The sequence below is a fragment of the Corvus moneduloides genome, chromosome 16, assembly GCF_009650955.1.
Source record: "Corvus moneduloides isolate bCorMon1 chromosome 16, bCorMon1.pri, whole genome shotgun sequence".
In the NCBI taxonomy this organism is placed as follows: domain Eukaryota; kingdom Metazoa; phylum Chordata; class Aves; order Passeriformes; family Corvidae; genus Corvus; species Corvus moneduloides.
The window spans coordinates 10,047,768-10,118,548 of NC_045491.1; the positions used below are offsets into that span (position 1 = coordinate 10,047,768).

Here is a 70,781-nt window from a genome sequence, read left to right on the forward strand (position 1 = left end):
TGTGACCTTGAAGAATCTCTTACAATTCAAAACATTCCATGATTCCATGTTCCCTATGCAAGAGCAAGGTTTGGAATGGGCTTCCCCTGTAAAACGTGGGCAATCCCTGGGCTTCCCCTGTAAAACCTAGGCCACGGCTCATCAGCTGGGGGAGCACGAGGAAACTCCGCCAGCTCTCTCCCATCCAGCCTCAGCCAGAACACCTCTGTGTGATGGAATGCACAATCCAGCAGTTTCCCAGAGTGGTGAGTGGAGAAGTGTCACTGCCTCCAAATACTTGTCCTGCTCACAAGCAGGATGAGGTACACAGCATTCACAGATGCACAGGGCTGGAGACAGTCTGCATTTTCCAAGTGCTGGCTCAGAAGTGCAGCTGTGGCCCTCGCATGTATGAACACGTAGCTGCTCTGCAGCTTTTGCCACTGGGGTCAGGTGCTGGCTCTTTCTGTGATCTGCAGCCCTCAGGTAGTGCTGGTAGTGCAGGTGCACAAGGTTAGATTGCTGCTCATTCACCTGTGAGGGTTTTAGCAAATAGCCATGTTCCTCCACTCATCACTGTACATGGCACTGCCCGCACTGTTCTGCTGTGGGGCAGGATGCCAAGAGCTGTAACATGCCCCGATATCCTAGGGCAACACCCATGATGGAGAGACTCCTGGAGACCCCAGACGAGGTATAGGAGAAAGCTGAGAGACAATAATGCATTTCTTCCCCTCACAAAATCCATCCTAAAGCCAAAGCTGAGAACTGGAGGTGGGAAGTGACAAAACGTGGAGCTGGAAAGAGGTGATGGCTGCTCCAGAATACTGTGAGGAGGGAAGCTGTCAGCCTCAGCCTGCTCCACCAAGGCTAGGGACAGAGTTCCTGGAAGAGCATCGTGCGAGGGTGTAATTGGCCTCATCTACTAGTGCAGCTCCTGGCACCTAAACCATGAACCCTCTACGCTCCAAATTAAGTTCCTGCCTGCCCCTGCCCACGGTCTGCCACCTCTCCTCAGGATCCCAGGAAGAAGGTAGGCTACCCTAAGAAACTGTCCTCTCTGTCCCAGATCCCTGTAGGGCCAGAACCAAGGGACCTGGGCCCTGCTGCATGGGGCTGTCCCAGAGGACCTGTCTCTTAGCAGCTGGAGGCTCTGGACAGGAGCCATGGGCTGGGGACAGAATAGACCTTGGGGGAGGTGGAGGGGAGAAGGCCAGAACAAGGGGCCAAGGAGCTGTGGCGCAGTGATTTTTGCAGGGGAAAAGGAGGAGGATTTGTAGCCTACAGCTGGCACTGCCCCTGTTTCTGAGGCCCTGCGTCCTCCCTGTGCCGTGGGTGCTGACACGGGTGGATGTGGCACGGAGGGTGGGTCTGGGCAGCAGGTGGGGCAGGCGGGGTGTGGGGCAGCGGAGGGCTGTCCCCGGCGAGCCGGGTTGGCCAGCGGGACTGCGGCAGCCGGGCCTGCCCGGGCCGGGGGTCTCCGGGCTCCCGCGCCGCCTCCCGCCGCTGTCCGCGGTGCTGCCCGGCCGCTGCCCCGCGGTGCCGCCGCCGCCGCCCGGCCCGGCGCGCTCCCCGCGCTCTCGGCGGCGGGGGCGGGGGCGGGCCGGGCCCTCCCCGCGCCGGGAACGCGCTCCCGCCTCCCACCCGGCACAAAGTTTCGCGGCAGGAACTCGGGCGGCAACAGTGCGGAGCCGGCGGCACCGGAGCGCGGCCGCGCGGAGCCCAAGCGCCCCGGTACCCGGCGGGGGCCGGCGGCGACCGTGCCATGCGGGCCCCCCCCCCCACCGGCGGCGGCGGGGCGGGCGGGCAGCGGCGCCCCATGCGGCTGGGGCGGCCGGGCGGCGGCTGACACCATGTGCGCCCGGTGCCCGGGGCGAGGAGCGGGGAGCAGCCATGTCCCCCCCCGCCCAGCCGGGGGTGCCGGGCGGGCGCGGCTCTAAGGGGCCCCCGGCGCGGAAGCTCCTCTGCATGTGCAGCCTCTCCCTGTGCCTCACCTACCTGTGCTACAGCCTGATGGGGGGCACCGGTCCGGCCGCCCTGCGCTCTCCCGCCGCGCTCCCTGGCTCGGCGGCTCCCGGGGCCCCGCGTTCCCCCACCGCCTCCCCCGTCACGGTGGCCCCGCGCTCCCCCGCCAGCGCCCCGGGCAGCTCCGGCGCCCCGGCCCCCTCAGCCGCTCCGCCGCGGGCCTCCAACGGCAGCCGGGAAGGCGCGGCGGGCACCTGGCTGCGGACGCAGCTGGCCCCCGGGGAGGTGATCACGGCGCAGAGCGGAGCCTTCGAGAGGGACCCGCAGGAGTCGAGCACCACGGACGAGGAGCTGAGCCGGGCCGGCAGCCCGGGCAGCCGCGGCGGCAGCGGCAGCACCACGCCGGACTACGGGGAGAAGCGGCTGCCGCAAGCCCTCATCATCGGGGTGAAGAAGGGGGGGACGCGGGCGCTGCTGGAGGCCATCCGGGCACACCCCGACGTGCGAGCCGTGGGCACCGAGCCCCACTTCTTCGACAGGAACTACGAGAAGGGGCTGGAGTGGTACAGGTGAGGGCGGGGGACTGCGGGCGCGATCCGCGGCGGGGGGGGAGGAGGAATGCGCTTCCGTGCGGGGCGGGGGAAGCTCCTGTGTGGTCCCGGGGGTCCTCTGTTTCCCCCGGCGGGACCCGGGGCGAAGGCGCGGGCTCCGGGATCCCCGCGTGCTTCCGCGGGGACGCGGCGGGTGCGGAGCCGGAGAGCCGAGCCGCGATGCCGGGGCAGGCGGGAGGTCGCCGGGGGCCGCGCCTGGCAGCGGTGGCGATTGAAAACGCGGTGTTCTGGTGGGAAAGTAGGAAATCTGTAATAACATCCCTCTCGGTTGGTCAGAGTGTGTGAGCAGACCGTAGCAGTTCAGCTGTACTTGGTGTAAAATACGCCTAAATAGGTCGGTAATTAATAATTACTGAAATAAACAAGATCGCAAGTTATTCCAGGTGCTGCTAGGGCTGAAGGATGCTACCTTCCTGCGAGCACAGGCTTTGCTTCACAAATAAGGTTTACTCTTTATTCAACAAGTTCCACGTCAGGAAGTTTTCTCCATTGACAAGATCTAATTCTGTTCGTGAAGAAGTCTCTAAATACTGTTGTCTGATGGTGGGTAACATTTTAAAAGAGTTTTATGTTAAAAGTCCTGGTTATTAGAAAACACTGGACTGCAGTAAGGAAGTGTTAAGTGTCTTGGCAGGTTTAGCAAATCAATGGATTGTGATGGCTCAGTGTTTCTCTTTAAAAATTTCTGAGCAGAATGCAGCACATCAGTAGAACTTTAAAATTCTCAGTAGTTCTGTAGTTCACTGTTCAAGACAAACCGTACTGGTTCTTGATAAGAAGTGATCTGTGGCTGAGCTGGTGAAGTTCTTGTTGTGGTTAGTATGGCAGCTGCTTAGTTGCTCTGAAAATGAAGCTAAAAATAAGAAGCAGCAGGTTAGTTACTGCCTGGATTATCTGGTCACTCTTTATTAAAATAAAGTACATGGTCTTCGTGTCAGGGGTATTTAAATGTGAGAAACTCCAGGCAGTCTTCTGTGGGGATTGTGGAAGCAAAGTCTTCGTAACACTTGGTGTGGCATCCACTTGGCTCTGGTGAAATGCTGTGGGATTTTCTGGAGGGATTTCAAGAAAGTGGACCTCAGCACTGAGAAAGTGAGGTGGTCCCTGAGAGTGTTTTCAGTGTGCTGCTCTGATGGGAGGAAGAAATAAAGGACTGGCTATGGTTATTGTGTTTATAGATATAATTTCAGACACAGTATTTTGTTGTATTGAATTTTCCTGGAGGAAAGGCTTACCTTGAAAAATAAGTTTAGAAAACTTGCTAGAAGATGGTAGAAAGTGGCGTATAAAAAAAGTTTGGTTTTATTCAAAACAGGCAGAAGAAGATCAAGCACTGAGTATGATGAGTAGCTGCTTTTTCATCTTTAAAGTCAAGCTACTAGAAAAGGGCTAGTGAGTGGGTGTAACTCCTCTCGTGGAATAAGAGGCACACACAGGTTTTCATTTGCAGAATTGCAGTTTGATATTTTCCATCCCTGCAGCAGCTTTCTGGTGTGTGCAGCTCATTTCAAGCCCTGGAGCTCTGCTGCTCGGGGGGGGAGAGGTGGGAGAAGAACAGGTTGGGGCACCCTTGGTGTGTGAGGGTCTGGGCAGAGCAGGCTGTGGGATGGATGCTCTGGACACAGGACAAAGAAATGACTCTGCTGCTCTGTTGCTGTTGCAGGCCTGGCTGCCTGACCTACAGTTACCTTCACACCTGCCGAACCCCAACACGTGCTTCTCCCCCTCTCCTTCCAAAAGTGTTCAGCCTTGCAGGGGCAGGACGCTGCTGTTGGCCTCAGCAGCAGCCACAACTTCCCCGGTGCTGTTCTGGTGCCAGGCTATCGTCATGGACTGGCTTTTAGTGCCGTGCAAACACAAACCAAAAGCAGAATGGGGAAAGATCGCTGTCCATCCCAGCAGCTGTTTCTTCCTGACCTTCTCTGAAATTACCTGATTGAGTGCACCAGGGAGGCTGACAGCTCACAGCTGTGTCCCAGGTAGAATAATTGGAGATTTTTCCTATCCACAGAAATGTCAATGTTCTTTTAGCAAAGAAGCAACTATTGAAGTTTTTACCAGCCTCTCCTTATGGTGACTTCTGCATTATACACTCTGAGCTTTTACGTTGTCAAGTTTTTTCTTACATAGTGAAATAAGGGAATGGCAGACCTTCAGGGTTCCTTGTTCAGTCCCAAGATTATCTCCCAGCCTCGAAGAGCTGGAGGGAAGGGAAATACCTTCTCCACCTGTGAAATGGAGATGGCACCAGGGCATTGCCATTTCTCTGTGTGTACCCCATGCTGCATTGCCTGTGTCTGTGCTGCCTTGAGATTGAAAAGCCTTGAACGCTCTGGGTCTCTGTCCAGGATCTCTCCCAGCCACTGGAGATGCTGCAAACACTGGGCCAGGGGACGCCAGCTTTGTGCTGCTGGGGGCAGGGTGTCATGTCGGGGTGGCAGTTCCACACCGTCTGCTCTGTTTTTTCCTGGAAGCCTGTAGGGAAAGCCAAAGGTTTGTATGCTGTGTCTGACTAGCTCAGTTCATGTGGCAGTTGCAAACAGAGGTCTTCCCATACATGTACTGGTGCAAACTGGGCTGAGATTAATTTTGGTTAGTTTCTGTTATGCTGCCAGAATTGTTTGTGTGGTTGCAGTTTATGATTCTGTCCATCCTAATGCTGGGCTGTCTGAAGGACAAGTTCCATGGTACAGCTTTCCTTAAACGGCATCCAATCTCCCTCTGCCGTTCCTTTGTAAGTCGTTGTCTTTAACTTGCTCCTTCCTTCCCCAGGATATGGCATCTTTCCTGCAGGAGCTGCCGCTGATTTTTATCCAGTGTCCAAGTGTCCCCCTGCTCTCTGACGTGCCCAGGCACAGAGTGATCTCTGCATGTCCCCCGTGGCCAGGTGGGACTGCAGGCATTTGCTCTCTCCAGTGTGATGCTCATGCCTCAGTGGGCATGTCCCATGCTGTGAGCTCTGCCCTGAGCTATCCTGCATTTGGAAAAGCACTGAGAGCACAAAAAGGATGGCAGAATGACAGAGAGGCCTCTGAGGCCAGGGAATGGAGATTACATTCACAAATGCTCATTATAAGCACAGACAGGCGCATCATTTGGGTTATGCCTGAGTTCCCTGCCCGGGTGTGGATCAAGGGCACACAAGTGTGTAGGGATGTTGTGGATAATGGGAACTGCAAACTGCCCACAATATCCAACACCTGGACAGGTTTGTCCCCTTGTGGTGCTGGGGGCCGTGGTTTGGCCTCAGAGAGGAGAGAACCCAGGGAGCTGGGCAGGGGTCTGCAGGGGAACCCTGGAGTCGGTGTGGTCCCAGTGGCTTTGTGTGACTGGAGAAGGGGGGGGTGATCCTGTTTGGTACTGCGCTGTGGCCATGCTGCCATGCACCAGCACTGTTGGTGGTGGGCAGAAGCCTCGGGATGCTCAGATGCTGCTGGTGACTGGTCTGGGGACAGGTGGCTGTGTGAAGGGAGTGGGAGCTCTGAGCACCAGCATGGGGGGGCTTTACTTGTGTCTTTCTGCTGGTGCAAATGACCAGCACAGGAGACCTCATCAGTTGGGCACCCTTGAGGTTCTCTGAGCTGAGTGGAAGAGCCCAGTGCTCCCAACCACCATCCCCAACTGCCTGCAGGCTCAGCATGGTGAGGGGGTTCAGTTCTGTCACATTACGTTTTCAAGGCTGTCTTGACATCCTGCCTTTAGCAGAAAAACTGGGGATTTGTAACAGTATTTTGAAAACAAACTTGCAGTTCTAACACGAATATGATTTCCATAACACAAAGAGAACACCTGATAGTGGTGAGTTGAAATTGAGTTTTAAGTTTCACTGATTGGAAGAGTTACATTCTGTGTGTACATGCACATTGCTTTACTCCTTGCTTCCTCCTCAGTGGAACCCTCATGGAGAGGCTGCAGCAGTATCTGTGAGTAGATCACATTCCCCTCTCTGCCCTGGGCCTGCAGTGCTGAGCACTTGGACAGGGTGTAGCTGTGTGCGTGGAGTGGTCCCGCTGCAGGAGCAGTCACCATGACAGGCAGTGGAATGGCTTGCACGTCTAATGCTATTTGCACCACCTGTCTGGGTTTTTTGGAGTGCTCTCCCAAGCAGTCAGGCCTGCGTGTTATTTGGTGAGCTGCTGCCCTCATACAAGTAATGAATAATGCCATGACAGGGAGCTCTTCTCTCAGTGATAAACATGCGCTCACGAGTCAGCGGTTCCGTGGGGCTGCTGGCTGTGGCTCTGGAGCTGGCACACCCAGTCGCATCCCTGTGGACCCTCAATTTGTCTGTATGGGGGAGGCAGCTGTTGTGTGTTGTTATTGCTGCCGGGGGCTCTGCTCCCCATGGGGCCATCTCACCTTCCTTCCTGTGCTGACCTGGAGGCTGGGGCGGTGGGGCCATCCCTGTATGCCCAGGGATGACCCAACCTTGGAGTACCTGGCTTTTGCTGCCATGGCTGCTAGCAGGAATTGTGTCCAGGGATGTGTGGGGGGACTCTTCTTCAACATCCCCTAACAGCTGTTGGGCAGCAATAGCTTGGGGCCGTTTCAGCCTCATCCCACACAGTGCCACCTCGCTGTGAGCTGTAATTGTGTTGTTGGGTAATGCCTGTGCTGTTCTGATCGGCTCAGGGCATTCAGGAAATCAAACCCTTTCCATCAGCACTGAGAGCCTGTGCTGACAGCACTGTGGGAACACCTACAATGGGCAGATGGATTGGGGTCTGCTGCTCCCCACAGGCACTGCTGCAGAGCCTGGGAACTGCTGTGTTTCTCTGCAAAAGGCCTTCCTAGAGTGTTGTACCCACTGCACTTTTGGTAACTTAGGGAAAGTGTATTGATTTTGTTTCTGGGCACTCCTGTGAGTTGGCTTTTGCTGAAATGTAGTGACTCAGCTGCCTCTCTCCTCTATGGATCCAGTGTATTGGACTTTGCTGACACCTGGGTTGGGTCTGGGCTGGGGACTGCAGGCAGGGGTCAGGCTCTGTTCTGGTTGGCCCCCGTGTTTCACCCATCTGGGGATTGATGAGAGGCCACTCCAGCAGTAGGCATGGATTTTCTTCTGCACCCAGAGCTACTGCAGTGAATCTGCTGTGTGCCAGAGCTGGGAGTCTCCTGGCTCTGCCCCTGCCTTGTGTGCTGGGCCAGGGGAACCCACCCTGTACCCTTCCTGGGCAGCAGTTGTCTCCCTCCTTTCTGCTCTGTTTTAGCTCAAGGAATGGGATGAAGGAATGAATTGTGTCTATTTGTGGTGTTTTATCACCTGATGATGGTTATCCACAGGCTGTTCAGTTGTAGCCATGGGAATGGCAGCTGCTCTCAGCACCTGCAGCCCCTATGTGCTGCGCTGGCTCTTCCTGCAAAGAGGGTGAGAGAAGTGCCAGGGCCAACACACTGGCAGGATGGTTCCGGAGCACACGCTCCCACAGGGCTTGTCACTGCTTCTGCCTCTATGTGAAATATATTTGTAGTAGACTGTGGGCACAAAGTGCTGAGAGAAGGGTGGGAGCAGGACGGGGAGGCAGCAGGGTGCTCTCTGTGCCCCTTGGCAGCCCCCAGGCACCGGCCCCACTCCGCCTTGGCAGGGCAGTGACTGACCCCCTTCCCTCAGAAGGGTGGAGGGGAGTGACCGGGGCCACGTCCCACCACCATGCCTGACTGGGGTTCTGCCCTGCTCCCACTCTGATCACGGTGTGTGTGGGGAGCCTGTGAACAGAAGCAGTGACACAGCTCCCTTGGGAGGGTTACGGACACAGGGCTCAGCACAACCAGCCACAAGTGCTGGGGATGCCTCTTACAGTGACTGTTGGAACATCCCTTGGAGCATGTAGGAAACTGGCATATGTCACCAGCCCTGAAATCATTGAACTGTTGCACTGTAGTCTCAACAACATCCTTTCTCTAGGATTTTGCTCAATAACCCACTCTGTAAACACTCTGGTGCTTTGCTGCTAACAGTTTAAGTGGTATCTATGATGTCAAAGTTTGTGAGCTTCGCTCTCTTTGTGAGTGCAGTACTGCTCATGCACGTAGAGTTACAGAAAACTCGAGAATAGGCCTGGGGAAAAAACAGCCCCTTGGAGAAGCAAAAGGGGAAGTGTTGGGTGCTCACATTCTCTGGTTTAAATGAGGCACCTGACCTGTGCTTGCTCCCTGGCTCAACAAGGCTCACTCTGCTCTGTGCAGAGCCCAGACAGGCAGAGAAGGACCAACAGCTTCTCAAAGAAAGTTATGGGCAAAGGCTTTAGATTTTCAAAGTCAAAATTCCAACACGAATTTGTGACACCTTGTATTGACAAAGGTCAGAGTCTTTTTCTTTTCATGGGTTTCTTTTACCTCTTCTTGTCATGGGGACTCCTTTTCTCTGAGGCATTATTTCATGCACTTCAGCAGAAATTTTATTGCTTTGGGGGCTGGGCCAGTTCATGTGGGACATTTCTCACTGCTCGGAGTGTGATACACAGAGGTAATTTCTTTCAGATGATCTTTGCTTGAAGTGGTTTCAATGAATTGCAAAGGGTGTGAAGGTATGAGCATGAATGAATGGCTGAAACATTTGTGTGGAGTCCAGGTGAGGAACCTGCGCAATCAAGCTTTCCAGAGCATCCAGTGTGGATATTGTAATTTCACTGTCCTGTGCATGTGAGCAGCAGTTCATTTTAGCCTTTTTATCCATTTATTAAAAAGTATTATTTAGGGTTGTAAAAGGTTTAAATTGGTTTCCCCTATATTTCAAAAACTTTAAAGGAAACTCCAGACTGTAAGAGGCTTTTCAATCACAGTGAGAAATTCCTGTTTAGATCAAAAGTGCCTGTCAGGGGTATGGGGGGAGTGGCTGGGCAGGATTGGGCCCTGACCCTGCCAAGAGCAGCTCCTCTCCCTGTGCATGGCCAAGCTGTTGCCCAGACCCTGCTCCATGCATGATGGCACGTGGACACTGCTCACCCCGTTTGTTAGTTAGGTAGCTGCAGTTTCCAAGCTGAAGGAGAGTGTTGAAAGCTGACTGTAGAAGGCTGGGGAACAGATTCATATTTATGAAAAGGAAGAAGAAAAAAGCCAAAAACACCCCTCAAAAAAAACCTCCAAGCTTCTTTTTTCAAAGTCTTCCATTTCCCTCCCCAGTGTCAACACACCAATTTAGTAAATGTTGCAAGGCATAGTATTTCCCCCCTTGTCGTATTATACATCCAGGCATCAAGGATGGATCATAAACTTGCTCTTTATGGCTTTAACATTTCAATTGCTAGTCACATTTTATGTAAATGAAGGTATTTACCTTGACAAGCTCTCCTGTGAAGTACAGTACTTCTTTACAGAATATATTTGGCAGTATAAACAGGCCAAATGCTGGGGGTGGATACAAAATTCACAATTGATTTTTACAGCTAGGTAGGATCCTCCCAAAATACACTGGAGTTGTCTGCTCCAATCTTGTCAGTGCCTGGAGAAACTGAGGCAGGGGGACCTGCGGGAAGAGGAAGTAGCAAAGGGACATCAGTTATAGCCACCGACCTACAAAACAGAACTAGCTTTGGATAAAAATAACTCCATCTGCCAGACTTTATTTTGTATTACAGAGATTGCTGTAACACATTTCAAGCCAAAATCTGATTTCCATTCCCTTCAGAGCCAGGCTGGACTGGACTTGGCCCCCTCCTTTATTAGCAGTAATGATTTTGGATTCGAGCAGAGCAGCACTGCTGTGGTTGCCCAGATCCACAGTTCTCCTTTGCTTTAGTGTATTTCCTTTCATTTTGCATTGAGATGGGTACAGTGATGTATTTAGTATTAGTGTTCATCCACATCTGCAAATAACTTTATTTCAGCCTCAGCTCTGCCCTTTCTGTATTTGTTCTTGATGGGCACTCATATAATTAAGCTGAGCCCGTGAGCACGCCCATGGGAAGCCAACGTTAGCATCAGGACTGGGAGTTGAACCATGCTTGGATTCCGCAGCTGGCAGCAGGAGCTGCTGCCACCCAGCCAAGGGGGAGACAAACCCACCCAAACTGTGTGATACCAACATGGGGGGTGCACCAGCCCCAGAGGCTTTGAGGCTCTTCCAGGTGCTTCTGTGCCCCAGGAGGCTCAGCTGCTTCCCCCCACCTCCCCTCCCCTGCCATTCAGGGCCCACCACTGAGCCCCAGAGATGTGGGAAGGGGTCACCTCCCAGCTCAGTCCTGGGTGGAAGGTGCTGTGTGACAAACTGTCAATTACTTGGCTCTGGTCCTGCTTGTTCAACAACAAACTGAGCGTTTTCCATCCAAAGTGCTGACTCAAGAAATGCTGGTGGCAGAGCATGGATCCTGAAGTCATTGCTGCTGGAGGTCTTTAACTGGCTATTGGTTCATCCCTCCTCGGTCTGTTCCCCCAGGAGCGCCAGAATCGATCCCACAGTGCTGCTCCCCTGCACTGTCAGTGCTTGCACCTTCAGGCTCATTTTGGGGCTCTTCATTTGTACCTTTTTAATTCCCAAATTACCAATCACCACCTCTGCTCCATGCTCTGTGGCACTGGGGCCCGCAGAGCAGAAGGGTGCACTGAGGGACACTGGTACCTCAGGAAAGGACTCTGGGTACCCTAGAAAAGGGCTCTGCCTTCTCTACATGAGCTGATCACCTTGCACAGAAAGGCAAATCCACAGTCAGGCATGAACTAGAGGAGCTCCTGGGCGCTGGGCCATGTGTTTGGGATGGTGATTTCGCAGCGTGAGGGAGGATGTTGGGGCCATGAGTGGTGCTGGTGCTGAGCTGCACCTCAGAAAAGAGGGTGTTACACATGCCTGGGACCCAGCAGTGAAGGGAGGGCACTCAGCAGTGTTCCTGCTCTTGATCTTTGTTAATGGGTCCCCCAGAGAAATGGGTATCTGGCCAAATGAGCACAATCCAGGGCATCCTGGCACCTGCTGCAATCGCTGATGTACCTGTGTGCATGACCCCCCAGGAGCTGGCTCTGCAGGGCAAACCCCAAAGGGGCTGGCGCACTGTGGAGGGGCACAGACTCCAGGGCTGCACAGCCCCTGAGGTGGGACAGCTGTTGTTTGGGCTGCTCATCCTCCACTGCCAACGTGGGGAACAGGGTGCAGGAGCTCTGTTGCTGGGTCTGCCACACATGCCGGGATCTGGAATGATAATGGCTCCTTACTCAGCTCAAAATCATCTAGAACCCCCCCCTAAAAAATCAAAGCACTGTGAAAAAATGCCTGAGGCTACAATTTCATTGGTAAACTAAAGCATCTTGCTGAGAACTTCATAGACCCAGCAAATCATAATGCAATTTCCTATGCAAAAAGGGTTTACCTCTAACTAAATATTATTCTGCATCGTTACTCATCGTAGGGAAATTATTGCTCTCCTAGGTTAACTGACTGAACTTTGGAAATAGAGCTGCAAGCTTATTGTACAGACGGGAGCTTGACTTTTATTGCTCCTAAATTGTAGTGATACTGTTAGATGTGAGTAAAATATACACTCCATTAGAAAATATTAAAGTTTGGTACCACTTTAAAATTAAAAAAGATTAAAAGAAGCATTTCTGCAGTCTAGCCCACCATGAAATTGGAGTCTATTTGGTATGTGAAATGTGTAGTACAAATAGCCTAACAATTAATGACAAAGGAAGAGCTGGGATGAATTTATGGCTCAAACTACCCTGGATTTCACAAGGCTGGAGTGGCAGCAAGGGAAATGTGTTATTAGATCATTACAGGCTTTTCTGCTAGAGCCACTGCTGCTAAAGTTACAGCAAGGTGTTTTATTATTGCTCTGTTCCCGCATAATACTCTGAAGCACTCTTGTCTTGGGATATGGTTGTCTCAGTGGGAGGCGATCCACATCTCTGCTGCAGATGGGTTCCTTTGGAAAACCTGATCAGGAACTCCTCAGCCATTTTTTTGCAGTAGGCAGTGGTGAAGAAGTGCTTTCCCACGGCCAGGCTGTGTAAGGAGCTTGTTTATTAGTGTGTAAGTTCAGAGCTGCTGGCTGTCAGCGGGGTGATGGATGCGGGAGCGGGGGAGGGCCCCATGGCACCGTGGCAGGTCCGTCTCCTGCTGCCCGGTTCAGGGTCCTTCCCCGGGGTGCTCTGGTGTGGCATTGCCCAGTGCAGCTCCCCCCATGACCCCTATTAACTTTTTCTAATGCTTGGAGTATGTTGCAGGCAGAGGTGAGCCTGAAGCTCTTTGCTGTGCCCAGAGGGTAAGGATTTGGGATGCTGGTGTAGGGAGGAAGGGGGGGCTCTACAGAGAGGTGGATTTCACCTGTGCCTCTGTCTTCCAGTGAGCCTGGGGAGAGCTGAGCCCCCAATTACCCCGAGGCTGGGGAGACACCCTCATCCTGCAGCGCTGCTGCTGCTGTTGGGGAGGGTCTCAGCTGCAGCCCTTCCCCTCCCATGTGTGGCTGTCAGCATCCAGGAGGGACCCGGGCACTGTATGGCCCCACCAGCACACCCAGGCAGCTGTGTTGTGCCTTGGGCTCTTTCTCGGGGTGGGGAAAGTAGATTGAGGTAGGACTGGTGTTTTGGGTGCCTTTGGGGTGCCTTTGGCACCTGTGGTGCCAGGTGAACATTGTATGGCCCTTGGGAGTATAAACTGCATTTCTAATCCAGCTTTCTCACCTTGCACTTCATATGAGAGTCATCTTGTACTGGTGCCTCTGTGCTGGAGCATAGAGTGCAGGATACATATCTCCTTCTTCATTAACAGGATTTATACCCTTGGTGTTCCTTGCTGGATGACTTAGTATTGTAATGAAGAACATGAGTGCTGCCTTAATTAAAATGTAACCCCCCACATTAATATATATGTTGCCACTGAAAATTAAAATTCACTGAAAACTGAGTTTAAAAGCTTGTGGCAGGTGTAGCTGGCGGCATGTGAAAGGTGAGGTGATTTGGGGTGAAGTGCCCCAGCTCAGCAGCCCAGCCATGCAGGACCACGCTCAGCCCATGGCAGGGTCTGAGGTCAGAGCTGCCTTCATAGCCCCGCCAGCTGCCTGCCCAACTGCCTGGGGGCACCAGAACTATCCCAGGGCTATGTGCTGCCACCTGCCCTGTGCTCAGCACCTGTGGGAACCTGTGCCAGCCCTGGTGCTCACTCCCAGGATGGTCTGTTTTACCAGGGCAGTGCAAAGCAACTTAATGAACCAGAGAATTTGTTCCATAATATTACTTAAAAAAAAAAAAATCTTGCAAATGCAAACATTCCAAGCCTGTCTCCGAGCTGTGCATGCATTGCCATTGGCAGTATGATCAGTTATGAAGATATTTTGCATTCAAGGATTTGCAGTTTCTAGGTCCATGAATATTCAGGCTCCAGCTCGCCCTTTTTGTCTGTGCTCCACACCTACCCTTTTCATTCCTTTGCTCCTTTTTTTTTTTTCCAGTGGATTCAATTAGTTCTATTTGCTGCTTTAGCAATAAAACAATTCCCTCTGTGGCATTAAAATGAGTTTCTTTCGTTATTTCATTTGGCTTCTTGTTATATGTGGAAGGAAGGTAGGGAGCTGTGCTCTGTGCCCCAGCTCACAGGGGCTGCCAAGCCCTGGAGGACATGAGATGTACTTGGGGCAGCATTAGGAATTAATGAAGGGCATTGCTGGCGCAGAGCCGCAGGAGCTGCACTGACAGAGCCACATTCGGAGCCACCAGGAAAATGTGACCGGTCCCAGAGACTTTCAGTAGGACTTTGGCACCTGAGTCACCGCAGCTTTCGATGTGCTGTGCTCCTGACCATGCTTGACTTGTTGGGTCTGGTCAGTTTTTGCACGGCCTTTGCATTACCTGTTGGTAATGAAATGCAGGGACTGCTCCCCTATTTGGCTTAGATGAGGCACAAGTCAATCTGAGCTGAAACGTCAATTAAACCAGCAGACTGGTCTGTGGAAGCAGCGTGGCTGGTGCGTAGCGGCAGGGGCTGAAGCTGGTCGAGGGTCTTGGTCCCATTTCCTCCTGAAGCAGAGCCAAGTGCAGTGTGAGGAAAGCACAGAGGCACTGAGAGAGCCAGGATAGCAGTGACTGTGTGGGCAGGGTGTACAAAGAATTACACACAGTGCCAGAACACTCTCATCTGGCTACTCTTGGAGTGCCCTTTCAGGGGGCTGCAATGGCATTGGGAGTGTGTAGTGTGGACAGACCCATAAATCATTCCTTTCACACAGTGCTGAACGCAAATACTATTAGTGCACTGTGGAGCATCTAAGTAGAGAAAAGAAAAAGGGAAGATAGAGGAAACGAGGTTTAAATCTAATTGCTTTTCTGCCTGTGTTTCACCACTGTTTAGCTGGGACATGATGAAATGCAGTGGAGGAGAGCTGACACAGGTGGGAGTGGGAGCCAGTGGTGTTCCTGCTCCTCTGCCCCGGACAGCTGATGCAGGTGTTGAAGGTCAGTGAGAGGAGATGTGGCTTTGTGTATTCAAAATTATTTTTTGAATTAGTTTTCCTCCCCTTTCTGTGACTGGGGAAGGTTAAACCAGTTGTGCTGATTCCAGTTCCTTTTTCATTCTGAAGTTAAATCTAAAACCAAATGAGAATTTCCAGGCTGGTGGAGGGGCTGCAGACCCTAGAGTCTGACAAGCACCCAGATTTTTGGAAAAAGAGGTTTGTGCCTTTCCTCTCCCCACAGAAAGGCCTAAGCCGCTCTGCAGCGGAAAGCGAGCGACCACTGGTGCTGGCTGCCTCCAGATGGAACTGCGGAATCAGGCAGGATGGGTGGTTGCCAGTATGATGGGTTAGCGACAGCAGGTTTCAGAGGGACAAAGTGAAGGAGCTGAAAAAGGAAAGGTGTCTAATAGGGATGGAAAACCATTTTAAAAGGAAGCAAAATTAGAGTGTGCACTAGGGTAAGTAGGGCTGCAAAGTTCCGTAATTAATCACACTGTTGGAACTTGGAAAGGAAATAAATGTGATAAAAGGATTTGTCCAAATAGATTACAGGCAAATTAGAAAAAAAAAAAAGAAAGGTGGGGTCATCACAGCCTTGGAAATTGTGCTCTTCAAAAATCTTCAATCATTCTCACAATCAATCCTGCGTTTCTTTAATAGCGCTGTCGTGGATTAACCGCTGCCCGCATCCGGACATTAAATGAAGTATCGAGTATTTGTCTCTCAACAATACACTTGGAAATTGTTTATTTCCCTCCTTGTCTTTTGCAATGTGTTTCAGTGCTGTAACCCAAGCTGAAACCCAACTTGCCTGAGGTGCCCAGTGCTTGGTCCTGCAGGCTCCCACCCCAAGGATCTGCAGCACAGGAGGGTTTTCTCATAAACCACTTGTTTGTTTGTGCAGACAATTACACTGGCTTTGCTATACAACAGTGTGTTTCTCTGTAGCAAACAATCTGCTTTATGGGTTTTCCTAGGAAAATATCAGCTCGCTATGCTCACTAATATGATTCAATTGTGTTGTGTTATCTGACCTTTAAGGAACTTGCAATCTATAATGACATGGTTCTACAGCGGAGCCACTAGTAAAAGCCCTGGCTCCTGGGGAATTCCGGCTGCAAATAAGTGAAGCCTGGCTACAGAAGCAATAACAAGGCACTTTAACCCCTTGGCTGCTGGCCTGCGGGGGTGGGTCACCATCCCCCTGGCGAGGTGCTGTAGGGATGTGCGTGTGGGCAGCTGGAGGTGGGAGCGCAGCTCTGTGTGTCCCATCCAGGGGCCCCCGGACCTGGTGCCTCTCGCCCCTCTCCCCAGAGGCATGGTGGGACACAGGGGACAGGGAGGGGACCCGCTCTCGGCCAGCAGAGCTGTTGGTGTTGGCTGTGCTGAGCAGGCAGGAGTGGGTCACTGGTGCCCTCGTTCCCGTGTGCAGCGCTTGGCAGCGGGGCAGCGCAGGCTGTGCGCTGCCGCCTTTGTGCGTGGTGCCACGGAAATGATTAACGCTGCTATCATTGCCACCCACCCACCATTCCCGTCTGCCCACTGTGCTCCGGGCACCCTGCCACGTGTGGAGGCACCAGCAAGCTCCACTACAGATGGGGGACCCCATGTGTGTCTGCTTGCCCTCCTGGTGGTGTGGGGGTCATGTCACTGCCAGTGCTGGCTCTGGGCTGCCACTGGAGAGCGTGGGACTGTCCTGATCTGGCATAACATGGCCTCTGGCCCCCCATCTCCCTTCTGATCTGCCAATGTCCCAGAGGGATGCAGTGCTGCGACCCATTGACCCCATGGCACAATGGAAGCTCAGGAGCCAAACTGTTATGTGCCCACATCATCCCTTAGCTCTGGCTGTTCTTCTCGCACTTGGAATTTGTCTTGCAAGGTGCTTAGGGGAGGTCTGCAGGTCTTGGTCTCAACCAAGACTGGAGTGACCCCTGGCTCGTAGATCAAATAAGCCTGTTTTCTCAGGAAGGGATGTGCCACGTGCCAGCTCATGCTGCTGGTCCCTCCCTGCATCTCTTCCAGCATGGCTGGGAAGACCTCAGGCTGGAGCAGGACACGGTGCTGTTGAGGAGCCTTGGGAAGCCTTGGGGTGTCTGTCCACAGTGCTCTGTTTGGCTGTATTTTCAGCCCACTAATCACTGTCTGATCCCTCTGATTGCTTCTATCTGACCTCCCTCTAAGGCTGAAATGTGTTACCTAAGAGGCATTTCAGGGATTTTATTCAGCTGAGTGAAAGATGGGAGATAGGCAGGAATCTGTCAGACCCAGGAAGCTGGCAAGAGATGGGGAACTTGAGCAGAGAAACAAACTCTCCAGAGATTCACAGAATGATGTGGGTTGAAAAGGACGTTAAAGATCATCCAGTTCCAACCCTCCTTCCACCCAGGTGCAGGGTGGTGTGGCTGGAGCGCTTGCTGGCAAAGACCGAGGCAAAAAAATTTTAAAGGATTGGTTCATCAGAAGCTAAGGACACCCTGTGCCAAGTTCTAGGTGCTGGGTTTTAAGAAAGTTTCTTCAGTCTGCTGTATCGGCTTTTGGCAGAAATCTTTGCGAAACGACTTTTCCACTGAGGAACAGGAGATCAGAGTACTGTTCCCTTTAACACTTGAGTGTGCATGAACTTGCAGGGATATCGTTTGAAGCTCTGCTACCCTTGTTAAAGGTCACTTTTTGATCCCATCAAATACCCTCTTTACCTGGAGATAAGATTTAAAAATGAAAGACGAAAGAGAAAGGGCTTAAGGAAGAAGGAGAAGCGGGAAGCTGGCTGAGCAGCCTGCGCCTCACTGGCAGCGGGGGGGAGATGAAAGCGGGCGCTGGCACAGCTGGGAAAATGGCTCTGCACGGTGGGGACAGGGTAGAAACAGAGGGGCCAGGGCTGTGGGGCAGCCCCTCGGCGCGTGTGGCACCAGGAGCACTGATCACGCTCTGCTGCTGCTGCTCCCTTGCCCTGCCAGAGCCTGCTGCCGCCATCGCCGCAGCGCAGAGGAAGGAAACCGCGCTGGGCCAAGGTCGTGGCTGAGGTCAATAAATTATACATGACAATTAATCTTAGAAACCTGTGATTCGGGGGAGAAAGGTGAGGACACTGCGGATCCTGAGCTGGGCTGGCAGGCAGATGCCTTGGCTCCATGTCAGCCCGGGGAAGTCAGTGAAAAACAAGTCTGTGCTGGGATGCTGTGAGTCGGTGTGAGTCACTCAGCGCGGCTGGCACACTCTCGGTGCCCTTCCCGGCACGCAGGGGGGTGGTGGCTGTCACTGCCTGGGTCGGGGGCTTGTTCCCACTGCCCTGTGGAGTGGCTGGGCTGTGGTGCCCACCGTGGGAGCTTCTCAGCCTTTGCGGATGCTGTGAGCCCTCCATGCTGGGGCTTCAGCAATTGTTTGCCTGTTACAATCAATTCCCATGTGAGATGTTTTAAAATGTATAACTGTCTCTTTGAGACTACAGCATTCAGCAGGTGGTAACACTCAAAGCTTTTTTTTAAGTCTGTATTAAGGATTTACAAAGGAAACCTTGACTTTCAGATTGATTTTTAAATAAGCATATATTTAGCTGTTAGTGCTTGAAGTACATATTGGATTATATTCTTCTGCAAACAGAATATTCTAATTGATCTTGCTAATAAATAATGAAAGCCAGCCCTGCTACATATAATTCAAGGTTACACTGCATTTGTATTAGCAGCACTGGGGAGTTTTTTAATGCTTAAAAGATTATTTCTTTTGAATAAGGAAAAAAATGGGGGTGGGGGTGAGACTAAATGCTGAGCTTTTCTCTAGAATTTCCTTTTGTTGTTTTCTAAACTGTAGTTAGTAAGTGTCACTGTTTGAGACCCTCCTGTACATATGAAGCTATACCTAAAAGCCTTTCCCTCAGCCAAGGATGTGCAGCACAGCCCTGGCTGCCTGCAGCTGGCCCTGGGGCTGCCTGGTGGGTGGGAGGGGGCCAGGAACCCCCGGGGAGGAGGGCAGTTCTGCCTCGGGGACCTGAGAACAGTTGGAGGATCGATGTTGCTGTTCAGCCTGTCATTGATCAGCGCTGTGATGGGTCACTTGGCTGGGGCAAGAGCAGCTTCTGGGAGCCTCTGGGATGGGACAGGTCTGGGCCCTGCACACCCTGGGGACACAGAACTGCCTCTGGGGCTGGGCAATGAGCTCCTGACAAGGGTGCAGAGCAGCTTTGTCAGCCAGTGCTCTCTGCAGCCATGCTCTGGCCCAGCATGAGCCAGGGACACAATGGCTGCCTGGAGCTGGGGCACTCAGGGTGCAGGTTATTGTGGTTTGCAGATGTGGTGCAGGTTCTTGGAGGCAGAGCAGGCATTAATCACCCAGTGACATTGCAATTACCATAGCAGACAGGGCATTTATTTGGCATTTAAGTTGCAATTAGGGGAAATAACTATTTCTTCCCCGTTCACAGAAGTTGCAAGTTGCAGCTGGCCAGCTTTGACCCAGTGAGTTTGGGCAGCTCAGCTGCATTGGCTTTGCCACGGGGCACAGAATTCTTGTGTCCAGTGTAGGTGATGCCTGCTGTTACAGGGACATTCACAGCAGCTGTCCCCACTCCGTAACACAGCCTCTGCCTCTGGGGTGGCGGCAGTGACTGGAGCAGTGGAGAGGGCAGGGCACCTAGCCCAGGGTCATGCCATCCCACAGGGACCACGGGTCAGGGACACAGGACAGTATTGCTCCCTAGTTCCTACAGTATTTCTCCAATCTCAAATGCCCTAAGCCTGAGGACCAGGACAGAGGCCAGCCAGGCACCCAGTGGGGACTGGCAAAGGATAAAGCTGTGTGGCTTTGCATCCCACTGGCTGCTGGAGGGAGAGCGAGACCTCCAGGGCTAGGGCAGTGTCCCAGGTGGCCAGTGGGTCAGGGCTGAGTGGATGCAAAAGGCTCCATTCTGTTCCACACCCCTGAGACCAGCAAAGCTTCTCATTCCTGAGCAAAACCCTGCGTACCTCGTGGCTGGGACCTGCCGCTCCATTCCCCGTTGGGGATAGGGCAGGGATCCATGGCAGCACATGTGTCTGCTGACCCTCTTGCTGCCTTCCTGCTCATGCTGCAAGAAGCCATTTGTTTGTGGAGTCAAGAGTGGTGCAGGAGGATGAGCCAGTGCCGGTCTCCCAGGCAAGAGGAGACATTGCTGTCTTCCTTTTCCCATAGGCAGCTGGCAACCACTCTCCCACTAGCTGGAGTGACAACATGATTGGCCAGGAAAGGCAGCACAATATTAAAGAGCTGCTGACACCTCATGGGAAATTCACTTAAAAATATTTTATTTAGGTGTGTATCTGTGGATTTTTCTGCTTCTCCTCCCCTTGCTCCACACCTCAGGGAGCACGCTTTGGAGTGCAGGCACTGTGCTGAATGGGGTCTCGTAGTTCTCAGAGGGGAGAGGATAAGGACACAGAGCCAAGCCCATAGAGTGTCCAGAACCCCCATGCCATCTCCCATGCCTCCAGGGCTGCCTCATGCCCAGCACACCCAGGTGTGGGAGCAGATTGACATGGAGCTGCAGAGCCCCATGGGCTGCGTGGGGTTGGTGTCCTGGGTGGGAGCAGAGAAATGGAAGGTCATGGGATGAGGACAGATGGACTTTTCTGGGCCTGGCCAGGATGAAAGGCTGCTGTTGATGGCTGTTTATTAGCAAAACTTCTCATGGTTTTGCCTTTTGTCTGTTCCAGGAAGTCATGATAAATATGGATGTGAGTGCACAGGGAGATGGGATGGTTAATTAGAGTGGAGGGCTGGGAGTGGGATCTCCTGGGCTGTAATCTCACCCTGGGGAGGGAGCCAGTCCTGTGGGGACCCCCTGCATACAGCCAGGCTGTGGGACCTGGGGCTATGGACGTCCCTCTCCATGGATCTAATTGTACCTGCCTCCCAGGCTTGTTGTGTGAGTTGGAGTTAATTAATGCTCATAAAGCCACTCGGCATCTTTGGAGAAGAGCAAAGGTATTGTAGGTGCTGTTATAATTTACTAGGCAATGCAATTAGTTTAATTTCAGAGAGTTATCAGTCAGCCAGCCCTTTCCACAGTCCCTGTGCTGTCCCTGTTTGCCCACTGCCACAGACAGGTTCACAGAGAGCCAGCTCATGCTGTCTGCTAGGGAGGAGACAGCAGCACTCTGTGTCTGCTCCTCCTGAGCACCTCTTCCCCCCTGCCCCATCCCTGCTTCTTGAATCATCCCAGTTGTCACCCTTTGTCCTATTAATGGCCTGATGTCATTGTGACCTGTGGCTCTGGTCACAGCAGCCACCAGTGCTGTCATGAACAGATGAAGAATAAAAGTCATCCCATTTATCCTCGGCTGTTTACCTCAACATGAGCTCTGGTGATGCCAGTCCCTCTCCTCCAGCTATGAAGCTCTCTGATGACACCCCCACACTACAGCCTGAACTACTGGGAGCCCAGATGAAGGATGTGAATCCAAACTAGCCTTTGCTCTGGTGACAGTCTCCTTTTTTCATACTGCTTCTGGTCAGTAGATATGTGGGACAAGCTCCCTCTCAGGCTAGGTCCAAGCTCTTTTAGTGGTGGAATGTTCCTGTATCCCAGAGACGTGGAAGTGGAGCATTAAATCGGTCTGTCACGGGAGGAGAACAGGGTGAGCATGGCTGGGGAACGCGTGGCTCAGCCCAGCCTTGCATGTCTGCAGGATGGGGGGGTAGAGGGTGTCAAACTGGCGGGTGTATTTATATATATCTATATGTATGTACGTGTGTCTCTGTGTGTCTGTATACATTTATTGGGTTAAGAACTTGAGGACCATCTGTTCCAGCTTTTGGGGGAAGCTAAAGCCATTTCTGGCATATGCTGAGGCTGTAGGTGATTAATCACCAAGGGCTTGGTGGTTTGCTGCCACAGAGTGGGGTTTGCACAGCAAACCCCAGAGGCTGGCTCCACCATCCCATGATCTGAAGCCAGGGTGACCTCGGGCCCCATCACCCTCCCTGAGCGTGGGCAGTAAGGCCTGTGGTGGGTGGTACTGTCCCCTCCATGTGTTGCATCACAGGGCCACACAGTCCCCAGCCCTCAGGGCGAGCAGAGCTGCAGCCCCTTGAGCTCAGCCTGAAGCAGTTAGACTGGTCACTTCTTTCCAGGCTGCCTCAGGGAGAACGTCTGGCCTCTACTTTTGTGCCCCATCTCTGCACAAACCATTCTTTATCACCAGCTCTTTTTTCCTCCTGAGACATGAAAACTGAGACCTGTCGCCTTTCTCTTTGCCTTTGCAGCAGATGAAGATGTCAGGAGCCTGACTGGCTGTTGAAGAAATCTGCCATTACCTTTTTCCTCCTCCAATTTTTGAAATCATTTCATAGGAATCCAATTTTCTCTTTCATATTCACTTCTGCAAACAGATTTGAAAAACTCTTTGTTAGTCAGAATCATCTCTGAAATGTACTGCTGTATTTCTTTTTGCTATTCTAATTAGCCTTTTAACTCAGCACTGCTTGTATTTATAGCTAGCTAATCCTCCCTCTCCAGGCCCCATCCTCCTCCATAGCAGAACATTTCCACTGTTTAGAAGCCATTTGCTCTTTCCTGTTTTCTGTTTCCCAGTTCCTTTGCTGTCGCTGCTTCAATGTTCCAGCTCTTGACTGAGCTCCCTGATCAGACGCAGGGTCCCCTTTGCTGCAGCACCTTTCCTGGAGCGAGATTCAGCTCCAGGCTGGCACAAGCCTTTGAGCAGCTGCCTTGATTCTCTCCTTCAAGATTATTTCAAGACCATCTATTTTAGCTCCTCAACACCCACCATCCGCTCCTGCAAAATGGGCAGCCCAGGGTGGGCACGGATGTAGATACAATTGCCTTGCCGATGCCAATGTGGGCAAAGAGCCTCTGGCACGTTTTTGGTGGCCACAGTCGTGTCCTGCCATTCTTCGCAGTGCACAAGTGTGACCCCTGTGTTCTGACCTCCCTGGGTTCCTCCACTTAGAACAGTTCCTGCATCTGTGTAAAGAAGGCAATGGAATCAGATTTTTGTCCTCATCCATCATCCTAATTAATCACCATAGTTTAGAATACATTTTTACTTTTTGATGCTTTTATGTACTTAGGAGCCAGGAGGAATCGGTTTGCTGGAGTGTTTTAGTAAAGCCCTCCAGCTTAGCATTGGTAAGCGTCAGAGTTTGCCTGGGGGGGGGAGAGGGGTAAATACAGACTTATCCCCCAAAGCCAGTGGGAGAGCACCCCCTAAGAACCCTTATTGCTGTGCGCCTCTAACCCTTGGCTTAGGAGCAATTCCCCTTGCTAATGCTTTAGCTCTGCATTTCTGAAGCTTAAGATAACTCAGAGCTCTTCTGGAGCAATGCCAAATGCTGGCATAAAATATCAAAATGTCTTGTATGGTGCAGAGCTTTATCTGTGGGCTGGAGCTGTGGGGCTTTCCCTTTATGTGGCCCTCCTGCCAGAGCTCCTCAGAGTGGGCTTTCAAAGAGCAAATACGCAGGAGATCTGCTGGCTTAGCACAATTCCTAAATGCAGATAAGGCTTAGAGCCTCACACCAGGTAGGAAGATTCCAGAGCCAGTTAAATGGGCTCGATTGTGCAAATCTGTGGCTGTGGCAGGGAGAGATGGGGAGCACTGACAGATGGTCTGGCATAGGCAGCGTGGGGAGCTGCTAAGGCACCCTGGGTAAAAGACATCCTGGTGGCCTTGTGGCACAGTCTGGGATGACCTGGAGGTCCCAACTCCCCATCTCTCTGTGGCTAGTCCCACCACTGTGGCCACTGTTTTCACACTCCCTCAGCACATCATCTTCCCCTGGAGTGGTCTCAAACTGTGTCCATGAACAGTAACCACAGAAGTGTAAATCACTAAGGCTGCGGAGCTGAAGAGCATCCTGTGCTGAGAGAATAGCCCCTGGCACAGGGAGTGGGGCTTGGGGCAGCCCCTGGTGTGATGTGGGGATTGGGGCCTGTGGGGTGGGCTCTTCTGCATCCAAAGTCCACACACGGCATTGTCCGTCAGACTTTGGGAGAAGGTGCTCCCTCTCCACACTGAAGAGCTGGAGCCTCAGGCCCATTCCAACATGGCAGCTCCCATGGGGAGGAAGGAGAAGGTCAGGGAAGAGGAGGGTGTTGGAATACAAGGCAGCACTGAGGGCAGGGTGAGGAGATTGTGTATGTCAGGGACTCAAATGAGAAGTAGGGGAAATCAGGACTTCTTCCTAATACCACATTTTTAAATGTGCAAATCTGTTACTACTGAGTTATTTGCTCCACATAAAACATTAGTTCTTGTCAAGATATATCTTTCCTGTGCATAAACTGCATAGTTTGATGCCTTGTTTTTTTTTTATTCAGTCTCTCTGCTCCTGAAAATTCATCTCCATTTTATCATTTGCTCAATTTTCGTGTTCGTGTGGCATTTCTGAGATAGTCATGGCATCAATCCTCTGCTTCGGGAATCTCAAAGTCCTGGCAGGGAAGAGGGGCTCAGAGTGCCCCCAGTCACAGATCTGCCCCTGGCATCAGTATCCACATAGCAGGGTTTGGTACTGGTGGATGGAGCATAGAGAACAGATGTGGGTGGGTGACAGCTTCCCAGGGGCCTGGGGATTAGTTCCATGAGTGGTGCTGCGATGCTCAAACATGGACTGTGGCCAGAGGCACAGAGCCTCGCTCACTCCAGCTCACTGGGCACCAGGGCACAGTGACCTGCCATTTGCTCCTCAGCAGCCTCAGGCTGAAGAACAAAGCACCATTTTCAGGATGAAAAATTGTTTTAGTGCATGTAGCACTGGGTCACAGCATAGGAAAAATATTAAAAGAGGTAAAGCAAGAAATCCCCCTTGGAGCATATTTAGCCACCAGGATTGGACATGGCTGCCTCAGTATTTCAGCTGTCACAGGCATCTTCAATTCCACCTTCTCAGTGTGGATGTGATGCCCCAGTCTCCCTCATCCAGCCTCTATCAGATCTGGAATGTCAGTGCCCTGTATCTGACTTTGGGATATCACATGGACCTGGAAGAGATTGCTCAGGCTCAGGCTGCTCCTAACCCTTCCCCAGCCTCCCCAGATTTGCTTCTCAGTCCTTCCCCCAAGCTAGCATTCCCTCAGCTGGTGTTCCAGGCTCACAGCCTCTTTAAGACCTTGCAGTAAAACTTTACACATCATTTATCACGAGATGTATTAATGGTACAAACAATCTCTTAGCTTCCTTTTATCTCAGCAGGCCCACTGTGTGCTCTGCCTGTGACTATTGGTAGCACAGATGACAGTTTAGGCAGTGAATTGATGTTTTCTAGTTTCTTTTCCTTACCCCACTGTATTAGTGGGGGTTCTACCACCAGCCTAATGTGAGAGTAGACCAGGAATTTTACAGCATGCAGGGGGTTAAAGTCCTGTGTGTCATTGGTGTTAAAGTCCTGTGTGTCGTTATGCACAGACCAAGGTTTCTGTCTCCCAGTCCAGTTGGTGCTTTTTAAGCATCATAAATCTGTCTTCTTGCTGCTGGAGCCAGCAAGAAATCATGCCTCACTGTGTCAGTCTCCAGTTGGTCTCTTGTCCTGATTTAAGCAAAACCATGCAACTGGTGTTACTGTATGGGAATGCAAACGTTAGCGCCTCATCTGCGATGCTGCTGGTGGTTCCGCAATCATTAATCTAATGAAACCGGTAATAACTCCTGGGGATGTGGTTCTGGGTGAAAACTTTACCAGAGACATGCTGGGCAGCCCGTCGATTCAGGCAGTGATTTGTCATCTGCAGGATGGAGGCACCTGGAATGAGATGACTCCTGGAAAAACTCGATGCTGCTTCTTGGTGGGGAACAGACTGGGAAAGGTTTGCTGAAGGAGCTGCACACGCAGCACCGCACCAGCAGCCCCAGGGCAAGGATGGGCAGGGGTGGCCTTAGCAAGAGAACCTACAAAGCCTGAAGTCTCCTTGTGAAACCTGACCGGGCACCTTGGAGCCAGGTGTGTCAGCACCTTTCCAGCAGTGTGAGATGTTTCTCCAGGTGATTTCACAGTCAGAGGCCAAGGGGAAATGCAAGTGCTCGTTCTCATTCTCACTCTCAGCGAGGAGCTGAGAAAGAGCAGCCAGCGGAGAGGCAGGAGGTTTCTGCTGCCAGGAAAGGGGCTTTCAGTGATTTGCCCCCTTGGAAAGGTTTACTCCTGTCTGGGGATGATGCACCCTGATGTCCATGGTGGCACCTTCTCACTGCTCAGCCAGGGACATACCCCACACGAGGGGTATCTGAGTGCAGTGGGGGCCAGTAAGGGCCCAAGCTGCTGATGCAAAACCCCAGGGACACAGAGTCACAGCCGTGCTCTGTTAAACAACACACCATTTTGTTGTCTTTATGGCTGGAGGCTTTCATGAGAACATGCAGTTTTTGTCTGCACTCCAGCAAGAGGAAGAAGGATGCTTATAATCCGGTGCTGGAGAAATTGGCTGGGAATCAGCGCTCTGTGCCAGCCCCCTTTGCTCTCCCAGAATCTGCAGCAGAGATGCCTGGGAGCGTTTCTTAACCGTTCTTTTTGCCACAAAAAAAGCTGCTAAATCAAAACCTAAACAGTTTGCAAACTAAAGTTGATTTTGATGAACCTTCAGTTTTTACAGTGTTTGGGGGAAGAAGTTCCATTGTTGACAGAACACCTTCTCTCAGCTGCGCTGGTGAACAGGCTGGAAAATGAGTCAGAATGTGAAGGCTTAATTACTTCAGGCCTAGCATGTAAAAAAACCCAAAACTAATAGGGCTGAAATCTGGGATGGCTGCATTTCCATAGACGCCAAATAATTTACTGAGAGATCATAAGATGTTGGTCTTCCATCCAGACAGTGAAAGCATTTTATATTTTAAAATCTTTTCAGGGGAAGAGAACCATTTCTGGCTTGTCTGTAAGCAGGAATTCCTTCCAGCCAAGCCCCAAGAGGTGTTTGTGTGAGCCGGGCAGGCTCTGAGAGGAACCAGGAGCTGATTTCAGGCTGGCAGCCCTTCATGCCCAGAGGTCCCACACCCCAGCGCACCCTGGCCGGAGCCTTGCCCAGGGACACCTTCCCAGGCAGCCACTGTGGATGTGGAGAGACTCTTAATGTGCAGAGATCCAACTCCCTTGCTCTGTGCTTGTCCTTTCCTCTCTGCCCAGGCTGGCACAGGGTGAGTGATGGTGCCAGCTCTGGGAGCTCCCCATGAGATCTACCCGTCTACTGAGCCCTCTTTCAGCTGTTGCCTCCTCAGAGGCCTCCCAGGATGATGCTGGTTATCCCGCTGGTTTTATGCACTTCCGAGGGGGCAGAGGGAGGAAAGTTTATGGCTGCATTTATGAGGAGCTTGAGATTATCTGCATACGCTAGAAAAATCACAGAGGCTATATAAAAAAGGGAAAGTGCCATCCCTCGGCAAGCGGAGTGAATTGGTATTAGCCTGCAGTCAAAGAGGATCTTAAATTATTGTTGTCTTTTTGTATTGCTGTACAGTAGTTTAAAGATAAAAGCCATCTGGGAAGAGTTGAGATAAGTTGTGGGGGGAGCCAGCTGAGCTCAGAGCTCAGACACTGACTGCAGCGTGCTGGAACGAACCTGCTGCCTACAAGGGTTTGTGCTTCACCTCCCTGGGCTCAGGACGATAAAGCTGGAACACCCAGGGAAGCAGGGTAAATCCTACCTGGGTGCTTCCCCCACAGCTGCCTCTGCAGATCCTGCTGGCTGCACCTGCCTGTTGCAGACACCTGCTCGTGAAGCAGCACTGGCTATAAATTCGCTTGCTGTCCTTGGTGCATATTATCACTGCTCTTTCCCCAAAACAGAAGCTGCAAGCCCTGAGCTGGGGCTGCTGGCTTGTCCCCATGTCCCTTTTGCCTATGACATCTTCTCCATCATTGGCACAGACCAGACGAGGTGTTTGCTCCTTCTCTCCCAGCACTGAGGCGTGTGGCTGGGCATGTGGTGAGTCTCTTTGGCTGTCCTCGGGCCCAGGGGACATAGCTGATATCTCACCCAGTAGAGAAAGGGGGGCTGCAGGGCCCCATCCCAGCTGATTGTGGGGGTGCAGGTGAGGGTTTTGTCTGGCCCAGTGCTGACTGCAGTATGGCTAACAGAGTGAGAAGCCCCCAAATCAGCTGGCCCCTGCCTGGGTTGGTAATTTAAACATGGGTTTATTAGAAATAATTAATTTAGCCTGCAGCAGAACAGTGCAGGGAGAGCAGCAGGAGCTGGCATGGGGTGGGAAGGGGAGCTGGTGGCAGCTGTGCTGAGAAGCCAGGAGTGCCAATCTCATTGGCAGCCCCGCACCGCTGCTCCCCTCTCCCTTGCTGCTGCCACCCATGGCTCAGTCCCACAGGATGATCTGGGAGCATTGCTCCAGGCTGTGGTCACTCCCTGAACATACAACTGGTGTTTTGGACCTTTCCTGGGAGGAGGAGGTTTCTGGCAGCTTTACCCCATGCAGGGAGCGTGTTGGGCCCCACGAATGCCAAAACGGTTCCATGCAGCCAGGTGTGATGGCAGCCTGCAGAGAGTGGCAAGCAGGGACAGGAGACTGTTGGAGAAGTCATCCTGCTGAGGCTGTTGGGAAGGCAGCAATGGAACACCTGGGGCTCCTCTGCCAGGGGCAAAGCCTGGGTGAAAGTGGTGCTGGGCTGCTGAGCCCCTTGCAGCTGGGACAGTGGGGGCATGAGGAGCACAGACTGGGCTGAGCACTCAGTCATGCTGGTAGCCTGGAGCACTCTGCTTTCCAGACCTGTCCAGGAGGGAGACCCACCAGGAGCAGCCCCAGGCAAGGTGCTGGGTTGATGGTGGGCACAGTGGGCATGATCTGTGCTGCCTGTGGGGCTGAGGGCTGGTAATCAGCCCTCCTGGCAAGCAGCAAGGCATTACTGTAATCTAGTCTGCAGGAGATAAAAGCTCAACGAGCTTTGTGGAGTCAGACAAGGATAAGCACTGACAAAGTCTGGAACGTTTTTTCAAATGATAATGGCTCTCCTTAATAAAATGCCAAACACAACACTGGGCAGGGTTGAGAGCAGCAGCAGCGGAGGCTTCATGGCCATCCTGAGCATGGCCACCCCAGTCCAGGAGCCAGCCACAGGCTGGCTGGTGGCAGGGGCTTGTAGCTGGCCATAACATTGATCTGGCAGCCCAGCTACACCTCAGCCAGCAGCACCCACTGACTCCAACACCTCACCAGAGCCCACTCCCACCCTCCAGCAGCTGGAAGCAGCGCCCCACTCCACGGGCAGTGCCAGGACTGACCCTGCTGCTGCTGTGTGATGGACAGTGTTGGGAGGGACTTCTGATCTGTGGAGGCCTTGCTGGGGCTGAGTCACTGCCTGGGTACCAGCGATGCTGAAACACAGCTCAAATCCGGCAGGACAGGCGCAGAGCAAGGGAGTCTGAGAAACTGTTCCTGATTCCCCAACGGCCTCAAAATCTGTCTTTGTCTGGTGCTGCTTTTTGAATTCCTTCATTCACACAGCAGCTTGAGGGGAGTGATAAGGCTCATGAATATGGAAATTTTTCTCAGATGGGGGAAGGGGGTTTGCTGGGACCTGGGGTGCTTTCCTGAAGCGCGCTCCTGTGCTGCCTTTCTTGGAGCACCATGTGCTCCAAGAAGTGATGTCTGAAGCAGCCCCAGGTGCTCACACCCACCCTGGCTCTGGGAGCCAGCACAGTGCTGGACCAGGGGCCCAGGGAAGGGTGTGGGAGAGCTTTATGAGGATAACAAGACATTACCTGTGCCTATGTACAGACACCCAGTTTTCCAGCAGCCACTGGGGGACTGGGATGCATGCCATCCTCTGCAGAAACAGGCTCATTCCATTCGGCACGCACTGTCCCCACCGGCAGCACAGCCTAGCATCATGCTGTTTGCCCAGTGAAAATGGTTTTCCAGTTTCTTGGCTTTGAGCACTTCTCTCCCTGCTAATCTGCCTGCCAGTTTGAAGCTAAACTTCCCCTCGCTCCTCACAGCCATCCACACACAGCCAAGAGCCTATGGCTCAGAATAGACATGCAGGAGCCCTGTTGATGGTGGGGCTCCATGCACCCCCAGCCACAGTCCGTAGCAGCATGACTTGCTGTGCCCTGGGAACCCCCACCGGTGCTGGCCTGGTTTAGTTCTGCCCAGGTTCTCTGATGGTTCCAGGGCTCAGTGTCAAGAGCCCCCAGTGCCATGGGGCTCTGCATCCCCGTCCCTGGAGCCCTTGAGCGCCACGGTGCCCCTCAGTCCCGAGCTGGGACAGTCACCACCACTGGGCATGGGGCTCAGCAGGGGTGCTTGTTCCGCTGGTGCTGTCCCCCGCTGCTGCTCCAGCCTGCTCTGCACACATCCACTGGTTATTGATCACTCTAAAAATCTTTAAAGATTAACTTCTGGGAACAAATATGACATCTTTATGGAGAGCCAGAACAAGCTGCTTTAGCATTCGGGTGGCTGCTTTGCTGCACGGAGACATCTGTTTGCACCAGGACGCGCAGAGCAAATGATCTGTCAGCGTTCAAGGGGCGCGTCCTACGAGCGGCTGCTCCCCTTCTGGCAGGTACAGGTAACCTTGCCATCCGTGCAGCTGCACAAGTTGCACTCGTGACACTTGTTACTACACCAAGTTCCTGGCATGTGCTGTGAAACCAGCCAGTGTTTTTGCTGTGTTCGACCTCCAGTGTAAAGCCAGGTAGGGCATGGCCTTCCGGAAGTTTGGAGGGAGCAGCTGGCAGCAGCTGAATACATCCCAATCCTTTGGATTAATTTCTTTACCACAGCTAGAGAGAGCTTTTCTTGTGGCCACAATTGCAGAGCACACCTTGGAGTAGGGGACTCTGGCTCCCCAGGATACAGGCAACGCGGCACAGGACAGCAGAGCCTCCGTGGTTATTCTGCTGCAAGAGGATAACCTGCTGCAAAGAAATAACTCCCCTGGTGCAAAGCCCAGCCTGTGGCAGGGCAGCAGACTGTGTGAATGAAGGCACCTTTACCCAGAGCAGTGAATCATCATTAGAAATCACTCAATGATTTGTGTCAGGAAGAGCAAGTCACATATTGGGTCATCCTGCCCATCTCACTAGCCAGCATTTGTGCATTCCCTCTGGGATATTTGCCAGGGATCTCTGATCCATCTCATGCAGTGGAGTTTTCCCCCTTTCCCTAGGATGGCAATTCCCTGATTAACATGGTTTGCTTCCAGAAAACTTTCTCCAATATACTCTCTGTGTTTTCCATATGTTAATTTCTTGCCTTTACAGCACCTGATTAATTACTCTGTTTATGCCACTAGAATATTTGCAGGCCATTGCCATTGATGCGGGGACACTTAATAGAAATGTCTGTAGGTCTAATTGCTTAATGAAGGGATGAAGAACGTTCTCTGCTCCTCTGGATTCTGTAGGACCAGCAAATATTTCTGTGGTCTGACTGTGTCCCCGTTGATGATCCCCTGGGCTGGCTCCAGCTTTCTGCTCACCCTTGTGTCTCCTTCTGCAGACTCCTTGTCCCAGGGAATGCTGCTTCTACAATGCAATCCAAAAATGGGACAGGGTTTCTGTATGGCTTTTTACTGACTTGTAAATTAGGGTTAAAACCCACAGGGAAGATGCGCAACAGTGAGTGCCTAGGGGGTCCAGGTTCCTTGGCCCCACTGCCCAGGTGTGTGTGCATTTGGCACTCCCTACCTGTCGTTGAATCCGTCAATTCTCTCTCTGTTTCCCCAGCTCTGGCTGTTGTTTTTGCTCCCCAGCACGTGGCAGTTCCTCCTCCGCAGACATGTAACGCTGCGCATCCCCAAGCAGGAGCTGAAATCCAGCCCGATGTACATTTCCCAGTTATCCCAGTTTTCCTGTGGCACTGCTGAAGTCACACTCCCTGTGCGGCCGAGGGTGCCAGCTGGGCAATGCTGGCACCTGAGCCTGGAGATCAGTGTGGCTTCCTGCTGCTGCCCAGGCACCTCCTCCATGGAGCAGCTTGCAGGAGCTCAGTTCCCCTCGGCTGAGATTTCAGCAGCCTCAAAGTAAAAAGAGGCTCCAAAAGGTCTTCTCACCCCCCTGCAAGGCTCCCCAGCCTTCTTGAGTGGAAGGAGAGGATCCATTAATGTTTGGCTTCATTTCTGTTTATCAAAAAGAAAAAAGCTTTTGTCAAGCATCAAAGTGGGGATTCAGGACACAAAGCAACTGCTTTGCTGTGGTCTCTTGAGAAACCTGAGGAAGGAAAACACTTGTTTGAAATTCCCCATGAAACTGGTGAATCTGAAGACCCCAGTTTGTGAAAAGAAGAGGATCAAGAAATTCCCTGTCTGCTGTAAGCCTCTCTGGAGCTCCATCCAGGTCTGAAATCCTGGGCAACAAGGATGCCGGCACCGCACCCTGTGGGGATTAGGGGCTCCAGGCTGGGCTGAGGCTGGAGCTGGAGACAGAGCCAGTTGTGCACAGTCCTCAGACAGACCAGAAACCCCAAACAGGCTGAAGCAGCTGCAAGGGAAATTTAAAATAAACGTGTGGCCTGAAGTCCGGATGTGCAGTTTATTTTAAAACCTAATAACTCCAGATAATTGATAGTGGAGTGCAGTATTTTCCATGCGTTGGATTACGAGCGTCTGTCGCTCACCAGAAGCTGTAACCTTGAGCTATGAGACATTATTGGCAGTATTTAACACAAATCTGTTTTCCATCATTGTCAAATTCCACTTCAATATGCACCACAGGAGGAAAGCCGAATACTAAATTGATTTCTTTAATGGGAAGTGTTCTTCAGGAGATACCGACCTGTGTGGAGATGCATTAATAGGATTACAATGGAACCTTTTTATTTTGCTTTATTTTTTATGGAGATTTCCTATCCTGACACACCTGCGAGATGCTGCTTGGCCACAGACATGGTGAGTCAAAGGCAAGGCAAGGCAGCATACCATGAGGAGAGCATCTGTCTCTGGAGATGTAGCTCCTGAACTTGGAATGTTACTGTGGTGGCTCTGCCAAGCCGTGGCTGCAGGGAACAGCCTGGAAGCAGCAGCATTCGCCAAACACCAAAGGAGATCTCACCAGGTGCTGCTGACTAGGATAAGGTGCTGCATCCTGCTGGCACCTGAGAGCATCCAAGACATCCCTCCTCCTCCTGACCCAGCATTCCTTGGGAGAGCCTGGAGAAGCATCTGGAGAGAAGCAGGAGAGAATGGAGCACAGACTCAGTGTGGAGCGGGGTGTGTAAGCTAGGGGCTCAACACAGGCTGTGCTCAGCCTGTCCCAGTGCTGGTGCTGTGCCTGGGCAGCCAGTGGCCCGAGCAGTGGAATCAGCAGCACTGGCCACTGTCCCCACAGGCACTGGGTGATCAATGTGGGGATTGCTGGTGCCAGGCAGGGAGGAGGAAGGTTTGCTTTCTCCAGGAGAGTGGGAGTTCTGTAAGCGATAAGGTAATCACCTTACTTCAGCATAAGCTGATTGACAGTGAGCTAATTGACTGTTAAAAAGTTACTGTTTGTTCTGCCCGGGTTGGGCAAGAGCCCAGTGAATTTCTCTCACTTGCTCCTGCTGAGATTGCCTGAGCTGAGGCTTGGCTGGGAGTCCCAAAGCCACGCGGTTGAAACCTCCAGTTCTTCGGGGGTCTGGCCAGCAGGATGAGGAGTTGGGAGCTACACCCCCCCACCCCGCAGGGCTGGTGGTCGTGCCACAACCCTTGAACAGCAGGTTCACCTGGCAGCTGCTGACTCAGACATAGCTGGGTGCAAGACAGTGCCACATTAAAATGTCTGTGTCAGAGTTGTGGGCTACTGCAAGGTTGTTTACAAGTCTGACTGGCAAAGCTGAACCTTTCCTTGTGATATGCTGAGGATTTTGTCTGTAAATATTGAGGGGATGCGTAGGAGGCGTGACGAGTAGCAGGGCCATGCAGGGCAGACCCTCTGCAGGCAGAAGGTTCGCTCCTCACAGCAGCTGCGCTTCCGCTGCAGGGATGGATGCTGCTGCCCAGCTGAGGGTCTCAGTGTGGAGCAGGATCTGTGGCACACAGGGGCTGGCATGCAGGGGCTGCACTGAAGGATGCTGTTCAGGCAGGGAAGAGCCACCAACCACTTGACAAACAAGGCTTTATAGATTTATAGGAGCACATTACATGTTTCCAAAGGCAGTATGGTATGCTCTGGAGCTAATTTGAAGGAAGGGTTTGGATTCAGAGACAATGCTGCTCTGGCGTACTCTGACAGTAAGTGATGCTGTTGCCGTGACAACTCCCCAAATCTTCTCTTTCACTCTCAGGACCCACCTGGGTCTCCAGCTGCCCTAGGAGTGCACAGGGCTAGTGCTGCACCCCCTCTCCCTGGGCACCTACCTTTGGCTTTTGGTCAGCAAGACTCATCCCGCTGGCCCTGCAGCTCCAGCCCATCAGGCGCTCACGCTGCTCTACTGCAGCTGCCCCATTTCTCCTCTGCTGCCTGTGCAGCACTGGGCCCTGGGTGGGTATAAACAAGCTGCCACTGTGATGGATAAGAAAATCACAGTGTCAGTTAGAGCGGATTACAGCTTTTTTCTCCTCTGACAGGAAGGAGATGTCTCCATACAAGCCTGAGGTTGCTCAGGGCAGCTACCACCTTCATCCATCACTGCTGGTCTCCAAGCACTCCTCAGCCAGAGATGCATTTGGTCTAAAAGGCATCCACGTGGGCTGAGGCTTTTAAGGCGATCAGAGCTGATGGAGACCATGCTGCCTGGAGCTCTGTCTCAGGCAGCAAAGTTGTCCTGCTGCCTCCAAAGAAGCATGGCCTGTCCCTTCAAGCTGCAAAAGGCACAGCAAATATGTAGAGTCTGGAAAAGCCCCAGGCAACAGTGGGAAAAGTGACTTGGCTCCAGCCAGCATGTGTGCCCAGACTTGCTGCAGCTCTCGGCCCTCTCCCTGCTCTCGAGCCCGTGCAGCTGGGATGCATTGTGAGCATCTGCATGTGGACAGTGGTGATAGATTCAGACTGAGCATCACCAGCTGGAGCCAGAGGAGCTGGGTCTGCCTTAAAGAGACGTGTTTATGACTGGGCAGATAACACAGAAACATCTAATGGGATTACTTGTGATGCCAAGCGTGTTGGGTGTCCTTCAGCTTTGTCCTGTGCTCAGCACAACCATGAAAGGCAGAGCTGCCAAGTGTCCCGTGTGGCAGAGCCCCTCGAGGGCAAGGGGTCACACAGGAGCAGCAGCTGGGCCTAGGCTGAGGTTATTGTTCCTGGCAGTGTGAACAGGTTTCCTGGGAGGCTGGTGCCCTCCTGGTAGAAGCTGCGCAGGGAGAGCGGTGCAGTTACGCACCCATGGCAGAGACATCCCTCCTCGCAGTGCACTGGGACATTGGGGCCGCTGGGCTCCGGGAAGATGCCCTCCTTGTTGAGTAGGAGCATTCTGAGGGGCACAGGCCGTGCAGCGTTTGCTGCTGCGAGCCCGAGGACAGGCGGGCTGGGAGTGCACCGGAGTGCATCACCTGTCAAGCAGCATTGATCTAGGTCTGTCTTATCTGAACGAGCTGTGGCCCCGAGCAAGTGCCAGGAAGACATTCCACTTAACAAGCGCAATTAGGGCTGTGACACAATGGCAGGAAAGGAGCTCAGCAACGGTGATTAATGTCCTCACACTTCTGTGTGCCGCAGTGGGGCTGCACGGCTGCCTCTGGTGCAGCATGGGCTGACCCCGGCTCTGCTTACCTCCAACACGTATTTGCTGGGAACTTTCAGGAAACTTTCAAGTACAGAGGAGAAACATTTCCTCTAGGAAAATCTGTGGAAATGCAGTGCTTGCTTTTGGAACCAGACCTGTCGATGTTTCCCTGGCAGCCGGGAACCAGCGCAGGCAGGAGCTCGGGCCGGGGCAGGTGTGATGCTGCCCTGCATGGCAGTGTGAGAGCGGTGCTGGGATGCAGCGTGCCACAGCAGCTGCCAGGGACAGGGCAGGGCACAGGCCGGCAGGCTGGTGGCACATCGTGCCACTGTCAGCTGGAACGGAGTCGCGATACAGAACCCTTTACTGCGGAGGGTGTGCCCCTTTTCCTTCCCTGTAACCTGGGGCTTGTACAGCTCCTTCCCAGCCATGCTCTCCCAGTGCCGTCGGCCCAGTCTCTCTGCAGCTCATGTTTGTGGTCCCGGTGCCAGGGCCCTGCTGCTGGTGAGTGCCAGAGATTTCATTGTCTGTTCGCTAAAGGAGTTGGGGATTACCGTGATTATTTTGCATCGGAATTGGTGGCATGTGTAGCGAGGAGGTCACCATGTAAGGAGTGAGAAGTGAAGAGGTTTAGGGAAGTGGGATACTTGGGGGTTGAGACAGGGTGTTTGAGTGCCATGAGTCAGTGCTCTGTGGCCAGGAACCCACACAGTGTGGGGAACCTGCTTCTAGTGCTGCCCCGGTTGGGGGTTGTGACTGCCCTGAGCAGCCAGTGCAGTTTGGGGGTGCCAGCCCGCGCGATGGCAGGTGCCCAGCGCGCCGGTTGGCATCCGCCACAGGCAGTGGCAGGCGGAAGCTTTCCCTCCCACGATACCATACGGGAAGGCTTCTGTCACTGTGCCACTGCAGAGAGAGGAATTTAAAAGTGTGACAAGGCAGGTTCCTCTGAACTGCCTCCAAATACCCACCTAAGAATAGTTTCTCCCTCCAGAAGGGTGGCTGGCTCCTGGCTCTCGTCTCCCTGCGTTCCTAGCACTCCATCCCTCCTCCTGTCAACCTGCGGGCTGTGACCAGCTGCCGGGATCGATGTGTGAGGGGCAGGGTGGGATTTAGGAGTCGCACAGACAGCACAGATCTTCTTCTGCAACCTAAATCTGCACTCCACCTGCACAAAAGCAGAAGTCCCGGATTTATTCCCCAGCTCCTTCCCCTGTTAATAGCAGGCCCTCTGCTCTGCCTGTGATATCTGGGCACAGCAGCTTTACCAGGTGATAAACCTGGCTCAATGAAGCCAGACTTTGTGTCAAACACAGTAATATTCCCCAAGCACAGCCCCAGCAGTACACAGCCTAATGCCAGCCATGCAGCTCACGGGGTTAGGCGGCAGAGGCCCCGTGTCCTGTCAGTTGAGATATAGCAAATCTGGTGTATGCAGCACGGGAGAGGGGGAGAGAAGCTGGCAGGGGCTTCCTCCCTGTTCGCCTTCCACTGCAGACATTTACCTTTGAAGCAGTGTGCTGAAAGGTTTCCTTCCTGATTAAAGCCCAGCATTAGTATGCAGATGAAAACATGAATTGGCCTAGATGAGGCTTCCTGGGCAGTAGTTGAAGTCAAGGATTTAATCTAGCCTGATCTTGGACATGGTTTAAACTCCTCAAAACAAGAGCACATAACCTGCTGCAAAGGTTTCATTTCAACAAACCTCCCTGTCAACAAGCTCCAGCAGCCTCTGCCTTTGCAGTGATGCTCGGCAGAGGTGAAGTGCCTGGCGTTGGTCCCTGCACCCTGTGCTGCTGCAGCAGCCCCCAGCTGCTGCCAGGACAGATCCTGGCATCCCTCCATGCCCCATGGCTGTGCTGCTTCACTCCAGCACCTGGCTGAATCTGTTCCTCTGAAATGCAGTGGTCTGAGCCTTCAGCCAACTCCAACCAAGCCACCGGTGGTGGCTGGACCCTCTCCCAGGACTGTGGTGATGAGCAATTATGCTTGTTGCTGCTGTTCAGGGACCTTGAGACTCTCTTCTGCCAACCTTTTGCTGGTTGTGGAAAAGCCCTGCTTCATGCTCTCCCTGTACCTTTGCAGGACCCACACAGCTGTCCATGGGACCAGGACAGCTCCAGCCATGCTGGAGTTCTGAAACTCATCCCTTCAAGTTCCAGTATTTATTCATAAGAAACTAATTGTCATGTCTGTGCCAAGTTCTGGAATTTCTTCTGCCAAATCCTGCATGCATCCCTTTGATACAGAGGCCAAAGCTGTGGAAGTGCCAGCTAAGCCCCAAGTTTTGATCAGAATTTGCAGAAGCTCAGATTGCCTTGTGAGTCTCCAAATCTAAAGAGAATTCATGAACTGTAAAGTCAGTGAACTGCCCATCCTGAAGGTACCTGGGGCAGAGAAGCAGCGATGACATGTTTGGTGGCCACAGTTCACATGAGCGGCTCACAGCCATGGTGGGGCAGAGAGTGGGGCCCCTCCTCACTGCCCATGGCTCAGGAGGTTCCTTGGTCAGGCTTCAGTGTGTCAGTGGTCCTGCCTTGTTTCCAAAGGAGCCGTGGGGAAGCACAGGGGGATGCCCTCACCAGCTTTCAGGGACGGCATCTCAGTGCAGCAGACCCTGGGCCCCAGTCCAGTCAGGACAGCAGGAGAAGGGCGGACAGAGAGGGAATGTCTCTGGACAGAAGACCAGCTGACTTGATCAGTGAGCACTTAATTAGGCTCTGTGTTAAAGCCTCCATCCATAGCAGCTGTACACAGGAGCTGTGGGGACAGGAAAAATTCTTCAGCAAGAACAAGCAGTGAGACTGTGGGTTCTCAGACCTTCCCTCCAGAGTTGGAAAGCCTTCACACCAGGAGCACCAGCCAAGAACTGCTGGCAACGCCAGGCAGGCTAGCACAGCCCTCGCTGCTCCATCCTTGTGCATAAATTACCTCCAGGCTCTGAGCTAAACAAAGGGCCCTGAAATAATTTTGCATTTTAATAAAGTCAGCGTTCGTGCCACTGTCGTCCTTACAGAAAAAGAATTTGCATTTCCTTCTGCCAGCTCGCCCCACACAGCCTGCTGGCACTGAGGCCTGTGCCTCAGTGAATACTCACCTGTATTCCCACCAAGGACAACGTTAGATTTTGTTTCTTAATTACTGTGACACCAGAAACACAGGGTAGAGCTGCCCAAAGCCCCAGACTAGAGAGCACACCAATATCTCCAAAGCCCTCCAATGTGCAAGGGTGTCTGAAAAGCAGTGCTCTCCAAAACACTTGTGTGGGTGGCTGTGCATTTCCTTGTGTCCCGCTGGATCCCTCTGGCAGCGGCCTGTGGGCAGGCTCATACCCCACGGATCTGAGAGCCAGGGAGGAAGAGCTGGTGCTTGCACTGCTGGTCTGTGTTCCTGTAAAATCTGGAAAGACACAAACTGTAGCTTCTCCCTCCCAAAGGGAAGGCATCCCCTGGGCTTAGAGTCTGCCACCAGCTGTGCCTCCAGCAGGCAGCATGCAGTGAGCAGATGAACAGCATCAGAATTCTGTGTGGATGTGATGGGCACTGGACAGGTGCTTCCCTGGGCAGGCAGAGCAGAGCCATGTCTTCCTTCTCTTTGATGAGCCTGTCACCCCTCTCATTTCCCTTCTCAGCCCCCTGTGCTGGACACACAGGCCAGGGGAGTTTGTCTGGCCTGGAGCACACTGCCTTTCTGCCTGGAGCTGAGACTGGGGCCAAAGCACCAGTGTGTGTCCTGCTGAGGGCTGTGGGGCTGCTGCAGGGAGAGAGGCTCTTGCCTGCTCTGGGGTTCATCCCTCATTCTGTGAGGGTCCCCAGCCCACAGAGCTCTGTCCTGCCAGTGCTAGGTTGCTATGGGCTGAGCAAACCTCTGGCTGCAGAAGTCCCTCTGCATCCCTGCACGGCCTACTGTGGGTCCCTGTCCCGCTTCTCACCTTCATCCCACTCCCCTCTGCTGGCACCTGCGCCAGGGCCCTGCTATGGGGGATAGCTGCAATCACAGCTTTCAGCGTGTTCAATTACTGCCAGTTAATGATGATTAATTTACAATTAAGGGCCTCTAAAGGGTAGTGTGTCTGTTAAATAAATATTGATCTTTCATTTGTGGCCACAGATATATTGCCCCAGTTATTGGGAAGTGCGGCAGCAGCAAAGCCGGGCTCTCCCAGAGAGAGATGCCCCGACCTCACAGGACTGTTGAGAGACTGGGGGCTGCCCAGTGCAGGGGACTGGGCTTGCCTCATCCCAGGAGCCTGGGCTCTCAGGGCTGGACAAGGATCATGATATCTGGGATGTTTCAGTGCCGACTGGAAGTGCTCAGTCCTGTTGGTTCTGTTCCCATTTGCAGAAGGGGTGTGGGAATGGGGATGCTGGAGCTGGTGCTTCCCTCTTGCATGACCCTTAATTGGCCTTGTAAGGTAAACAAATTGTCCAGAGGCTCCAGTAGCAAACAATAGACTACAACTACTTCACTACAACAAACTCCTCCCTGAATATACAGTGTGTTTTCCAACCCCATTTCAGCCATGCTCTGGACTCTCTCTCTGGCCAGTGTGGTCATGGCACTGCCCACACATGCGTGCCACACTGCGGGCTACCTGACTCTGTCTATCTGAGCCCACGCTCCTGTTACGGTGACCCAGCTGTTACGCTCCAAGAGATATTTTTCTAAAAATCTCTTGTCAATCACTTGTTAGCCATACAGTTCTCCCCCTTTTCCAAGGCATTGACCTCAAATAAACAAAGGCCATTTCAACCATTTGCCAGAGCCATCTAGTCCTGAATGCTGGAGCTCAGCAGGGATTTCTGCAGGAGTGTAGCGCTCTTCTTTCTCACCTGTAACTTTTCCACATGCAGATGAGGTGGAAACACCGTCCCACCCAATCTCCAGCTACGTCCCAGGCAGTCCCTGAATGAGCCCTGCTCCTTCTCCCTAGCACATTCCCAATCACTGTCCCCCTCGTCTCCCTTCCCCTCTGCAGTGCATTCCTTGGAAGCAGGCTCACCAGGAGAACACTCTCTGGCTTCCTCTTTTATTTGAGGCATGTATTTGGAACAGTGCTTTTGTTCCAAATGAACACGATTCATTCAGAAGTGCAGTTTCTGTTTTTGAATCAGCAGAGCTGTTTATGCTCATAGTGTCCATAAAACTGTTATTTTAGTCCTGACACTGATGCTTATGAATAAAATTTAGATCTCATTCAGAAGAACATTAGCTGTAGCTGTTTGGCTTCTTGTTAAAGCATTAATTTTTATTGAGACCACATTGCCAAGCAGCTCCTTCCGCATCTTGCAGCAACCAAGTACCTCAAAGTGGAGACTTGGGTAGGACCAGATTGCAGCACATGTGCCCCAGACCGTCGGCTCCGACCACTCCATCTGCAGTTGCTGGATGATGGTGGGAACCTCCCAGTTCCCCCAGCTGAGCAGGGCACATGGGAGCAGGGGCACCATACTCAGGGGAGATGCTGGGGTCTGCTGAAGGCATCAGGAACTGACACAGCAGTGCTTGCTCGTGCTGGGTGGATGTTGGGTGTTCTGGTGCCAATTAGCTCTCCTATGTATTTATTGCACCTTTTTGCTCGAAGCAAGCTGTTAAATGTCAGAAATACTTTAGCATTTTAACAGAAAGATAATTTTTAATAGATTCCACCTACAAAAAGGAGCTGACTGGCAGAATATTAAACTCAGGGAGATTTATTTTTACTCTGTGCCTCCAAACAGCTTGAGATAACCATTTTTGCATGGCTCCTTGCTGATTAATGCTGCTGTCTCTTGCCTGTTCTCCTCACTTGGTGCTGTGGCAGCTGTGGCCTCTCACATCCCATTAACCTTGTCTGCAGAAGGGATACCTGGCCAAAGCAAAGAATTAGCCCTTGTAATTAGGAATGTAAACATCTCACATTGCCTACTAACATCCCCACATCCTTCCCTGTATGCTCCCGGTGCTTGTTAGGGCAGGATACCCCCAGACAGGCTATCCTATCATCAGCTTCCCACACACCAGCTTTCAATAATTTCTAGTAGAAGAGGTATATAAAGCCCAAATCAAACCCAAAATAGCTTTGGTTCTTCAGGGACTAAGGTGGGTCCCTGAAGTGCTGGTTGTGCTCTCAAAAAGTGCACTGGTAGCTGCTGGGGTTTGCTGGGACTGTGGTGAGCGTTTCCTCTTCCTTAGCAGGGCTGATGGATGACTGGGACTTGTGGCTGGCACCAGCCAAGCAATTGTGTTCTTAGTGATGGTGACGTTTGTACGCAGGCACTGTAAGCTGGTGGCACAGCACCAGGCCAGCCCCAAGTGCTTCCACAGCAGCACTGCCTGAGGTGTTGCAGGGATGTCACCTGTCACCTCTACCTGCGGCCCAGGTTTGATTTTTGGGTGAAGCTGTTATCAGTCTGTTCTCAGTATGAGCAGTGACACCCTAGTGCTGGATGGAGCAATTGAGTCATTGCTCATAATGCAGCACCTTCTGAAAATTCAGGTGCCTTTGTTTCTTGGTGATATAATGAACTGTTTTGAGTGATGTTAGATTTAATGGCTAAATCAATGTGTGTATTTAGTGTTAGCCTTTATTTTAGCACTAAGTGACATGAGATAAGCAGACTTAGAGAGTGTTAATTGGTTTGTGTTTAGCATTTACACTAATCAGACTGAGCAGTGCTGCCCAGAGCTCTTCAGCACTAGTAATTCTGTTTATCCAAACCAGGAATTGTTTACTCTATTGACTGGAGTGGCATCGGTCTGTTTTTTCACTCACTTGGATGTTAGCTGCATGTGTGAATTAGCAGAGAGCCCTGGCTAACCCTGCATGGTGCTGCACACAGGGTGTGGGGAGAGGTGGCTCAGCAAACCCTGATGAAACAGAACATGACAGGCCCCCTGTACGGGCAGCATCGCTTCAGCACTGCGAGTACCAGCGCCGCAGCCCTCCGTGGCTGGCGTGCGTCTGCCTTCATTACGAGCAGGGCAGGAAGCAAGAAGAGCCCACGCTCCTTGTCCCAGCCCTCTATCAAGATGGAGCTCCCATCACCCCATTCCTGGATGGATGCACTGCTGAGCTCTCGGCACCAGGATCACAGCACTCTCTTTCCATGAGCCACACACGATACGGGGTTTATGGGCTTAGCTGCCGGGGCTGTACTGCCCAGAGAGAGGGGAACTCCCAGATTTGCCAGGCAGTGTGGATGTAGCATGTGGATGTGCCAGGACCCTCCTCCGTAGTTGTGGCTGGACTGCCTGGGCTCACATCCATCTTGTACTGATGGGAGCAGATGTCTGGGCAGGAGCCCACCAGAGCATCCCAGGAACCAGTAACAGCACACCCTGGCCAGCCCACAACACACAGCATGGCTGCCTTCAAAATGGCTTGAAAATAGCCTCACCATTGCTCTGTTCCCATCATCTGGCTGGTTTTATTAGAGTTGGTTTTGGATCATTTAATTTTTACCTAAACATTCACTTCCCAGCTGAGCTCTTGGAGACCTCTGGCTCCCTGGGCTGGTGACGAGCCCCTGGAAATGGAACTGCCTGCAGGATGTGCTGATGGCCCTTGCTGCTGCTGGGAGCTGCCTCCTGAGCCATCCCTGGCCCTTCCCTGTGCAGTCCCAGTGCTCACTTTCCTCCTGGGCCCTAGACTCTTGCTGGGATAGGTGCGATTCACCTGTGAGAACCCATGGTGTGCTTCCCCAGCAGGGATGCTCTGGGTAAGAGAGGTCATGCCACAGGCTGCTCCTGCTCCAGGCTGCTCTAAGCTGTGCTGGGAGGCACAGGAAGATGAATTCCCTTTTATTTTGCAAAGTGCTGTTTTACTGATCTCTGCCAACCAGCCCCAAGCTGGGTTGCTGTGCCCCTCCAGTGCCACCCCTGGGGATAGTGGAGGGGACCCGGAGTCACCATTATCTGGAGCTGCAGCAGCATCGTGACAGTCCCTGGGATGGACATTAAATCACTGTGTGAGGGCAAGCAGAGGGATGTCACTGGGGCTCAGAGAGGAAGCTCTGCTGTACCGTTTGCACTGACTGTGTGATCCGAGTCAGAATGAGAATCATAAATCTTGATTATTCTCTGTCTCAGCTGATTTGAACCAAATGCCTTGGACAGGGATATAGTTCACATCTCGCTGAAAACTGCAAAAAAACTGATTAAATGTACAAACTGATATCAATAGCACTCTATCTCTGTTAATGCCCAAACTGTCAAGAGTTTGGGGAGAGGATCCTGTGTGGGCGGGCTCTGTCCCAGCCCAGAGCAGCTTCCTGGGGTTTTCAGAGCGGGCTTTCTCCCCACTGTTATTTATTTTGGTACTTCGTTCCTGCAATTCTCGCTGTTATTATGATGCTGTCAATTACAGATGGCATCTCTGATTCTGATTGCACTTTGCTTACAATTAAGCATCCTATAGGAAAATGGAAATGCTGGGTCATTAACATAGTGTAATAATAAGGTAAACCATTCAATTATGGAGGAAAAACCACTTTGAATAATAAGGATATTGTATGCCTAAAAGACATTCAGATGCCAGTGTATTACCATTCTCGCATACATAATAAATGAACTTAAACCCCAAAATAACCAACAGAAGCAAATAATAAATAGCTGTGCCCTCAGCAGCAGCCTGGCTGGCATCACTCCTTCCAGGGGCAGAGGAGCAGCTCTGGGGTGGGAATGGAGGAGTCTTGGATCTGTGTAGTCCTTGACAGTTGCTTTGGGAGATGTTTTGGCCACCGCAGGACTTGTCTGATACTGGGACTGAGGTGGTTCCCACTTGCATTGGGAGGAGGCAGAGAAGGGGCTGGGGCAGTGGTGTTCATGGCTGCCTGCAATAGCAAGGGGAGCACTGGGGCTCTGCTCAGGGCGTCTGCTGGGCTCCAGAGGCTCGATGCAAACACTGGTCCACTGTAGATTAAACAGTGGGATACTGTGTTTTGGACATCTGCAAGGCTAGTGCAGCTGGGAAGATCTTGCCACTCGGTGTCTCTGTGGAGGGATTTGGAACTGGCTTTGCTACCTCCAGCAACTGCTGAGAACCTGTCACCTCCCCACCTGCCCCTTCAGCTGCTCTGCCCGCAGCACCGATGGCTTGCATGGATCCATCTCATTGACAACTAGAAAAGGAACAGGTAACTGCAGGTGTGAAGACACAAAGGGTCATGCTCCTGGCTACCACTGACCAGCCTGGGGCTCCTGTGGCAGCCTTGATGGTGGTTTTGTGTTCAGCCTTTTTATGCTGGTCCCTCTGGCAGGAGGGCAGGAGTCCCTCTCCCATCCCCGGCTGCCAGCAGTGCTGGAGCTCAGCGCAGGATGTGAACGATTACTGCTGTTTTCAGCCTATTTGGCAGTATTGCTCCTCCATAACAATTCCCAGCCTTTTAGCTGTTGATGGCTTACCTATTACTCTGGCACTATGTTAGGATAACATCCAGATACATCTGAAGAATGGAATTTATTTACTCTTTTCCCTGAAAAGCTTTTAGTATGATACAGCCGTGGTGCTTTCACTTAGGCAGCCATTATTGCAGGGGTGTTTTTCCTGATAGAATTAAATTTTCCAGAAGATGAAAAAGGACTCCTCAGGATATGCAGCTCCAAACCACTATATTTGAATATTTTATTTTCCTGGCCTTCTTTGGGAAGGGCCCCTCCCATCTTTGGGAAACTGGAGTGGTTTGAACCACCCAGTTGGGTCTGATAAGTGTTAGGTGTCAGCTGCATGGTGTGCACAGAGCTCTCCCCAGCAGCTGTAGCTTTCCCACATCCAACTGGCTGTTCCAGGAACCGCAGCCTGCAATACCAACAGCATCTATTATTGACAGACTTGAAGCTTCCACAGGCATCACTTAGCAACCGTCAAGGCTGAGCTGGGTGGGAGCACTCCTGGGTGGGAACATTCCTGCACGGGTGTCCGTGTGGGCTCCTGTTGCTCTGCTTGGGGCAGGAGGAACACGGCTGGTGCTGGGGGCTTGTCCTGCTGCGTGTTAGGATTGAACTCAGATCAGGAGTCCCAAGGGGGTGGGAGGGGAAGGTGTGCGATGACTGCTGCCAGCAAGGGGCACTGGATTGCACGTTTCAGAGAGGGTTTCTGTCCTGCAAGCAGAGGTTGCATATGCATCAGCATTTCATGCAGCTCTGCCCTATAGCTGGCATGAGGACTGGCATGAAGTAGGCAAAAACCAGTGGAAAGTGAGTGAACTGGCACTCCGGGGACTTGAACTCCTGTGTTGAAGGGAAATCTGGACTGGGAGCAGACTACCTTGTCTTGAACATCCTCAGTAAGAGGAGGCAGGACTCACCCCTGCCTGCCCAGGAGTCCTCATTCCAGTGCTGTGCGAGAGGCTCAGACTGGGGCTGCTTTGCTATAACTGTGACTAATATAGTAATTAAATCTGGTAGACGATACTAAGAGATTCCCAGTGAATAGGATCATCGTGCTTCTGTAGAGAATGGTAGTGAGACTTAGTCAAAATAATTTTGACAGCAGAGGGGTTAGAAATATGCATTTCCAGCCTTTTTCACAACCTGTCTCATGGCTATCTGCTGACCAACAATAAATCTTGCACTAAAATTGGAGAGATCGCGCCATATTTATCCCTGGTCAAACAATGTCACACTGAATACACATCTCCATCCACAGAGCTGAGGTTCCTTTGCACAGCCAAAGCCAAATGGTGCTGGGGCTGTTTGTGACACCTGAGGTGCTGTGTGCTGACACAGATGTGCCGAGTGCTCGCAGCCTTGCCAGGAGCTCCCCAAGTGCAGGAGCCAGCATACCCCTGTACATCCTGCAGCTGCTGGCAAGGAGGGTGGTGGGGAAGGGCAGTCCCCATCGGGAAGTGCATCATGCACTTCCCCATCAGGAACCCCACAGCGCTAACCTGAGCCTGTCCAATTTCTGTGAGAGCTGTGTGCTCAGACAGGCAAGGGATTTTGGCACAAGGCAGCAGCCATGTCCCAGAGGAGATCCACTTGAGGAAAGAACAGAAGAAAGCAAGATTTAGCATTAGGATCGTAATTTCAGATTACATTGTGCCAGTATCAACAGTCTATACTCATGAGAGCCTTGGGGAGCACGATGCTGCAGCAGCTCTCCCAGCTAGCCTGATCAGTGAGGGCTGGTTTTAATTGCAGCTGAATGGATCTAACCTTGTGATGTCTGTTCACAAAGCATTGCTGAATTAATACAGGTTCCATGGTTGCTTCTGCTAAAAGACTTTAATGGATCAGCTTAGTACTCTGCTCCATGATTATAGCATTCCTACCCACCTATCATGCCTGAGCCAGATGGTCCCAGTGAAATCAGAGCATATTTGTATTTTTGTCTGCTACTCAGCCACCTGCCCACTGATTTTGTTGCATAGTGGTAGGAGGAGAGGAGACTTCCTGGGTGCAGTCCCCCCCCCCCCCCACCTTTCTCTAGCCCCGGTATGTGCCCCACCTCCTAAAAGACACCGAGGGAGCCACGGAAGGGCTGTCCCCTCAGGGTGCCCAGGAGGCTTGCCTGGCCGTCTGGAGGGCAGCCACACTCCTGGACGGCAGCGTGGCTCTGACTCCTGGCACAGAGACAGCTGCTTCCCGGGGTGCTGGGGGTTGTTTCCAGTTCTATCGGTGATGAGAGCCATTAAGAAGGTACAAGTACTAAAGAGATCTTGAGCGATGCCTATAAAACCTTTGAATCCTTGACAGAATCAATAGCAGGTTCTCAGGAGTAACTTCTTATCCAGGCCAACTTAAGCACATGCCAATGAGCCGATAAAGATTTTGCATTTTGTGGAGACACAGAAGCCCTTTCATTGTGATTGTTGGACTCTAGACTAGGCGATAATATGAAAAATCACATTAGAAATAGATTGTGCTCCAGAGGCATTTTCCTCAGAGTCTGGAAGCGTGGCTCAAATGGTGCTCCTGAGTGGCATCCTCCCTCCAGGCATGTGCCCTGAGCCCCTGGGCTGCAGAGCCAAGTCCTTTGAGGATTGCTGCAGTGAGCAGCACCGACCCCTCGGCACGGCTGCCGTGACAGCAGATGGGGACAGGGAAGGAGGGAGCAGCGGAGCTGTGCCCCTTGAAATGGAGGTCCTGGGGGTGGCACCTGAGATGCAGCCGAGTCCCGTGGGGTGCCCTGAGTAGTCCCACCAGCCCAGGAGCAGGAGCCACGGGCAGCCTGTGTAGGTAGGTACCCACTGGGGTGCCCGCAGCCCCTGCCAGGCACTGCATCTGCACGCACTTGCCACCTCTCGGATACCTTTGCTATTGACGCCATTTCCAATTTGGCATCTCGGTTGCCATGGCAACTCCAAGCTGCCATTCTTTGATCAGATCAGCTCTCAGTTAGTCAACACGCGTTAGCACCTGCGTTGGTATGGCAACCCAGGACCGCGCTCCTTCCGGCCAATGTTGCGGACAGCTGGATGGACGGCTCCAGGCAACCCTGGCAGCACTGGGAGAATGGCTGGCCCTGCTGAGGGGCACTGAGACAATCCCAAGCCCCAGCTGCTTCTTATTCCCCGGCTGCACTGCGGTCCGGGGCTGCCTCCACTCCAGCTATAGTGTCCTGGGCTCCCACAGCCTGCACGGCCTGGGGGACACTGGGGAGAAACCTAGCAGGGACATGGCTGGCACAGAGCAAGGAGGTCTCCTTGCAATCCCAGACTGCCCCTCACGAGAGTGTTCTGTATGGACAGTGAATGGCTTTGGAAACTCTGGGAAGAGGGAAAGCTCCTTGTCTTGGAGAGGGAGACCAGCGGTACAGACAGCCACTAATTCAGAGTTAAAAGCCCTGCAAAAGCAGAGGACAAGTCACAGAGAGGGGTGGTTCACCCCCTTCTCCCAGCCACCAGATTCTTAACCATTAAACTCTTCCAGTGAGTCTCCTGGGGATGGTTTTTGTTCCTTTGGCCTCCGGTCTGAACTGGCACCCACTTTTCTGAAAGGGCTTTATAATTTGCGTTTAGTGTTTTTTAACAGACATATGTGAGCCGCTTGAATTAGAGCAATGTGAATCTATTAGGCAGCGACAGATGCAAGTTTTGTGTCTCTTATTAGAAGGGATTGGCTTCTGAGGTTTAGTGATGTGCAAAGGATTGGACTTTGGAGAGATTAAAATTATTTTCAGCGTTAAGCACAATATTTCTGAGCTAATGCACTCACTCTTGAATATAGATTCACAGACTGAAAAGATTATAAAACATTAAACCTATGTAAATTCAGCTGTAAATTTATGTTTGAACAAATTCAACAAGAGATTTGACTCGGGGGCTTATAGCAAATGGGTTCTGCTTTTAATTTGTACTGTGGGCTCAGTTGCAATGCCGCTCTCCCCTTGAAAGTCCCACGCCTGCTGAATTACTGGCAGGTCACAGCTGACAGCTCAAGCAATTATACCAGAATGTGTTAATAATAAAAAGAAAAAGGATTCATGTTTGTCTTTCCAGAAGACAAAAGCAGCTGTTTGCTCCGCCCCGAGGAGCAGGAGAGAGGAGCTCTGTGGGCAGGTGACACTTGCAGCACCTGGCCATTTCCTCTTTCCATGGCAGCCGTGCAAATCCGTGTCTTCCTCTGCGATTCCCCAAGCCCTGGGAGTTGCTATGAACTTTTTTCTCTTGTTGAGAACATGAAAATACAGTTAACAAAGACTCCTTTTGAGTAGGATTGCAGGAAACCTGCAACATCGTGAAAAAGCTGCCTACACAGAGATAAATGACAGCTGTGACTGAAGGAATAAACAAGATAATCTGGATTTAAATAAACCACAAGGGGATTTTGGCAACATGCAAATTCACAAATTTATAAAATGTATCCTTTGAAAATAAAGAGCTTGTTTGAAGCCAGCAGTTAAGAACAATTACTACAGCACATTTTCCCAATGAGGGCTTAGAGCTGGCCTCTGCTCCAAGCCAGGGCAGGCAGGAGCCAGCTGTCCTGCCTGCCGCCCACAGTGGCTGGGGGCCTTCCATGCACAGAACAGAAACCTGAAGGAGTGACAGCACCAAGCCCCTGTGCAGCTCGGGGGTGCTGGGGGTGCACGGAGCAGTCTGGCTCTCCCCAGCCTCTGGGCACAGCACTGGAGAATGAACAGGAAAGGAGAGAAATATCAAAAGCCAAAGCAAGTACTCAGTAATATATATTGGATCATCTGCTTGGAGGACGAGGTAATTCCTGGGTCCAAGCCCAGCATGACAGTTTAGTTTTGGCATTGCACAGGGTAGTGATGCTGCACCCACAAGCACAAGGGGATGATGCCCGTCCCGTAAGGGAGCAGAAGCTTTGTTCATGCCTGTGTCAGTGGAGCTCCTGCCAGTGGCTTGTTGTCATTGCTCCTCTTTTTTGGGTGAGCAGTGATGGAGAGAGAAGAGATGCAGGTGGGGAGACACCAGTGGCAGAGACAGGAGTAGACACATCCCGTTCCAACACTTCACCTCCTGCACTGCCCTGTGGAGCCACATCAGGTGCAGTCACTGTGTGGCCATGCCTCTTCAGCAGCCAGCCTGCCCTCAAAAGGGACACAAACACTGCAAGGAAAGCCAAAATGTGTTCCAAAGCCTGTGTGCTCCCTCCAGGAGCAAAGCCCCATGCTGCAAACTGCTCTGCATCAGCCACTGCAGGAGAGCGATGCGGAGCGTCGCTCTGCCTGCACACACAGAGCTGGTTAGAATTCCGTCGGCACACGCACAATTAGGGCAGAGCACATGGCAGCAGCTCTGTGAAGGTTAACTGCTCTGAGGAGCATTCCTGCCGTGCCAGAGGCTCGGTTGCTCCAGCTTTAACACCCTTGTTATTCCCAGCAGAAGGAGCCAGCAGTGCCGTGTGCCACTCTCTGTTTGGCAGCAGTTATCGCGTGCCACTGGCTGCATGCAGGGCACCTGGCCCTAGGGCTGCAGGCTCGAGCCTCCTTCACCTGCACAACGTAGCTTGGCTCCTGCCCTGGTAGGGCAGCACATGGGGAGAGACTCTGAAACACAGCAGAGTTTGGGGTAAAGCCTTTCTGTATGTACGTCCCAGAGCCACAGTTGTTCGGGGCTCTGCAGGGCCACGGTGTCTTGAGGACACACTGTGGCTTCCAGCTTTATCCCTAAAACTGTACAGAAAAAGCTGAATCTGCTTCTCCTCCTCTTTTCCTTGATCACTGCTTCCCCATTTTCTCTCCTCAGGGCCAGCCCATCCATCTCTTTGTCTTTAATGTGCACGGAGTTAAAAACACAGTCCTTAAATGTGGCAACACATCCAGATTATTAGCTCTGCAATTTCTTGGCTCCTGTTTATTGTGGTAACATCATCTGAAGGGGCAGTTGTAATTAACATGTTCATGCTTCTTTTATAAACCCCCAGTGTGTTTGTTTTATATAAACCAAATGCCCTGGGGCATCTGGTGCTGCTGTGGGGAACAGACACCATCATGGCTCTTGTCCTTGCTGCAGGTGGGTTGCTCCCCATCCTCCACTACCAGCTGATGGCCATGGGCTGTGAGAGTGGGCACCGAGCAGCGCTGCTGGTGGCAGCCCACCCCCCCCATAATACAGCAGTGGGCACCCAGGGGTTCATCTCTGATCATACTGTGGGGCTTGCTGTGATGTACATAGCCATAAAAGCTGCTTCCTTCCCACAGGGCTGTTAAATCTGGGTGCTGGATTCCCCAGGGAAGCTGGTCTGTAATTCTGCAGCATCTGAAGCCCCCAAGTGTTCCTATCCCTCTTAATTTGTTCAGGGTTTTCTTAAAGGAAAAAATAGCTCGAGATGCATCATTCTGACTAATCCTTGCTCCCTTCATGTCACTGCTACTCAAGTGGCTGATGCAGGGCATGGATAAAGCGCCAGAGTGCTCTGGGCAGAAGATGGGATTGCAGGTGCCTTGCTTATGGGAAGGCAGCTCCAGTGGGACCTGATGTCAGAGGGATGGGCTTCCCTATAGAGCCTGGCCACCAGCATGGACAGGGAGCTGGAGTCCTGCAGCCCTGCAGGCTGCATTGCTGGTACTCAGACAGACTGTTCAACAGGAAAGGTTCTGCAGCAGGAGAGGGGCAGCCACAGGAACCACCAGCCTCTTCACCTAAAATGCTGAGGACACTGGCAGCCCTGTGGCAGCACCAACCCACCCTCACTCTTGCCTTGGCAGGAGGCCCCTCACCACCCCAAAAAGCACCTCAGCAGAACAAGCCTGGTGGGCTTGGTGGCACCAGCAGTGAATACACAAATTACAGGGGCATTAAAGCCAGTTGATGCCTTTAGCAGTCACAAATAGGAGGTGACATTGACAGGCACATCTAGTGGGCTATGCCTATCAGCTGATTCTGCTCCAGGCTTCAGCTGTGTGATTCCTGAAATGGGCCTTCCTGGGGCCCAGCAGTTTGACGTCAGTGTTACTGTGGCTGTCGCTGCCCAAGGTGCTTTCACAGAGCCATTTCCAGCCTATTCACGTTATTTCCTCGCCATATGTTTGTACTAAAAATAGTTGCAATACAAAGGGATAATCCTGCAAGACCATGGGCATCACCGTGCTCTATGTCTGACACAGGAGACCTGCCCAGTGCCGTGAGTGCTTCCCCGGAGCAGCGACCCCGTTTCCTCCTCCTTGGCACTGTGGCAGGGCTGGGGCTGCCCACAGGCAGGGCCGTGGTGCGGGTGGGTGCGGGCAGCAGGCAGGTCCCTGGCTGTGGCACAGCCTCCAGCCCCAGTGCCACCTGGCAGCACAACAGGTGTGAGTGAGGCTGTGATGCTTTTGCAGGGGACGTCTTGTGGGTCCCTTCCAACTCAGCTTATTCTGTGATTCTGTGGTCACTTAAAACCCTCTGGCTGGCTATGATAATCCTTAACTGGTGGCACTGGGACAAGAATTTACCTTTTCATTTTCTTAGACATAACTGCTATCTCACTGCAGTTTCATTTTATAGTATGGTAATGTGCTATCCAGGAAAATCTTGCTACATGCTAATTTATCCAGCAGGCAAATTCCTTTTGGCTAATAAAGTGCTTGCACAGGAAGCTCAAAACCCAGCAGCAATTAATTATTGACAGAGCATGTGAATTAGAGATAAAAGAAAAGTCATTCTTTCTCACACACAAGATAGTAAATAAATTTAATTATTGTACTAGAAGCAAGGGATCTTATTCTGTATTAAGTTTTATTAGCTGAGACATTTAAAAGCATGTCATCATAACAAAAAGGTCTTGTGTAATCCGAACTGCACTGCTCCGTACACGGCTCTGGAGTGAATAGGCTTAATTGAGCAAATGGGAGCAGATGGCTTCTGAACAGGCAGGTATTGTGCAGGTTTAGTGTCAATTAGCTTTGGTCTACATATGCCTATGGCAAACTGTCTGCATAATGTGTCACCAAAGCTGACTTTACATTTTAGGTGCCCACCATGGCCAGGGGCTGAGAAGAAACAAAGCCAGAAAGACTTGGGTCTGGGGGTCACACAGGAGTGACAGCGTCCCTCCTCCTGCATGTCCCACCAACACCTGCACAAGGTGCCCACCCCTGCCTGGCCCCTCGCTAACCACCTCCTCTGCTTCTGCGCAGGAATGTGATGCCCAAGACGCTGGATGGCCAGATCACCATGGAGAAGACCCCCAGCTACTTTGTGACCAACGAGGCCCCGCGGCGCATTCACTCCATGGCCAAGGACACGAAGCTGATCGTGGTGGTGCGCAACCCCGTCACCCGCGCCATCTCGGACTACACACAGACTCTGTCCAAGAAGCCAGAGATCCCCACCTTTGAGGTGCTGGCCTTCAAGAACCGGACTCTGGGGCTGATTGATGCCTCCTGGAGTGCAATCCGCATTGGGATTTATGCCCTGCACTTGGAAAACTGGCTCCAGTACTTCCCCCTCTCCCAGATCCTGTTTGTCAGTGGTGAGAGGCTCATCACTGACCCAGCTGGGGAAATGGCCAAGGTCCAGGACTTCTTAGGCCTCAAGAGGATTGTGACAGAGAAGCATTTTTATTTTAATAAAACAAAGGGGTTTCCCTGTCTAAAGAAGCCAGAGGACAGCAGTGCTCCCCGGTGTTTGGGCAAGTCCAAAGGTCGAACTCACCCCAAAATAGACCCAGACGTCATCCACAGACTGCGGAAGTTCTACAAACCCTTCAATGTCATGTTTTACCAAATGACAGGCCAAGATTTCCAGTGGGAGCAGGAAGAAAGTGATAAGTAGAACCACAAAATCAGGAAAAAATCTTTTTTGTTTTTGGGATGTGAATCATCATTTGAGACCCAAAACTCTTTTGGGGCCAGAGGCTCAGCCCTGTGTGTAACAGGCTCTTGTCTTGTCAGGGCTGCAGCAGAAGTCACCCCACATGTCCAGTTCTGGAACTGTAGTGGCCTGTCACCTCGGGCTGCACTTGGTTCTCCCTGCCACGACGCTGGGGGTCAGGGGCAGGTGGGAGGAGGGGGAGGCAGAGGGAGCAGGGCTCCTCAGGGTGATGGAGCGCTTTGTGTCAACGTTTTGCTGCTGGTGTCCCCCTTGAAGCCAGGCAGGCAGGACCAGACCTCCTGCCATGGCAAGCTGGGCGAGAGGGTGGTTCCCAAAACCCAGCACTGGGACAAACCCATAGATTTGATTTCTCCTGCCCTGCACTTTAGTTTTGCCCAAACAGCAGCATCAGGTCTGGTAAATTCAGGCCATGTGCAGTCACGTGCACACTGGACTTTGTGTGTGGAAGGAATAAAGCCAGTTAATGCTGCAAAGGATCTATGTACAGGAACTTCATTTGCACCAGACGTTTCAATTACTTGTTGCACTAAAACTAGAATTTACCAAGTGCCACAGACACCTGGCCTGAATTCTCCTCTGACTGATGGGTGCACCTCACCTGTTGGAAGAGAGTTGTTCCTTCTTTGCTGAGATGCTCAGTGAGATCAGAACTGGGTCCCCAGGTCCCCACCTTGCTGGAAGCTGAAAGAACATTCCCAGGCTCCCCAGGAGTGAGCCAGGCTCCCACTACCCTGCCAGGCTGCCAAGGCACAGTCTGGTACCACACGTCCACACAGCACCTCCTGGCCAGGCTGTGCCATGCCCTGCTCCATGGTTTGGAGCCAGGTGTTGCCAGTGGGGACGGAAGGGGTGGCTGCAGGGTGGAGGCCTGCAGACAGCCCCAGCACAGGGTCTGACAGTCAGGACCCCTGGCACTGCCATTCATTTGCACCTTGAAAACGCAATCCCTGCTGCTTGCTGTGGACAGCTGGGGTCGCAGAACAGGGAAGCCCCCTTCATCTTACTTCAGAATTACAAAAAAGCAACTCCCAGGGCGAGCACTGCTCAGCACACAAAACCTGTGCTTTCTAGTGGAAACGGCCCAGTCACCCAAATTTGCAAATCCTGGTAGAAACTGTAGAATAAACCTGTATCCCCACTCGATCCCCCAGTGTCATGAGAGCTGTTTGCTGGGCCCAGCAGAGAACAGGAGCAGCGCTTTCACACAACTGCACAGTTCCACCACCACTGCTGAGGGAAACCAGGCAGAAGAGGGAGCAAAGGTGAAACGCAGAGCTGCTGAAATGGTCCCTCGCATGGTGATTCCTGAGGGCACTCGGATACTGCTGGCAGCTCTCTTTGCTCTGATGAGGGCTGACATTACCTCCAGCTTGGGGTGTAGCCACATGAGGGTCCCTCCCATTGGGCAGGTCCCCAGCAGAGGTGCAGAATGGGATTGCTGCGGAAGGACCAGGACTTGGTTCTGATTAAGGTGAAAGAACTCCCTGCAGCTCCAGCTAACCAGATGAAATCACCGTTGCATTCACTGGGTGACACGCTGACCCTGCTCGGGGTTCCAGGGCCTGTTGTGCGGCTCATTACGCCGTGAAATGGTGCCAGTGCCTTGGATTGGATGAGAAGAGCTGAAGCCATTTGGACCATTTACTGCGTGGCCCATGCTGGAGGGGCGCTGCGAGGTCCCTGCTGATGTCACATCAGTTCCCATCAGCCTGGTCAGATTTAAAAACAGCTCCTGCCATTTCACAGTTTTCACAAACCCACAAACTCCCAAATTACCACAGGAAAATTGGAAGTATATAATAGGAATAATCTTACCGTGTTTCACACATTATTAAAATATCAGAACAGGTCCTAAATGAAACCTGTTGCATAATTTGGATTTGGTGCAAGATGCTCAATGGAGTACAGGGGGCTCTAGGCCCAGTGTCCTCCTCACCAGAGGGATATCTAGGAATCTCTGCCTGTCTCCAGAGTGGCGCATGCCCAGTGTGGTGTCAGGCTGGCCCTGCCGGTGCTGAGCAGAGGTGCTGGGGCTGGTGGCTCTGGGAGGGGCTCAGCTCTGGGGGATGATGGTTCCTGGGCGCGCTCGCTGTGCCCTTCCCGCCTGCCCCCCACGCTCACTTCTGTTACTTCTGCCATATATTCAGAGGTTTATTTTTTATACCAGATGCCATCTCCAGCTCGGCAGGAGCTGATGGGTGCCCACTGGGAGGTGAGACCCTGCTCCTCTGCCCTGAGTGCCTGCTCCATGGACACCAACCACTTCAGCATGGTGGGACAGGACCCTCCAGCCCCCCAACCCTTCTCTCCCAGGTGCAGCTACCAGCACTGCAGTGCTGGAAGGGAGCAGGGACATGCCAGTCACCCTGGGATGGGCTGGGGGCATGGGTGGTGTTATTTTGTTTTGTTCTTTGGAAATGCGCCCTGTGGATGCCCCACTGCAGCTGGGGCTGGATGGGGGGGATTATTTTCTATCTGGCCAGAAAGTGGCCTGCCAAATGAGAGTCAGGTTAATAACACTTTTTTTAAAAACTATTCAAATGTCAGCATTAGAATACACAGGAAATTGAATTTTGTATTTGGTTTCAATTAGCAAAGCATAAATTATATTTAATTTTTTTACACAGACTGAGTGATTCATTATTCTGGAAAAGCTGGTACTTTCTGGTTCAGAGACTGGTAATGGAGAGTTGGTCTGTTCTGAACCTTATTTGCTGTGCTGTCACTGCCTCCCAAATGCGTCTCTGTCCATCAGTGTCTCTGTACCTGAACGATGTGACTGTCCTGAGCTGAACCCTGCAACCCACAGCACTAAACAATAAATCATTGTAGCAGCTGCACTTCTTGGCTCCATTTCTCTTGCCCCCCCCAGCAGCACCAACACCCCATGAGTGGGAGCCAAAACAGGACAACGCTGGCCGTGACCTGCCTCCTGCCAGCCCTGCTGGCTGCTGTGACTTGCCCCACAGGCCGTGGCCCCCACAGCCAAAAGGGCTGGGGAAGGCACATGCTGCAGGCCAGAACCAGAACGAAGACCAGGACCAGGACCACCTGGGCCAGCCTGCAGGTCCTGGTGTGGGGGAGAGCTTTCCTCACTGACCTCTCAGTTTGGGGTGCACCTCCCAAGGTCACAAAGAACAAATCCCCAAGCAATGCCTGGGAGATTTCACTTGCTGCTGATTAAGGATAAATCAGTGGCTAATAAAAAGAGGGCTGAGAGAGGGCTGGCTGCCAGGCAAAGAAATTAGGAGGAAAATTCTTTTATCTTATTTTGTGTGCACAATTTCCTGCTTGTTTGAAAAAAGGTTATTTCACAGCATGGTCCTATTGTGTCATCTGATAAAAACCACAGAAAAACTTTTATCGACAAAATTAGGAAGTACTGAACTATAAAATTGCTAATTATTTTCTAGTAAATTTACTTTTAAATAACTTTAGACACCAATTACAGGCACCATTAAGCACCATTAACACTGGGTGTATTTACCAAACAAGGATGGAATACTTATTCAAATCAAGATCATTTTGGTGTAGATTCTGCTGTTTGGAAAGCAGCCCCCTCTCACCAGATATTTAAAAAGCCATCAGAAGATCAATTACACCTCAGGTTCTTAATCTTTGAGTTGTGGTGTGATGTAATTCAACCCTTGAAGGACACACCTGTGAACAGCAGCTGATACCCTGAGGAGCTGCCCCGGCAGCGCCCGTGCCTCGGTACAGGACCGGGGCCGGTGTGCTCCTGTTCCGCAAACCCCGAGGAAACCACTCTCATATTCAGCTGATCCAGCTGCCTCTTGAAACGCGTCCATCGCTGCTCCGAGCAGGGTTAACCCCCTTGGCACACCCCGCCACAGACCAGCGAGCGCGGCTCCTGCGGCAGCTGCTGCCCTGTGTCTCTGCGCTGCTGTAGCCGGGTGCCTCCCGCTGCGTTTTGGGATTTGCTCCCGCAGATACACATTGCTCTTCAAAGAGCCTGTTGCCCGTGCCCTCGGGCTGCCCAGCCAGTGCGGTGCCACAGGCTGCTCTGGTGCCGCATCGCGACTCCCCGGTGCCGGACACCGTGCCGGGATGAACTCCGGCACACGCCTCGTAATTGGAGGTTGCCGAGCGGCTGTCAGAGAGCTGGCTGCAAAGCTGCTACCTGCTCCCACTTTCCTGCTGTCATCTTTGACATCCTCATTATTTATTAACTGCCCGGTACCCAACAGGCTGCCACTGGTGCAGACATGCTCAGATTATGCAGGTTCGATATGCTGCCTGCCTCCAAGGTCATGTCCTCCAGGATGTCTTGCAAACCAGATTGAAGAGGTACCAGCAAAGATGCAACATGTTCTGTATTGCTGATGCCAGATTTCAAACAGAGCCCTTTGAATAAGGATGACTTACTACATAGCGTTATAGAATCATGGAATTGTTTAGATTGGAAAAGGTCTCCAAGACCACTAAGTCCAACAACCATTCCCCCAGCACTACTGAGGCCACCACTAAGCAATGTCTCCAGATGGTGATATCAGGCCCTGCTGCTCGCTGCTGTTTCCATTCCTGCACGCAGCTTGGAGCATTCTGCACCAGCGTCAGCAAACACAGGACCTAGGATGTCAGGTGAGAGCTCCACCACCAGCTTTCATACTGTGGGACCAGGGGTTTGTCTTTACACCCAAGCCCAGGAGGATGGCAGTGTGGGGATTATTTACCTGGGCAGGTTGCAACCCTGCAGTGAACTGTCACAGCTTGGTCAGCAGGAATAACCCTGACCTCGGCCACTGCCTCCCTGGCACAATGCCAGCGCCCATGACCCTGCACCCTGCAGTGCCGTGGCATTGGCACCCTGTGCCAACAGCCTGTGACATCCTAGGCAGAAACAGATAAACAATCTTTCACATCCCAGATTTCCTGAGGCCCTGTGCTTGGAGTTTTTTGGTTTTGCTAACCTCAGAAACTCTCCCTCTATCTCTCAGTCACTTGCTGAGAAAAATACATGATTAGAAAAATTTTGGTGCCTTTTAAGATGCTCTTCTAACTTCTGGTACAGGAAGAAATGTTTGAGGGTCACATCAGTATTACTTTAAGCCACCAACAGGGATATTTTGAAATTTTTAGTTGCAATATAAGGACTAATACCAGATATCAGCACTTGCCCGTATGTACCCTGTGCAAGAATAGAAGCTGACAGATGTACCTACAGATTTACAGATTTCTGCTGTCCCCTCTGCTGTCCTATTGCCCCCACAGGGCCCATAGGGAGGGTGACTGTGTGCACAGTCTCCCAGGAAATGGGAATGGAGGGAACTGGGTTTTACAGCACCTCATTTGTGACTGAAGTCATTATGTGCAGAGAGACGTATGGGTAGCTGAAAGACAGAATTAATATAGTAGGTAATCCTCTCCCTTTAGCATATCTTTCTGCATGAAATAATGGTTTAATGTCTAACTTTTCTAGGCACATGCTTTTCCTCATAACAAACACTTACAGGAGATGCAGCTATTTATGTTTTAAGGCAAAAAGTGTGGAGTGTAATGGACTCTACTCTGACTATATGCCCATGAAGAAATTTCACTGTATCATGGGAAATGAGGAAAAACATTTTATTTGGAGGCAATTTCTTTCTTTTTAAGCCATTCTTATCTTTCTGCCTTGTTCTCTGTTGGAAAGGATATTTGCTGGCTCTGAGCTGCCTCTCCTGTTTGCAGGGCATCCCCCAGCAGGGATGCCCTCGCTGCTCTTGAGCACCCCTTGCAGCAGGCAAGCGGCCATCTGGGGATTTTCCTGATGCCTCCAAAGCAGCGGGGCTGGCACGTGGTGTCAGCTCCAGGAGTGAGAGCCGTCGGAGAGGCAGGACACTGCTCTCCACGACCGCAGTGCCTGACCGTGTTTAGACCTCAGTGAGGAGCTCCACTGCTCCTTTTACCTCCCACAAGGCTAAATCCAGAGCAGCGCGGGACAGAGATCTGTCTCGTACAGAGATCTGCCTCCAGGGTGTTGCTCTCTGTAGTCACCCAGGCAGATCCCACGAACACCCACACCACGAAGGAGCAATGAGGTTTTCCCTGGCAGTGACACCGCTTAGCGCACTCATCCAGATGATGCAGGAGATGTCTGTGTAAAGAAGGCAAACGCTACATCTGGCAATTTTCCACCCAACTGACAGAGATAAACAGTTATAAATATACCCCATTAATAGTGTAAGCATCCTTCAAAGCTTTCGTGGAGAGGCTGTGGGGCCGGCGTGTGGCAAGGGCTGGTGCTGCAGCTAGGGACCTGAGCAGCAGGTGTGGCAGAGCCATCATGCCTGAAGCCCCTCACGAGCAGAGACAAAACGAAGGCTGGCAGTGGCAAAGGGAGACACTTCCCAGGAACAGAAGAAGCTGGGAAACCGTAAGGGCGCCTGGCAGCACGGCCAGGGCAGCAGCATCATCCTGTTGGATGCCAGCTGAGCTGTGCTCTCCCAGCCACTGTGGTCACTGCCAGCTCAGCCCTGGCAGGTCAGCAGGTGCCCAAGTGTCCCATCCCAGGGACTGACACCCATCCCTCTCCCAGGGGACCCTCTGCAGCACGCAGCAGTGATGAGCAGGTAGACCTGGCTGGGTTTCAGCCCTAGTTCAACAAGGGAAAGCTAATGGCAGGGTTTTGCCTTGATCTAAGAAAGCTGCTGCAGGATAAATTGCAGTTAATGAAAAGAGTGAGGAATAGGCAGGTCATCGGGGTTACCTCACTCACCTCTTGAAGGATTTTTTTCTGAGCAGAATAAGCAGCCGAGAGCAAGTCCTTTGACAAATTCAGCTTTTTCCAGGGAATCTTTATATTCACATGACATGTGAAGCTGGAGGACTGGATGCTGTGCATGCATCAGAAACCTCTCCCTGTCCAGTGCTGTGGTAGAGGATGGAGAAGTGCTTCATTTCCTCAATGTTCCAAATTTACCTGTGAAGAAGTGTCTCATCGTGGTTAATTCATGCTAATTTAATCTAATTTCTCAACACTATGACTGGCTGCTCCCCCCTGTCCCATGGTTTTGGAGGCACAGTGGGTGCTGCTGGAGCAACAAGACTCTGGGCCTGGCCGATGACACGAGCTGCTCACAGCAGAAGATCTCCTTGGAGCAGGGCAAGAGATTTACGGTGCTTTGCCCAAGCAGTGATGGTTTTGACTGCCCTGTGGACTGACCTGTTTGTCCAGCAGATAATTACTGCCTAGCAAAGGTTTACTGCTCGGAAGTTTGCTTTGTCTTAAAAGACCCTGAACCAATTGTGCCATTTCTTAGTCCTAAGCACTGACACCAGCATGGCCCTGCCTTACATGAGACCAGGCTGCCCAGACTCTTCGTTAGTGACTGTGCAAAGAGGCTGAGATTGGACCATTTTCCAGTTCACACAATCTGCCAGAGTTGACAGCAGAGGAGAGTCCTGCTGAGAGGGGCTTCACAGCTGCAGCTCCCAAGCTGGAGAGCAGGCACAGAGCAAGCACTTGGCTCATCCATTTGGTCCAGGGCCATCCCTGCATCTCTGTAATACAGAAAAACAGTTTAACTCACATTTTCTTCCAGCAAGATTTAATAATAAAATCATAAGTCTGGTGTTTTCCTTCCAGATATGACAACTTGTGGAAAAGTTGATTTGTAAGATTTACTGTTTAAGAATTACTCTCAGAAAGGAAAAAAACAAACAAACCCAAGGCAGTGGTCCCAGAGATGTATGTTAAAAATCTTGTAATGCCCTGAGAACTGCGAGTTTTAAACCCATTCTAATATGGAAAATGTCTTTCCATGTAACTCAGAGGGAATGGCATGTGCCATTGGCTTGTCCATCTGTTTTGCTCTCTTTGCAGCAGCAGAGCTCTCAGACCAGCCAGTCAGCTCTTGGTCCTGTCAAAACTGCAGCATCCACTTATTATTTTAAACACAGAAAACAAGAGCTCACAGGAACGTCAGATGCAGCCCTGACCATGCACACCCCAGTTAGGAATTCCTGAGGGATGCATACACCAGCGCTCTGCAACAGGCAGGCGACCATGGTGCCCCAAACCCTGCGCCAGAGGAGACTCTTCCTCCTGCAGCATGGAGTGAACAAGCTGACCTGCACCTTCTTGTGGGAGGTCACCTGTGGAGACAGATCACTGACAGCACTGGCCATGTGGCTGCTGGTCCAATGCAGTGCAGCCTGATTGGAGACGGTGCTCATGACTTGATGGCCTGGTTAGGCCAGGCTTGGGGCCACTGACACCATGGGCTACTGATGCCTTTTCTTGGTCTTAAAATCAAGAGGCATACACGGTTAGAAGGGGAAAAGGGATTTTACCTTGGTATTTATTCTTAAGGATCCTTAGGTGTACACGTCCAGGTCATATGCACCAAGGTGTACCCCAATGAGTCTTTCCCTGTGTCTCTGTGTCTCTCTCCTTCCGTGTCTATCCTAATCCCCCCAACATTGGGTATAACATTATAGGCTTTACTAATTAGCATATCTATCAAAGATTCCCCAATGAGAGGTTCAAGTGAGCCCCCCCTCCCCAAGGAACCTTCCCCTGGATGGTTCTATCTTGGTTTACAGAATATGTTCTGGAGAGGACCTTGGGGTCTGGGGCACACTGATCCCTAGTTACGAAGCTTCTAAAATGTTTAGTCTCTTAGCTTAACAAACAAGTCCAAGAATGTAGGCAAAAAGCACTAGGAATACAGAAGCTGTAAAAAGGTATAACAGGGGTATAACAGGGGTATCAAAGAAAAGGCAAAAATCTTCATGGCATCACTACCAATAAAATTGTTGCCACACTTCACCATCACCAGGCGCCCACCTGCTGCTGGAGCCTTCCCGCTGCCACCAAGGAATCTGGCTCTCTCCGTGGGCACAGCTGCTGGGACTCAGTCCACACAGCACCTACAGTTTCTCTGCTATTCACCATCTTGTTTTATGTTTAATGAGTTCATGTAACTTTTTGTTAAGCAGCGAGGAAATGTTTTCCAGGGAAGCCACTTCCAGCACATCCTCTGTGTGTAGGTTGGATGTTATGGAACAGTGGCTCTGTTGAATGCATTAGCATACAGCACTTCACTTACTCACCTAATCTGCATATTTTTCTCCAAGGATGAGGAAAACCTCCAGGTGCTGGTAAGAAGCTCAGGTGCCTGTGGCTCAGGCCCTGAGGCAGGTGGGCATGGGCAGGTGTGGGGCAGAGTGCTGTGGCTGTGCCATGCCATGGGTCTGACAGTCACCACGGGGTGCCTGACTGACCGTGTTCTCCAGCCAAACCACAGTAAATGGGACCTGCATGAGGTAGTGCTACCTCCTGCCAAAACTCTCACCTTCACCTCCTGTCCTCTGCCCAGGGCACCTGCTGCCTCAGCAAGGAGACCATGCCAGCCCATGTCACCACCCTGGCCCCCGTGAGGAGGATGAGCAGAGTTGCCCCACAGCTCCCTCCTGGGCTGTGCTCATGGAAAGACACACACATGCTTCTGGCACCCAGGCATTTTTTCATCTTGGCACAGAATTCCTCCAGAGATGATTATTTGAAAGATGAGTCACCAAATACAATAGCAAAGACACATCCTTGACTTACTGGCAGAGAAAGGATGTGACCAGCATTAAGTCTCCATGCAATGTCTCCATCACACAGTGTCTGGCGTTTATTCTAAACAGCTCTCAGTCTTGAGCAGAATTGTTTTTTTCACATCAGAAATCCAGCTACTTTTTCATAAGAAATGTTCCTTAATGAAAGGAAAACCAGACAGTGTTCACGGATGTAAAAATCATTATAGCACAGCTGTGTGCTCTCTGCAGCTGCTGCCTGTTCCAGCCTGTTTGTAGGACACAGGGGTACACGGAGATGCACATCAGTATCCCTGCACTGGGGGTAGCAAGGCTGTACCCCTCAAGTGGGGTGTAACCAAAAGGACACCTTTGTACAAGGAGTCACACGGAAAACCGAGGGGAAATAGGCACCAGTTTCTCCCGGGGTGGGTCCGTCTGGACACAACAGGAAAATTTTTCACAGTGAGGACACAGACACGGAATATTCTCCCCAGGGAGCAGCCCCTGCTCGGCCCCTCCCGTGCGGGACCGCCGGGCAGAGCCCGCAGCAGAAACCCCTTCCCTTGGCCAGGAGGGAGCTGGGAGGAGCACGGGCGCTCCCCGGAGCAGGGGCTGGGCTCCGCACTGCTCCTCTGCTGAGCAGGGGCTGCTGCCTTGTCGCCTACTCCGGCTCAGCGGAGTGTCCTGACCTTGATGATGTTGGTTTAACTAGGATATGAAATGCAAATACAGCCTAAGCTTAGTAATTCTGGCACCCAGCAGAGAGCCTGAAGGGTGGAACGCTTCCCAGAAGGGTCAGCAAGAGCAGAAAAAATTATATAGAGCAAATAAACAGAATAAAAGGCTTCTCACTTATCCTGGTGCAGAGGGTTGCAGCTCCAGGGGACTGCAGGAGATTGTGCTGCTCTGAGGCTTATCCTCAGGGACAAGCTGCTGATGGGGAGACAGAGGAAAGGCGAAGGGTAAGGAGTCAATTTGTTTTAAATAACTGCAAGCCAGGAGGAAGTCACCCCTGTTCTGCTTCTTGGCTGGTTCTCTGTCACCCATCACCTCGCCTCACAGCCAAGGCAGTCCCCCCAGGGATTTCCCAGGACCTAGGGGCAGACCTTCGGAGAGGGTTTGATGTGTGATCAGCGTGGGGAAGGGAGACACCCTGGGGGCCAGGGCAGCTCCTACTGAACCTACCTCCCCCTGCTTAGAGGAGCTGCCCCTGCAGCCTTGTGGGGAGCTGAATATACCCCAAGCTACTGCTGCCAGACACAAAAGATCTTTAATTGAACAGATTAAATACCTATTTTCAAATCAAGGTGGGGCTTGCTCGTTGTTAGTAATCTTCAGCAAAACCATCCAGAATGCTGATCCTGGCTCTGCATCTCCCAAGAAGAGCAGCGCACGCACTGGTGTAAGGGTCACAGCCCGGTGAGCTTTGGCCCCACGGGGATGGAGGGACAGTGTGCTGCCGGCTCCGAGACGGAGCAGAGACAGAGCAGACACCTGCCCTTCCAGCTGGCTTTGCCCGGGACCGCCACAGCCTCAGCACCCTCAGCGTGGCGGCGGTGTGCGCCTCGGAGCAGCCCCGAGCAGCAGCGCAAGGGCCGCGCACCCGCGGCATCCCGGCGCCCGCCCGGCGCTGGCACTCCCGGGGGGAAGCACACAGGGACACGTTTGGATTCGGACACGGCTGGATTCGGACACGGCTGAGCTGATACGAAGGCTGTGCCAGGGGCATCGGGGGCAGAGACAGAGGTAGGGAGGGAACTGGCAAAGGCGAAGCCGTGGGCTGGTGCCCCTGGATGCTGTGGGGCAGTCCCACAAGGCACCAGGCTGGGGGAGGGAGCCCAGCGGGGCTGACCCTCAAGCCGAGAGGAGCACCCTCATTTAGGCAGCGTGACTTTATTAAACATTTAAAACACAGAGTACAACATTTATTGGGAAGAATCGCTTTCCTACCAATTACAGTTAATAGGGTAAAATTAATGTACCAATTAATAGGGCTGCTTCTAAACTTGGTCTAATATGTTAAATACTGTTCCTATCTCTGTAAATGCAGCAAAATAAAGTGATGATCAGGATAGGAGCTAATAAAGTTTTGCTTCTCTATACTTAAACTATTTGGCACCACTGAGTTAAGGCACAGGAAAAAGGAGATTATTTAACATTTTAAGGTTTGTAAGACCCATAAATCATTTCATACATGCCATATTTGTTGAAAAGGATAGAATACATTCAATTTTACAGTATATTAAACTTCATCTAATTTGAACGTAAGAACAGACCAGCAAAATAAATGACCAATTTCTGAAGCAGAAATTACCATTTGGCTGCTGCCATTATGAAGCTGCTGGTATTTTATCATGTTCTTAACATAATATTGCTTGTCTATTGATGCATAGTTATAGTGCTAGCCCAAATTGGAAGGCGGTGAAAGAGGACAGTGCAGAGGGTTTTTTTAATAGGCGTCATTTGTCAGATGTTATTTCAGAGGTCTTTGCACTGATGATAATATGCAGATTAAACCCGAAGTAAATAGGGAAAAAAAAGAGAGAGAGAGAGAAAGGAAGGCAGAAAGGGAATGAGAATTTCAGCCCATTTTGGCTGCAGCAGGTGGATCAGCCCCGGTGGGGCCAGATAGCAGTAATTAATCTGGGTTTAAGGGTTTCTTCTGAAACCTCACAGTACTTGACAAAAGGAGATTTCCTCCCTTGCATCCCAATGCTGCGGGGGCCACAGGGACCGTGGGAGCACTGAGCGCCAGGGCAGGACCGGGGATGGAGTTCTTCCTGCCCAGCACCGTCTCCCCCTCCTCTCTCTCCCTGCACCATCCAGAAACCTGAGCACAAATAAAAATTATGTTTAGTTTGCAAAACAGGAGGAAGGTATCTCCATCCTCTAGAGTTCATTGTTCTGCTAGACTTGGTATTATAGTGGCAATATATTACAGAGAAGAAAAATCAGCTGGCTGCTGCCTCCAGAATGACAATGGAAACCACAAACACGATAGAGCTGCAGCTGCCCAGAGGGGATCTGCCAGGGCTCTGCGGGCACTGGGGCACCAGGAAGGGTGCTTATGGGGGTGCTTATGGGGAAGGAGTCCCCAAACGGACGCCTCCTGTACAGCAGGGACAGCCACGCTCTGGGACGGGGCAGGCAGGGACTGCACCCTTAGTCACTCCTGCTGCTTCTCAGCCATCTCAGGCTCTTCAGGCAACAGCTCCTCTGCCAGGGCAGAGTACCATCCCAGGGCAGGGCATGACCCCCAGGACAGGGCACTACCCTGAGCAGGGCACTCCACTGGCACCAGGAGCAGCTGTGCCTGCAAGCAGAGGCAGTCCCTGAGCACTGAGCACTGAGCACAGTGCTGCCCATGGGCACAGCTACAGAGCTGAGAACAGCTTCCTGCCAAACCCACCCAAACAAAAATCAACAAGGCCGTTCATTTGTATTAAGGACAGTCATCCTGACCCCTAATCCTCCCATTCCCCCAGTGAAGGGCTTCTGCTGCCTACAGGCTGCCAGAGAGGCTGCCCAGACACAGCAGGTGGGGCAGCAGGGACGCCGTGGGCAGAGTGCTCTGCACTGGCACCTATTGAGAACCCCCTGTGCCTGGGTCTGCTTAAACCAGATGAATTGCTCAGACATTAGAGCTGGAACTGGGTGCTGTGCCTGCAAATCTGCACAGGGATATATTGTGCTTTAACATAGATTTCAATTACTTCCCAACCTTCAGTGTGATGATGCGACATTATGCTCTACTGTCAGGGTTTGCCAGCATGCTCCTACTTTTATTTCTCCTGTTAAATATGGTCTTTGTTGCGCTTCATTGATCTCTGAGCATATTCTGCTGTTTACAACTTTGATAATCTTTGTGTAATCTTCAGGGGTAATTGAATTCTGACAAACATAGCTGAATTTTAAACACCACACAGATTTCAGTGCACTGAAGAGCCACGATATGAAAGTCAAAACTGGAGATGGAGAGCAGCATTTGCTTTCAGCTTCTGTCCTGAACAACAGGAGCTGAACCAGGCTCAGAGCCTGGGGACATCAAGAGCAAGTTAGGAGACATGACTGGGGGTGGGACCAGACCTAGCCCAGAGCTTAATCCCAAGTAGACAATATAATGTCATTTAATGATTTTTTAATATACACCCCCAAGACACTTCTTCACTTGCACAAAATCCCAGGAATCCCACTGGGTCTACTCTGCTAGGATAGGATACAGTCAGCAGCTACCAATCTTTGTTAAATACCTCGGGAATTGCCCTTGTACAAATAAATTATTGTTTTTATGGGCATATATTGTGAATTAGACGAGGGGGAAAACGTTGCAGTTGGATTTTGATGTAGAAGGTTGTTTTGCAGAGCCCATGGGGCACATGCATAGCGCTTCCATAATCATTATTGTTATTTCTTATTTGCCAGCACCAGGAATGTGCCCAGCCCAGCACTGGCCAGATGGAACACGGCTGCTGGGCAGCACTGTGCTCCCAGTGCCCGCACACCCCGGGCACCCACCCAGCCTCCTGTTCCTCGCCAGGACACCAGCGCCACGTCCCCTGCCCCAGCCTGTCCTCCTCTCCCCCCACTGGCCCCCATCTGCTGCAGTAAGGCACAGCCTCTTTTTTGGTGGCTGGAAGAACAGCTGTCTTGCTTGAGGACATCAGATTTTTGATGCATTTTCTACAAACTTTAATTTCCCAAACCCTCCTCGCTTAGGATGCAGGGGGACTGCTCAAGCACGTTATAAATTAGTATGCCAGCAGAGCTGCTCCTGGAAGGAGGATAAGCTCAGCCAGACAAGAAGGAGCCTCCAGAAATCTCAGTGCTGGAAGGGAAAACTTGCTGCTCTCCTGCTGTTCGTGCTGGAGCTCTGTGTCTCCAGTTTATTGCAACAGCACATGACGGCCTCGGTGCAGCAAAGATTTTCTGCCGAAGGGTCTGAGCTGCACAGAGGGTCCCCACGCAATCGAAAGAAAAGGAATTAAGGGTTGTCTGGCCTGAGAAGAGGGATATTGAATCTAATCTGAGACGGTGTAATTTGGAAATCCAATTGCAGTTGTCCATCAGCAAAGGCAGCCACTGGTGAGGGGAGCCAGTAGGCTGTGGAGGACCAGAGCCCCCAGCACCAGAGCAGGGAGGGCTTAGCCCCACAGGACCACCAGGAGCCCCTGGAGAGCCCCAGGATAGTACAAAGCTTCTGCCACCTGTCACAGCCCACAGCCCTTTACAGGGGCTTTTACACAGCCTGGCAGTGCCATGGGAGCCAGGACACACGGCTGTGAGTTGGAAAGGAGAAGTGGGGGGGAAGCAGCTCCGCACAAGCTCTCCCCACCTTCACTCTCTGCCGTGGGAGATGGAGGAAGGGGAACGCTGGCTGCCCCCACACCCAGCATGGCTCATCCCATACCACACTGACATCTCATCCCCCAGGAACAGCATGGCTTCCCCTGCACCTCCCTTCCCTGGAGGTGTTTCAGGAGAGACCAGACACCGATTACAATTGATTTAACACCTTCTGCTAGAGTTTAACTTGGGCTCAGATACCTCCTCATAGTTCATTTGCCCTGGGTGGTCATTACACTGATATGTTACCAGAAGCCAGACAGTTTTTTAAGCTCCTGTATGGACCCAGTGACCCAAATGAGGCCAGAGTGCTCTGCCATATGGCCCTTGGCTAAAGGCTCCTACAAACCACCTGCAGCTCCCAGCTGCCCATCCTGCTTCCCCCCCAGACAGGAGGCTCAGAGGGCTTGTCAGCATTTCAGATGCCAAATGTCCATTACTGTGCACGCAGGGCTTGGCAGTAAGGACACAGTCCAAGTCTGATTGCAAAGCCCAGCAAGCAGCTGCTCCCTGTGCTGGGGTGCTGCCCATAGTGGGGAGTGGGCCATGAGGCCCCTCATCAAGGACACTGTTAGCTCAGCAGCCCACCAGCCTGCCGGGAATCGCAGGGGAAGCGAGTGGAAAGGAGACGCGTGAAGATGCATCAGGGCCACCTGTCCCCAGCCCACCAGCTAGCCCCTGGAACTCCCACGGGTGAGGAAAGGAGGGCAGAGAAACAGACTCGGGCTCAGCTGTATCTGCTGCAGGACTTGGGGGCCCTGATGGAACCTCAGGACTGGCCCTGCCCTGATGGAGAGGTGGGGAGCAGATGAAACCTCCCTGCAGCACAGCACTGAGCATCCCCCCAGCAGGAGAGCTGGAACAGAGCTGGTCTAAGCTATTAGCTCCCCACATGTGCTTTATTTCCTGAATTAAAGAGCAGAATTATAATGAGAGTTGACGTTAAATTCCATAAAAAGTCAAGCTAATCAGTGACCAAACCTGTAATTGATTCTTTTGCTAGTTCAATACTTAATGCTACATGTTAAGCAATAGGATTTTACAATTTGCTAGCACTTCACTTACAGAGAATTAAGCAATAAAAATCCATTCAGAGTACAAGCAGCAGGAAGGGAGCCACAGCTGCTAATATGTGAACAAGCCAATAAAGTGGCTCAACACTTGCATCAGTGTCTTGTTTTTCAGAGTATCTACCCCTGTTTGATAGTGAAACCTCTTTAACACACGCAAGGGAGGTGTGAAACCGCTGGAGAGGTAACGCCGAGGCAGGGAATGCCAAGGATGAGGTGCAGGTGGCAGCAGATCACTGCCAGGCCTGGGTGCTGCTTCACCAAGGGGAGCTCCCACTCCCCAGCCACAGGCACTGGGGCTCAGCCCAGGGGAGCAGCCACCCCACCGAGACACGGCTGTGCCCCTGGTGCGGGTGTGTTGGAGCAGAGACTGGGACCTGAATCCAGCCACCCACTCCCTGCACAGAGAGCAGAGCTCCTGCCAGTCATGGGCCATGGCCACCCTGCACAGGAGGCGGCACGGGAGCGAACAGCATGGTTGAAAAAACGCTGCTTTTTGGAAGATGTTTTTTTCAAACTTCTTGCACTATTTGTTTGATATTATTCAAGGCAAAATTCAGACCAAGAAAACAGCTCCCACAGCCATTTCCACAGAGAGGTACCAGAATTCAGTTTCAAAGAGTTTGTGTTTTAAAATGCAAAATCACCCACATCCCTCTTTGCCCAGTTTTCCCACCAAGCTTTCCTCCTTTGGGCTTTCCATGTGCTTCAGCACAAGTCAAATCCTTGTCTGGGAGCCACATGGTGCTTCTGCTGAGTGTTTAACCCCAGCAGCGACAGCAGAGCCAGTGACAGCATATCCCTGGGAAGGGAACACTATCACATGCTGACCCCCAGCAAAAAACCCTGGACTCTTCCTGCCATGACGTGCTGGGCTCGGCAGTGCTGGGGGCATGGCAGGAGTGCAGATGCTCCCCAACACTTTTACCTTCACCACCTCCTCAGCCAGGCCCCGTGCAGTGTGGCAGGAGAGATGCTCTGGAAACACAATTATTATTGTGAGGGGAAGGGCTGTGCTCCTGGTCTCCAAGGGGGTTCAGCTGCCTGCTATGATGATTCAGGGAATCTGCTGAGGCAGATTTTATGAATTCCACTGAAGCTGTGGAACTGCTGCATTAGGCAAACACCTTGATGA

At 52.0% G+C, this 70,781-nt stretch overlaps 1 protein-coding gene across 1 annotated transcript; it reads left to right on the forward strand.

The window, feature by feature from the left end:
* The first annotated feature begins 1,784 nt into the window (after positions 1 to 1,784).
* Positions 1,785 to 56,545, forward strand: HS3ST4 (heparan sulfate-glucosamine 3-sulfotransferase 4). The gene is made up of 2 exons (XM_032126160.1): positions 1,785 to 2,513; positions 53,009 to 56,545. Exons 1-2 carry the CDS (start codon positions 1,873 to 1,875, stop codon positions 53,643 to 53,645), a joined length of 1,278 nt encoding a protein of 425 aa, XP_031982051.1. The 5' UTR covers positions 1,785 to 1,872; the 3' UTR covers positions 53,646 to 56,545.
* Positions 56,546 to 70,781: the final 14,236 nt, after the last annotated feature.

Bases quoted from the DNA above. Each gene is read 5' to 3' on its own strand.
- HS3ST4 (XM_032126160.1), top strand. From the start codon at position 1,873: ATGTCCCCCCCCGCCCAGCCGGGGGTGCCGGGCGGGCGCGGCTCTAAG. The intron at 2,514-53,008 runs GTGAGGGCGGGG...GCTTCTGCGCAG, and splicing joins AAGGGGCTGGAGTGGTACAG to GAATGTGATGCCCAAGACGC.